The sequence below is a fragment of the Pseudophryne corroboree genome, chromosome 1 (genome assembly GCF_028390025.1).
Source record: "Pseudophryne corroboree isolate aPseCor3 chromosome 1, aPseCor3.hap2, whole genome shotgun sequence".
NCBI lineage: Eukaryota > Metazoa > Chordata > Amphibia > Anura > Myobatrachidae > Pseudophryne > Pseudophryne corroboree.
In genome coordinates, this window is record NC_086444.1 from 1,149,767,325 (window position 1) to 1,149,839,413 (window position 72,089).

The 72,089-nt window shown below is 47.1% G+C and overlaps 1 protein-coding gene across 1 annotated transcript; it reads right to left on the reverse strand.

Annotated features, from left to right (window-relative positions):
* Window positions 1–15,273: 15,273 nt before the first annotated feature.
* On the reverse strand, window positions 15,274–52,788 carry RNF4 (ring finger protein 4). The gene is made up of 8 exons (XM_063924623.1): window positions 52,645–52,788; window positions 43,267–43,472; window positions 35,277–35,400; window positions 34,772–34,848; window positions 34,571–34,580; window positions 23,533–23,677; window positions 17,862–17,913; window positions 15,274–17,014 (listed from the first exon to the last, which is right to left on the reverse strand). Exons 2-8 carry the CDS (start codon window positions 43,273–43,275, stop codon window positions 16,865–16,867), a joined length of 567 nt encoding a protein of 188 aa, XP_063780693.1. The 5' UTR covers window positions 43,276–43,472; window positions 52,645–52,788; the 3' UTR covers window positions 15,274–16,864.
* Between the last annotated feature and the right edge of the window lie 19,301 nt (window positions 52,789–72,089).

Here is a 72,089-nt window from a genome sequence, read left to right on the forward strand (position 1 = left end):
GTACATAATAAGGGAGGATTTTGAATCCCGGGTAAGACTCATACCAGCCACACCAATCACACCGTACAACTTGTGATCTAAACCCAGTGAACAGTATGATAACAGAGGAGCCTCTGAAAGATGGCTCCCTAAACAATAACCCGAATTAGTTAACAATAACTATGTACAAGTATTGCAGATAATCCGCACTTGGGATGGGCGCCCAGCATCCACTACGGACTCCGAGAAATAGAATTATCGGTAAGTAAATTCTTATTTTCTCTATCGTCCTAGTGGATGCTGGGGTTCCTGAAAGGACCATGGGGATTATACCAAAGCTCCCAAACGGGCGGGAGAGTGCGGATGACTCTGCAGCACCGAATGAGAGAACTCCAGGTCCTCCTTTGCCAGGGTATCAAATTTGTAGAATTTTACAAACGTGTTCTCCCCTGACCACGTAGCTGCTCGGCAGAGTTGTAATGCCGAGACCCCTCGGGCAGCCGCCCAAGATGAGCCCACCTTCCTTGTGGAATGGGCCTTAACAGATTTAGGCTGTGGCAGGTCTGCCACAGAATGTGCAAGTTGAATTGTGTTACAAATCCAACGAGCAATCGACTGCTTAGAAGCAGGCGCACCCAACTTGTTGGGTGCATACAGTATAAACAGCGAGTCAGATTTTCTGACTCCAGCCGTCCTTGAAATGTATATTTTTAAAGCTCTGACAACGTCCGGGGCGTGGCCACGGCAGCAGAGGACTAGGCAGCAGGATCGAGGAGCTCCCTGGATAATTAATCCTGCAACAATCCTGGGGCCCCGATCCTGCTCTCCTCTGGACTAATCTCCTGCCCGGCGGTGCTGGGGAGGCGGTGGAGTGTGTGTGCGAGCGCTCCCGGCTCGCGTCGGCGGCCGCCCGGACTCCGGGCCTAGGCCGCAGCTCAGTCCCCGGCCTCGATTTTGAAGCTCCGCCGGGCGCGTGCGCGCGCGCACACGATCGAGCGCCCGAGGCGGACGCGGCGTCCAGCGGCACAGGAAAGGAGCGGCACCCCACTCCTGCACCCTCAGGGCCATATACAGAAGCCATCCTGATACCCTGAAGGCTGGTGCAGAGAGGGAAGGAGGGGGAAATCCTTGTGCTGGGCGGCCATTTTACCTGCAGCTCCCTGAGGCACTGAACACAGCAAGGTGCAGTGTGGGTGAAGACTGCACTGGGCTGAGGGATTGATACTGTCCCAGCTGCCCTGCCTCCTACTGCTTATACTGCTGGAATACCACACACTGGACATATTTATTTATACCATTGGACCCCCCGGGTCCCCCTTCTCCCCTCTCCCTTCATTACAACGTCTGGCTTTCCCAGTGACTGGCGTGCTGCTGTTGCTGCATTTACCTTCCACTGTTATACTTTTGACACTGAATAACGGGACTCTCATTACAGCTGGACCCCCACAAGATGGTGAGGGGCGGCCAGAGTGCGGCCGCGGCTAAACTGGAGAAGTTTGCCCGACAGCCTACATCTCAGTCGACGCAGTCATCTCCTAAGCCTTCCCCCCCTGCCAGAATGGATCCATCGGCTGGGGCCGACTCGGGGGCGAATACGCAGCCGTCTGCACCCTCCATCCAGCAGGTCCTGGAGGCCATAGCGGCCAGCGAGCAACGCCTATCGGACAAGATGGAGAAGGTGCAGTGCGATTTATCACTGCTGCGACAGGACGTCCAGCGAGTACGGGAGAGGGTGGGCGAAACCGAGACAAGGGTCTCCAACCTGGAAGACCTCAGCGGCCCTCTGCAACAATCGGTGTCTGCGGTTACACAGCAGGTCACAACGATACAAGCCAAACTCCTGGACATGGAGGGCAGACTCCGCAGAAACAACGTGAGGTTCGTAGGCCTCCCCGAAAAAGAAGAAGGGGCACACCCCGAGGATTTCCTGGAATCCTGGTTAAAAGAGGCATATGGTGCTGAATCCTTTACATCTCAGTTTGCAGTGGAGCGGGCCCACCGCGTGCCCTTCCGGCCTTTACCACCAGGTGCCCCACCACGAACTTTTATAGCAAAATTCCTGCACTACAAGGACCGGGACTCCGTCCTGCGCCTGGGACGTGTGAAGGGTCCCCTGATACGGAATGGAATCCGGGTGTCGGCATTTCCGGACTTTGCAGCGGACGTCCAAAAAGACAGAGCACAGTTTCTCCCCATAAAGCGACGCCTTCGTGACCTGAATATATCCTATTCAATGCTGTTTCCCTCCAGGTTGCGAGTGGTGGCGGATGGGGAGACCAAATTCTTCAGCTCGCCCAGGGAAGCGGCTTCCTGGTTGGACAGATATGCTCCGGGGGCACGCCAGCTGGCTCCAGACTGACATCGGGTCGCCTTCCTTTATGGGCCTACAACTCGCAAGTATAAGTCCAGGGAGCTTCCTCTCGTTTAGTGGTTCTGGACTTTGCTGAGAAGTGTTATAAACGTATAACGTATAAGGGTTTAAATATTTTGGGTTGTTCGATCTGTACGCCTAGTACAGTGTTGCCGTAGGCTTTGGGTTCTCCAGGGCTAGAGTTCGGTTAGGGATCTAGGTATGCCACAGTTCGGGGAGGTATACGGGGAGGGGGGATGCCGGGGGGCTGCTGTTGGTCCCCCAGTAGTTTTTCTGTTTTATGTTTTGAATTTAAGAAGCCTACATATTAGCTATTCGGAGGGTGTGGTGGGGTTGCACTGTTTCCAGGGGTTTGGCTTGAGGTCCGGGGCCGGTGGACGGCGCGACTGCGCGAGTAAGGAGCCGGGGGGTTGGGTGGTAGATAGGAGTGTTGCGCCCCAGCTGATGACTTGGCTGACATGCCTCCCTTAAAAATCTTGTCGTGGAATGTCCGGGGCATTAACAACAAAGTAAAGCGATCCTTAGTGTTTAAGATGATCAAGAAATATTGCCCGGATATTATCTGTTTAAGCGAAACCCATTTGGAGGGAAATAGGCTGTTGTCGCTCCGTAGGCCTTGGGTGGGCTGGGCATATCATTCCTCGCACTCCTCCTATTCCCGAGGGGTGTCGGTAATGATTAAGAGGACTGTGCAGTTTGAGATGATTAGGGTAAATACAGATCCACATGGTAGATACGTGTTCATAGAATGTAAATTGTTCTCACGTAATTTTTTCCTGTTGTCTGTGTATGTTCCCCCCCCGTTTTCATATGATGTCCTGCAAAAGGCCGCCTTGTTTGTTGCCTCCTCCCCACACACCCCTGTCATCTGCTTGGGGGACTTCAACGCTGTGTTGGATGCCTCCTTAGACAGATGGAGGGCTCCCCGGGATCAAGGGACGGGGGGTGGTTCAGCCTCATCGGGATCTAAATTCGCAGACTTTCTAGACGGTATGCAATGGGTAGACGTCTGGAGAATTCGGAATCCTAGTCTTAGGCAATACTCCTGTTATTCGGGTACACATGGCTCTTTTTCTAGAATCGACCTGGCCCTGGTCTCGCCTGGGCTTTTGCCTGGCGTGACGGATGTCCGCTACGAGGCACGGGGGGTGTCAGATCACTCGCCCCTGGTGCTCTCAATAGATGGGGAATGTCAGAGGGGACAGTCATATTGGCGGCTACACCCTTCCTGGCTGGCCCAGCTGGGCGAATGCCCGGAGTTGGTGTCCACATGGGAGGGATTTTTTGCAGACAATGTGGGATCGGCCCCGGCCCCAGTTGTCTGGGACGCGTTCAAGGCGTATTTGCGAGGTACAATGATCGGCAAAATTGCAGCCTGCAAGGTGGCTAGAAGGGCGACGGAAAGACAGCTTGAGACTGAGTGTAGAGATCTGGAGATGCGTTACCTGACAGAGGGTACTCCTGAGCTGAGGGCCCGCTGGCTTGCGGCTCAGGAGGCCTGGCTGGCCCACCTTTCAGATATAAACGCACGTTCCCTTTTGTTTAGGGCTACTAACATATATATGCAGGCGGACAGACCAGGTAGCCTGATGGCCCACTTAGTGCACTACGATCGACCTGGGACCACGATAGCGCAAATGCTAGACCCAGGCGGCTCCACGGTAGATGCCACCCCCGACATCGCTCAGATGTTCCTCGAATACTTCAGAGAAGTATACGACAGTAGACTGACATGCTCCACGGAGGAACTTGACCTGTACCTGACAAACATTCCCCTTTCTAAACTCTCCCATGAGGCCAGAGACGCATTAGACGCACCTCTGACCCTGGAAGAGGTGGTGTCGGCGGTGGAGGTGTCTCCTAGAGGTAAATCCCCGGGCAGTGACGGTATTCCCACGGAACTATATAAACAGTACATAGAGTTCTTTGGTCCCCAGCTGCTTGACACGTACGTTAAAATGACTGCCACTAACAGCCTTCCTCCCTCGATGTCCGAGGCGATCCTTATAATGCTTCCAAAGCCTGGAAAGGACCCCAAGCTGTTGGACTCCTACAGGCCAATCTCCCTTATCCCCACTGACGCCAAGATCCTGGCGAAAATTCTTGCGGTCCGACTCAACCTAGTAATTGAATCTATAATTCATCCGGATCAAACCGGCTTCATGCCTGGGAAATCCACATCCATTAACTTGCGCAGGCTATACACCATTTTGCAGGCCCCCCGCGACTTCCCCTCGGACGCGGCTGTAGTCTCATTGGATGCAGCCAAGGCATTCGACAGCGTTGAATGGCCTTACCTGTGGGGAGTCATGAGGAACATGGGCTTCGGCCCAAACTTTATTCAATGGATCAAACTACTATACCAGAATCCACGCGCCAGGGTCTTGGTGAACGGCTACATTTCCTCCTCCTTCCCTTTGACACGGGGCACCAGACAAGGATGCCCCCTCTCTCCTGCCCTGTTTGCCATAGCCATAGAGCCTCTCGCTTGCCTGATCAGATCGCACCCGGACATTGGGGGAATAGGTACCGGCCCCTGTACTGACAAGATAGCCCTTTATGCGGATGACTTGTTGTTATTCCTTCAAGACTACGCAGTAGAGATGCCCACTGTGCTGCGGGTCATCGAGACATTCGGTGGGTATTCGGGTCTCCGCATAAATTGGACTAAATCATTTATTATGCCCATTATAGGCCCCCTCCCTCAGATTCCGAAAATATCCCTGCCACTGTGCTGGACAGTTCAGTTTAAGTACCTCGGAATTCTAATTACAAACGACCCATCAGACTTTGTGCCCTTAAACCTCGACCCCCTAGTACAAACAGTAGTGCGCAAATCTAGAGCCTGGGGTAAGCTACCACTGACAATGACGGGCAGGGTCGGCCTTATTAAAATGGTAGTCCTGCCTAAACTATTGTATGTTCTACTACAGTCCCCTGTGTTCATTTTTCCAGCCTTCTTCAGGAAATTAAATAGCGTCCTGTCCTCCTTTGTATGGGCCAATAAAAGAGCTAGAATTAAATTAACCACCCTCACCAGGCAGAAAGGGGACGGCGGTCTGGCCTTGCCCCACTTCCAACTATATTATTATGCTGCTCAGCTATCACAAATCAATATGTGGCTTCGGGAGGGGGGTGGGGCTGGGCTGGGCCGGGCGTTCCTTCAATGCTATTACCCAGACCTTTCCCCGGCACAGGTCCTGGTGGGGGAAAACCCTTCCAGATTTTTACCTCCTATTGTCTTTCAGGCGATGAGAATATGGCTAGCATTGAAGGGCCTACTCGGGTATGAAGGCATGGACCCTGATACTCCCCTATGGCACTCCACAATGCTTAATGAACTGAGGTCCCTAGAGGGCGGGGAGGTATGGGCTCCGTATTCGATAGACTCACTGTCCCAATTATATAGTGACGGTTCATTGAAATCATTTCACCAATTAAAGGAGGAGTTTGGACTCCCGAACTCTTACTTCTACAGATTTTTACAGCTCAGGCACGCCTTGCAGGCGCAATTTGGAGACTCCCCCCCGGCGCTCCTCCCATTTCCCATCAAAACATTTCTACAAACACTGGGTCGAGTCAAGGTAATTTCCTTCACCTACTCATACCTCCTTCAAACAATACATGCAGACCCGCTCTCGAATCTTCGGGCGAACTGGGAGTGTGACTTGGGTCCCATAGACGGGGAAGACTGGGAGGGCGCTCTGGGCAATCCGAGCCAGGTCACCAAATCGCTACGGTTTCAGCAGATACAGCTTTTCATTCTGCATAGATCATACATGACACCGAGCAGGCTGGCCAGATTCAGGTCTGATAATGTTGATGTTTGTCCCAAGTGCGGGGCTGCCGGAGGCACATTCTGGCACCTCATATGGGAATGCCCGTTGCTACAGGTGTTCTGGGCTGGGGTCAGGTCGATTCTGGAACACACGGGAACACAGAGGGGAATGCTGACTCCGAGATTTTGCATTCTGGGGGTGGGTGACTCGGATTCTGGGTCTAGATGGGAAAACATGTATGCCCGCAGCGTATGCGCACTTGCAAAAGTGTGTATCGCGCGGACATGGATGGCCCCCAGCCCTCCCACAATACCTGCTCTTAAAAGTTTGATCAATGATACCCTATTAAAAGAACGATATGTATATATGAAATATAATGCCCTTACCAGATACGAGAAGATTTGGTCTCCTTGGATCACTTCCACATACTCCTCCCTTGCCCTTCAAATGTAACGGGCACTGGCCATTGCTGCAGGGGCGCTGTTTGGGCCCCGGGGCGTTGGGCCGAACCCTTTACCTCTCCTAACGCAGTTGCTTAAATACTTAGCTGTCGCATCACACCATGCACACATCAGCTTGACTAGGCTTGAGTTTGTTTAGAGGGTTAGTTCGGGGGTAGTGGGGTTGTGGGCTATATACGGCTCACTAGACGGGGTAATTACACATAAGGTGGGGGGAGAAAACTTGAAAAATGTTAAGTATGTGAACCATGACTTGGCTACAGACTACAAATAATATGTATACCGCGGGAAGACCGCACGGAAATGGTAATATGGGGAATTTCATTCATGCATGTATAATACCATAAAGATATTATGAATGACTGAATACTGTGATTATACACTATGACCAGTAATGTATTCTGAAATGTCTGTATCTCTAATTTTGTGGCGAATAAAAATTACTCTATTTAAAAAAAAGCTCTGACAACGTCCAACAACTTGGAGTCCTCCAAGTCGCTTGTAGCCGCAGGCACTACAATAGGCTGGTTCAGGTGAAACGCTGATACCACCTTAGGGAGAAAATGCGGACGCGTCCGCAGCTCTGCCCTATCCGAATGGAAAATTAAATAAGGGCTTTTATAAGATAAAGCCGCCAGTTCAGATACTCTCCTGGCGGACGCCAGGGCCAGTAACATAGTCACTTTCCATGTGAGATATTTCAAATCCACATCTTTTAGTGGTTCAAACCAATGGGATTTGAGGAAATCTAAAACTACATTTAGATCCCACGGTGCCACCGGAGGCACCACAGGAGGCTGTATATGCAGTACTCCTTTGACAAAAGTCTGGACCTCAGGAACTGAGGCCAATTCTTTTTGGAAGAATATTGACAGGGCCGAAATTTGAACCTTAATAGATCCCAATTTGAGACCCATAGACAATCCTGATTGCAGGAAATGTAGGAAACGACCCAGTTGAAATTCCTCCGTCGGAGCACTCCGATCCTCGCACCACGCAACATATTTCCGCCAAATGCGGTGATAACGCTTCGCGGTGACTTCCTTTCTTGCCTTAATCAAGGTAGGAATGACTTCTTCTGGAATGCCTTTTCCTTTTAGGATCTGGCGTTCAACCGCCATGCCGTCAAACGCAGCCGCGGTAAGTCTTGGAATAGACACGGTCCTTGCTGAAGCAGGTCCTGTCTTAGAGGTAGAGGCCACGGATCGTCCGTGACCATCTCTTGAAGTTCCGGGTACCAAGACCTTCTTGGCCAATCCGGAGCCACTAGTATCGTTCTTACTCCGCTTTGCCTTATGATTCTCAATACCTTTGGTATGAGAGGCAGAGGAGGAAACACATACACCGACTGGTACACCCAAGGTGTTACCAGCGCGTCCACAGCTATTGCCTGCGGATCTCTTGACCTGGCGCAATACCTGTCCAGTTTTTTGTTGAGGCGAGACGCCATCATGTCCACCATTGGTCTTTCCCAACGGTTTATTAGCATGTGGAAAACTTCTGGATGAAGTCCCCACCCTCCCGGGTGAAGATCGTGTCTGCTGAGGAAGTCTGCTTCCCAGTTGTCCACTCCCGGGATGAACACTGCTGACAGTGCTATCACGTGATTCTCCGCCCAGCGAAGGATCCTGGCAGCTTCTGCCATTGCACTCCTGCTTCTTGTGCCGCCCTGTCTGTTTACATGGGCGACTGCCGTGATGTTGTCCGACTGGATCAACACCGGTCTTCCTTGAAGCAGAGGTTCCGCCTGGCTTAGAGCATTGTAGATTGCTCTTAGTTCCAGAATGTTTATGTGAAGAGACTTTTCCAGGCTCGACCACACTCCCTGGAAGTTTCTTCCTTGTGTGACTGCTCCCCAGCCTCTCAGGCTGGCGTCCGTGGTCACCAGGATCCAATCCTGTATGCCGAATCTGCGGCCCTCCAATAGATGAGCCCTCTGCAACCACCACAGAAGAGATACCCTTGTCCTTGGAGACAGGGTTATCCGCAGGTGCATCTGAAGATGCGACCCTGACCATTTGTCGGGAAGAAAAACCTTTTTCTGAACCGTGTCCAGAATCTTCCCTATGAACAGCAGACGAGTTGTCGGCATTAATTGGGATTTTGGAATATTCAGAATCCATCCGTGCTGCTTTAGCACCTCTTGAGATATTGCTAATCCCATCTCTAGCTGTTCTCTGGACCTTGCCCTTATTAGGAGATCGTCCAAGTATGGGATAATTAATACGCCTTTTCTTCGAAGAAGAATCATCATCTCGGCCATTACCTTTGTAAAGACCCGAGGTGCCGTGGACAAACCAAACGGCAGCGTCTGAAACTGATAGTGACAGTTTTGTACAACGAACCTGAGGTACCCCTGGTGTGAGGGGTAAATTGGAACGTGGAGATACGCATCCTTGATGTCCAAGGATACCATAAAGTCCCCTTCTTCCAGGTTCGCTATCACTGCTCTGAGTGACTCCATCTTGAACTTGAACTTCTTTATGTACAGGTTCAAAGACTTCAGATTTAGAATAGGCCTTACCGAGCCATCCGGCTTCGGTACCACAAATAGAGTGGAATAATACCCCTTCCCTTGTTGTAGAAGAGGTACCTTGATTATCACCTGCTGAGAGTACAGCTTGTGAATGGCTTCCAAAACCGTCTCCCTTTCGGAAGGGGACGTTGGTAAAGCAGACTTCAGGAAACGGCGAGGTGGATCTGTCTCTAATTCCAACCTGTACCCCTGAGATATTATCTGCAGGATCCAGGGATCTACCTGCGAGTGAGCCCACTGCGCGCTGTAATTTTTGAGACGACCTCCCACCGTCCCCGAGTCCGCTTGAGAAGCCCCAGCGTCATGCTGAGGCTTTTGTAGAAGCCGGGGAGGGCTTCTGTTCCTGGGAAGGAGCTGCCTGTTGCTGTTTCTTCCCTCGACCTCTGCCTCGTGGCAGATATGAATAGCCCTTTGCTCTCTTATTTTTAAAGGAACGAAAGGGCTGCGGTTGAAAAGTCGGTGCCTTTTTCTGTTGGGGAGTGACTTGAGGTAGAAAGGTGGATTTCCCGGCTGTAGCCGTGGCCACCAAATCTGATAGACCGACTCCAAATAACTCCTCCCCTTTATACGGCAAAACTTCCATATGCCGTTTTGAATCCGCATCGCCTGTCCACTGTCGCGTCCATAAAGCTCTTCTGGCCGAAATGGACATAGCACTTACCCGTGATGCCAGTGTGCAGATATCCCTCTGTGCATCACGCATATAAAGAAATGCATCCTTTATTTGTTCTAACGACAGTAAAATATTGTCCCTGTCCAGGGTATCAATATTTTCAATCAGGGACTCTGACCAAACTACCCCAGCACTGCACATCCAGGCAGACGCTATAGCTGGTCGTAGTATAACACCTGCATGTGTGTATATACTTTTTTGGATATTTTCCATCCTCCTATCTGATGGATCTTTAAGTGCGGCCGTCTCAGGAGAAGGTAACGCCACTTGTTTTGATAAGCGTGTTAGCGCCTTGTCCACCCTAGGAGGTGCTTCCCAGCGCTCCCTAACCTCTGGCGGGAAAGGGTATAATGCCAATAATTTCTTTGAAATTATCAGCTTTTTATCAGGGGCAACCCACGCTTCATCACACACGTCATTTAATTCTTCTGATTCAGGAAAAACTATAGGTAGTTTTTTCACACCCCACATAATACCCTGTTTAGTGGTACCTGTAGTATCAGCTAAATGTAACGCCTCCTTCATTGCCAAAATCATATAACGTGTGGCCCTACTGGAAAATACGGTTGATTGGTCACCGTCACCACTGGAATCAGTGCCTGTGTCTGGGTCTGTGTCGACCGACTGAGGCAAAGGGCGTTTTACAGCCCCTGACGGTGTTTGAGGCGCCTGGACAGGCACTAATTGATTGTCCGGCCGCCTCATGTCGTCAAACGACTGCTTAAGCGAGTTGACGCTATCCCGTAATTCCACAAATAAAGGCATCCATTCTGGTGTCGACCCCCTAGGAGGTGACATCCCCATATTTGGCAATTGCTCCGCCTCCACACCAATATCGTCCTCATACATGTCGACACACACGTACCGACACACAGCAGACACACAGGGAATGCTCTAAACGAAGACAGGACCCACTAGCCCTTTGGGGAGACAGAGGGAGAGTCTGCCAGCACACACCAAAAAGCGCTATATATGACAGGGATAGCCTTATAATAAGTGCTCCCTTATAGCTGCTTTATATATATCAAGATATTGCCATTAAATTTGCCCCCCCTCTCTGTTTTACCCTGTTTCTGTAGTGCAGTGCAGGGGAGAGACCTGGGAGCCGTCCTGACCAGCGGAGCTGTGAGAGGAAATGGCGCCGTGTGCTGAGGAGATAGGCCCCGCCCCTTTTTCGGCGGGCTCGTCTCCCGCTATTTTGTGAATACAGGCAGGGGTTAAATATCTCCATATAGCCTCTGGGGGCTATATGTGAGGTATTTTTAGCCTTTTAATAGGTTTTCATTTGCCTCCCAGGGCGCCCCCCCCAGCGCCCTGCACCCTCAGTGACTGCGTGTGAAGTGTGCTGAGAGGAAAATGGCGCACAGCTGCAGTGCTGTGCGCTACCTTTAGAAGACTGCAGGAGTCTTCAGCCGCCGATTCTGGACCTCTTCTTACTTCAGCATCTGCAAGGGGGCCGGCGGCGCGGCTCCGGTGACCATCCAGGCTGTACCTGTGATCGTCCCTCTGGAGCTGATGTCCAGTAGCCAAGAAGCCAATCCATCCTGCACGCAGGTGAGTTCACTTCTTCTCCCCTCTGTCCCTCGTTGCAGTGATCCTGTTGCCAGCAGGAATCACTGTAAAATAAAAAACCTAAGCTAAACTTTCTCTAAGCAGCTCTTTATGAGAGCCACCTAGAATTGCACCCTTCTCGGCCGGGCACAAAAATCTAACTGGAGTCTGGAGGAGGGTCATAGGGGGAGGAGCCAGTGCACACCACCTGATCTGGAAAAGCTTTACTTTTTGTGCCCTGTCTCCTGCGGAGCCGCTATTCCCCATGGTCCTTTCAGGAACCCCAGCATCCACTAGGACGATAGAGAAAAGTGTTTTCTTCTTCTGCACTCAGATGATTAGTTTTTTTGAGTGATATACCAGAATTTCTCTGCAGCAGGATAAGCCTCTGTTTTCAGTAAATATATCGTTCTCCCAAGTATAGGAACTGTCTCATTTTTTCAACTAGGTGCATCCATGGTGCATATTTTGAACCTACAGTTTCTTATATGATTCTTGAATTTAATTTATGTCACAATTTGGTCATTTTGCCGCCAATAAGACTGTAACCATGGATTGCCAACCTCACGCATATCTTTACCCGTAAAACTTGGCTAGCTGCATTATCATTTTTCATTTTCTCTATTCTTCTTTCTCTTCTTTTTTCTCTTTTCTTTATTCTAAACGTGCTCTCTCATCCGGTTGGACAGCAGAAGCAGTTGTTTCCTGCTTGGTAAGAGTACTCACTCATTCAGCAAAGATTACTGCCATACTCCACAGGATAAACTCAATCTCATCCGATCTTGGAAGCCAATCTCTGGTAGGCCTGGTAAGTAATTGATGGGGAGACCCGCAATGAATACCGGGTGCAGTAAACCTATATGCTGAACTGCAGAAGGAAACTACCCACTTACCATCTATTTTCGATCTAATTTTCAGTGTCTACCTGGTCACACTATGTAAGACCTTCTTTATAAAAATATGAGGGGTATGTGGTAAGGATCCGTTTTAAGTATCATGAACCCCCACAACAAAGGAGACACCAGATACTAATAGCCCCCCTTCTGCAAGGGGCATTGAGAGACATAGGCTTTGTAACCAATGTCTTTTTGATGGTTAGACCTCAAGGAGGTACTAATCCTTTGAATTAAAAAGCCTTATGGTAACACCACTGTCTCAACGTAGAGCAGCAGGTGTTTAAGTACCCATAGAGGCAACATTTTTACTTACTGAGATCTATGACTTGTACCTTTGAGAGTGATAATATTAAGGAATTATTTGCAACTATAGAGACCGCTGAACGATGAACCCTGTGGGGAGAATTAATCTGTCATGTGATACTTAGTATAGACCGTGACATTAGAGTAATTATTTATTAAGTCAAATATTTTCACCTAGGCAGTTATTCACTATCAAGTACAACTCCATCTATGGGGTGCCAATTATGCAAAATAAACTGGTAATTTGCATATATACATAAAATAACTCTTTGAAGTTGTGTGCTACTTAACTTTTAATTCAATATTAAAATAAGATTAAGTATTATTGTCTGACAATCATAAGAGTGCCCCAACACAGAGTCTTTCTTTTTTTTCTCTTATTAGCAAAAGGCCCCTGACTACTTTTGAAGCATTACGCCTTAGTAATGAAGCATTATTTTTTAATAAAAAAAATAACATACTGATGCAGCCATGGGCTGTGTATATTAGGTGGTCTGTAAATCATTGGCACTTTCCCTGCAAGGAATACACCATTCCCAAATCACATACCATTTATCTTGTCATGGATGAGTCAGCACAAACAGTACCTCTCCAGCGCTGCGGTGTCTCTGCATTCGGCATTTTGACCTTTGGGATTCCGGCGCCGGGATGGTGCACCCATTCCGATTGCCGGTATCCCCACAGCCGGGATCCTGACTTCTTCCCCTGTAGGGAGAGCCTCTCTGCTGTACAGTATTCTTCTCTTACTGCTGCTCAGCAATGCTTACTAAATAATAGTTACTTAAAAACGAATACTTTTTTCGAAAAATGTCCCCAAAATTTGACTTTTTTTTTTACTAGCAAATTATGTAAATAATTAGACTTGATCCAGTATAATTTTATTAACAGATACACAGATTTGTTAATAAATTTATACACAATAAGGGTTACATAGCTCTTGTTAACATAGGGACTAATTCATGTTTATACGCAATCGCCATTGTTCACGCAAGTGAGCAGTTACCTGCAGACGACGCATGTGCCGCAATCACACTCGCACTGAGATTTTGATCATAGTGTGATTGACAGGAAGGGACAATTTGGGGGGAGGTAATGGGGAGTGCTACGGCCGTGGATCTGCCGTCAGCTGCAATCATGTGCGCAGAGAAACATGCAGCATCGCTACCGCGGCCGGTCTGCGTGACCATAGGGCAACCCTAGCAGCACAGACAGCCCAGGTCCTATCCTATTAGGATCATCTCTCACAGCTGCCCCCTGGTAGTGCCTGTCCCTGGGAGAGAGAAGGGAAGCCATGACTTCTCCGTGACTTCTCTGAACCTGGGCTACAAGTAGACTGTCTTTCTGTAGCCATGGGTGGACAATCTGTACCCCGGCTGCTGGAAGGTATTCAGATGTCAGGGAAAGCCCAGTTTGGCGTAGTCACAGCTGATGCGATCATGCCAGTCAACTGGTTAACCCCTTCCCTGCAGAAGCAGTACAAGCACTCTTTTCCGTGCTTTCAGTTGAGCTACATGTGAGAAGCAGCGCTGTGCTTGGATATATTCCATTTTTAAAGCTCTTTGGGTCTGATACCGAATTAAACTCACATCATTAATGTAAATGGACCAAAACTGCACTTTACACATCCACAACATAGTTGCTGGCTTTCTAGCCAGGTCAACACAGTGGAGGCTTGTGGGGGGCGCAGCAAGGCACAGGGGGGCGGTGAGAAGGGCATGGTGCGGCTTAAGCGATATGGTGGATGCGAACACATCATTATGGACACGCCCCTGTTATACAATGCCAAGATTACAGGCATTGAACAGTAGGGGGCGTGGCTACAATGACAATTCAGCGCAAATCGTGCCTTCAGCTGTGGGTCCCCAGTAAGTGGGTGGCTGGGAGGTGTGTTTGGACCGGTTCCGGGAGACATGGTCACTTTACTGGACGGCGGGGAGCGCCACTTGATTTTCGGGAGCCTCCTGGCCTTCCCGGAAGAGTAAGCAAATATGGCCCATTAGGAGGATGAATGCACATGGGTGTATCTGGCAATTGCCCCTCCTTGTGAATGGAGAGGGGGAGCAGGTGGTGGAAGGGGTGGTCTGACAAGGCCAGAGTACAGTAAAAGCATGTTCACACGCAGTTTTTGCAGACAAACGCCTATATGCCCGTTTGGGGGCGTATTCTTTACTCCTGCCAGGCAGTAGGTGCAAATGCACACTGCTGTCTTGGTGTAAACCAGGGGGATGGAGTCAATATACCGGATGTCAGGATCCCCGTGTACAGGAGACCGGCGCCGGAATCCCTACAGCCGGTGAAATACAGACGCCCGGAATCCCGACACCTGTGGGTATTCCCACTCAGTTGGTGAGTCCACGCCACAAACCGAGTGGGAACAGAACATGTGGCGAGCAAAGAGAACCTGTGAGGGACTCACTGCCTTGCCGTTGGGATTCCTGCTGTCCGGTCTGTATAGTGGCAGCCGTCATCCCGTCTGCTGGGATACATGTATCCCGTTTGAGCAGTGTAACTCTTCCCATGTAAGGCCCTGACTTTGGGTTGCATGGGCTAGCACCATAATGTTAATCATGTTTCATGATTGATTTTTTTTTTTTTGGTTGCCATTTGCTCAAAGTGAAAGCCAATTTCTGCCCGGCTTCTGTGTACAACACCTTTATATATTCCTCACTGTTGGTAGTGTAAGGATATATGCAAGATTTAAATAATTCACCATTTATAAATACATTACAAAAAAAACAAAATGATCCTTTAATAGATGTACTATTATTATTTTTTTGCCACATAACAAAACATTGCGGCAGAACCACTCCAGGATATGTACATTGTCCAGCAGCAGATAGTTTATAAACTAAGTATAACAACAGTGGACACCGCCAACCAAAAACAAAGTTCAATGGATAAGGGGATAATATAGTTTGATTTTGTATACAACAATTACAGAAAAGCTAATAAACTGAAAGTTGAAATAAACATCGAAAAAAAAATTAAAATAAAATAAATACGACTGCCGAAGAACTAAATAAGTCTCAGCTCTGAAAGGAGAGAAAATGATTATTCCCTTTGTAGAAAACAGTGTAACATTCATGTTGACGGTTAAACCAAAAGGAGAATTCAATATATGGGGCAGTTTCAATTAGTTTCGAGGATTCAATCACACACCTGTGATTACTAGAGGTGCAATAAAAGAATAAAACGAGATCTTCCTACTGTAATAACAGATATGCCCACAACAGAACCTTTGTGGTTAATTCAATATTCCCCTGTGAAATTATTAGGAGCCTATTATAGCACTGAGGCATAAGGTAGTCGGTGCCTCTGTTAAGTACCTGGTCCGCACATCTATACATTTAAGCCCACGACATGGGTGAGCTTTAACAAATGAGGCATTTTAAAAGAAATTGAATTTGTGTAAGAGAAATTGAGAGTTGTACTGGTTCTACAAAAGCAACAAAAAGAACACACATCTTATGGAGACTAGGATAAAAAAATTGAGATTTCTTTTAAACTTTCAGTGTAACTTGTTCCTCAAATTACATATTTTTTTGTCAACTGTTTGCACAAACAGAAGGATAGCTATTAACAAGACAGATAGACATTTAATAATTTTTAGTATTTAACAAAGTATCATAAAAGAAATTTAATACAGAGCTTTCACGTTAATTATTATTTTAAGTCAACACACTTAAATGCAATCAGGTGGGAAACGCAGAAAAGAAAAAAAAAGAAAAAACGAAGGTATTCCCATTAGTTTCGGCACATTTCCTGTAAATTTAATTATACCTCAAGAAAGTACATCGCTGGGCAGCATAAACCTCTTTCTATTGTTAAAAATGTATTTGCAAGTATGGTGATGCCACTGCAACACCAGCACCTACAACCAGGGGCAGACAAGTTGTTGAAAGGTCTTCAAGGAAAGAAGAACCTCTGGAGGACCTCGGCAGTTGTGGAGAATCAGATGCAGTCAAGAGAGCTGAATGTCCCGACTGCCAAGAATTCATGGGAGTAAAATAAAAATATAATTGCCCGAAGTGCTCTTTATATAGGCGAGATAGGATTGTAAATTCCTCTGGTCAAAGAAAAGCCCTTAAAAGTTCATTTTCGCACAACGTCCATTCTGAGTCACTGGCGTCAAAGCAGGAACAATGGGTGAAAAACCGCAATGGTAAATGAATGTGTCCCACAGCACAACATCCAAACGTTCTGCCATTGTCTCACCAGCTTTGATGCAATTATCTCTAAACGTGGCGAGAGTCATGGCGTTCGGGTGGACGATGGCAAGGGGTATTGTATAAGTAGGTGCGCCTTCCTGAGCGGATCATATGTAGATCGGGTGATACTGTTTGTGGGTCAGTTTCTTTCTACATGTTGGACATGACGTAGCATTCTTAAGGGCATCACGTAGGCACTGGCTGCAGAAAATATGGCCGCATTTGGTAGAGACAATAAGACGCCCACTCTGTGTGATCTGAAATAAGTACAACATGCAACAGTTATGTATAGAAACGTATAATGAATGGTGCAACCAAAGCAGAGTGTAAATGTAAGACAGTTGTTACTGGAACATGAGCGCTGAAAGCTGCAAGTAGGTAGGTCAGAGTGGCATCAGTTTAATCGGAGCACAATCTTCTACATTTACCCGGTGGCTTTTGCTACTCTGTGGGGGTTCAGAGGTAAAAACACCCTCTGTTTGTTATGCAAATTATAAACATACTTTTATTTCACTTTAATCTGTACTTTTCCCGATAAAAGATTGGAAAACAAGAACTATAGTGGCTTTCATATTTTTTGTTCTAAAAAGACTATGGGGTAAATATAATAGCCTGCAACTAAATGAGTGCCCTTTAAACCATTGCGTAGACTCGCCGGGAACTCCTATGTGTCTGTAAGTCACGGGCTATTACATTTACCCCACACCTCAAGACACGGGGTCATCCAATGAAACAGAACGGGAAACCCCCGGAACTCAAACTACTCCAAGTAGGGAAAAAATAAAATCGGGTGTAGATACTGCCTTTTAATGAAAATACTAATTTTTCATTATTGCATCTAGAAAAAATATTTAATACACCATGTGAGCTTAACTGTAGAAAACTGGATTTGAATGTATTATTTTACAACAAATACTACCACAGTTATAGCAGTTTTACCACCAGTTTTTTATTATTTTTTTTAAAAAAAAATTCCTCCTACCCCCTTCTACTAAAAAAAAATAATAAAAAAAAAAAAGAATAGAAAAATTTTCATTTTTGGTTGTTGTTAACAATTGTACACTTGTAAAGACTGCTATATCGTACACAAATGTTGTCACTCACCTCTGAATAGCCATCTAAACAAATTGGACAACGAACATCCCCGGCAGATGATCTGTACAGACAAGTGACAGAAGATAAAGAAGATCAACACAAACAGCACAAGCTACACAAGTAATAACCCATTTCATACAAAGAAAAAAAATGCAAAAAATAAATAAAATTCAATGATCTATGCATTTGTCGTCGGTTTCAATATTTGTGGTCGGACACATAATCCATCACTAAGGCATCAATCCCTTGCTTTTTAGAGAGTTGGTGTTGGGTGACCGGCGGGCGGGATCTCAGACGCCAGAATGCCGGCAGGGGGACAAGCACAACAAAGCCACAGGTTCTACTCCCATTCTATGGGTGTCGTGGACACCCACGAGTGGGTATAGCCCTGGGCCCCCTGCTGGCATTCTGGCTGTTGGGATCCCGGCGTCGGTAACATGACTACATCCCTTTTTAGAGGGACCATCAATAAAATACGAAGATTACTCTATTAGTTAGGATCACAATTTTCACTTGCTCAGGATTCTCAAATCCTCTAAAAGAAGCTTTGTGAGCTTCCCAGACTTTGGGGCAGAGCAACTGTTCTGCAAGCACAAGAAACCCGGCTAAGGGTTTATGCATACATGTTGCTCGATAAAAACCAAAAGGGATATTCCTCCCCCCAGAGGAATTTAGGGTAACTTACATTGTACAAACTGAGGGCCTAATTCAGACTGGATCGCTGCAGCAGCGGCGGCGATTGCAGTCTGAAGCTCTTTGAGGAGTGCGTTTGCGCACCCTGGGAGGCCCAGCGAGATGCTAAAAGCATCTCAGGGCTGTGATCCCCTCTGCCTGATTGACAGGTAAAGGCGGTCGCGGGGCGAGAGGGGGCGTGCCAGCGGCGTTATAACGCCATTGGCTGGGCGCGGCCCGGATAACGCAGGCGGACTGTGGCGGCTGCGTGCCGTCACACGCAGCCGCTGCAACCAGGTATGCAGCGCACAGTCGCCTGCCAGCGCAGCTAAGCTGTGCAGGCAGGGAGCTACTCAGCGGGTGCAAAAGCATCGCGACGGGCGCGCTACGGGGCCTGACTAGCCCCGTGCTGGCCGTTCCCCCGCATGTCTGAATACACTAGTACCACTTTCAGATCGCAAATGCCAGGTCGCACCTGGGAATTGGAAACGGGTCCTTCCCGTGTGCGACCTGGCATTGGACCTTGAGAACTGGCTTCCAAAGCAGGTAATATGCTGTGTCGGGTTGCCATCGGGGGCTGGGACTGCGACGGCATAGGGAGTTGAGATCATCTCTGAGCCGCCTCTCCCTATGCTGTGAGGGGGTACCTGGTCACATCGACCAGGGTAACCTGTTCACACTGCACCTGATCCGGGAATAATCCTTCTTTATTCCTGGGTTGAATTACCAGGTCAGGCGACTCGGGAATTTGGAAGTGACCCTTTCACACCGCACAGCAACCAGCGTTGACCCGGCAATATACCGGGTTATTTGTGCGGTCTGAAAGGGGTATAAGTAATTTTTAGAGATGTGCGGGCTCAGTTTCCTGAAAAGTGAGCCCGTCCGAACTGCAATGATCTGAGGGAATCTGAGGCGGGGCTCTGGGTCTTCCCGACAGGCTTGGATGCCAAAACGAGGCAAAACATCATCCCGGCATCAGATCTCATGAGTCTTGAATTCGATAGAAGTCCCTCCCAATTCACACCAGACTGACGGAATGACAGCACAGACACTAGAGTGCCATGGCAAAAAAGTAAATTATTAATAAATAACAGTCCTTTATTATAGAATAACATTACTTTACTGGTACACAGCCCAAAGGGCTTTGTTAACCATCATTATTGGGGTACACTGCAAATGTACAGTCACATTGGTGCTCACTGCTGCTGAGGATGCTTTAGAATAAGGAGTCACTGTTTGACATGTCCTCAGGTAAGTATTGGCTGAGCTAGATGGATGTAGGCAACTAGTAAAACATTTTTTATAGTGCAGGATACAATATTATTTGCATTTTGTCACACTGCTGCTGTAACTTTTCCCGCAGCACTTTGGTGCACAACAAACTGTTGGTGGATTTTGTTTGCCACTGCTAGGTCCTCCTAATACAGGAGCAGTATTACTTTGTGCACAGTGGTGTTCACATAAATATATGCACTGTGAAGCGGAAATAATTTTTATGGTACAACTTGCGCAATTAATAATGCTCAGTAGTTGCTGTGCCACTGCGTTAATAAATATATTGCCGCTGAGTCGATATGGATCACAATCAGTCGATAGAAGAGCAGGAACAGCAACCAAGTACTAGTACTGTGGCTGCTGCCAGTCGTGATAATACTACAACATCTACTAAAGGTGGTCTAGGGGGCAGAAGGTTCAGAAAAGGGTGCCTGAAATCAAAATCTTTCACAAGGTTATAAACTGACAAATTAGTTACAGCCAAGGCAGATACACGTGACTGAAGCGCAGCAGAGTCCAACAAGGCTTCACCTACATAAGGCAGAGCCTCAGAAATCTGTTCTGCTAATTGAATAGCTTCCGACAGATCATCAGATTGCATTCCAGTCACCACTTGTGTTAGCCAGTCATCCACGGCCTTAAGAACCCAACGTAGGGAAATACCTGATAGGAAAATAGGGCAAATATAGATTTAAGGATTGCCTCTATCTGTAGGATCTTTCATGGACTGTACGGAGGGAATAATCGTAGCCTTCGCCAAAAGGCAGTTGAAAAAGGCAGTTGAAGTCTCCGCCACTGCCGCATCCTGGAGATTAAGAGTCTGACGGATGGCTTCTATCAGCAATCTGACACCTGAGCATGTAGATACTGTAGCTCCTCTTCTTCCCAAGCCGAAGCATCCTGCCACTCTGAGTCTACTTCACCTTCCTCTAAGGGGGAGGTCATAGAATCTAACTCCTCCCCTGGAAAAGTTATAGCGGGTAATGGCTGTGGGCGTTTTGAAGCAGTAGAACTGCTCGAAGAGTTTACAATCTTATTCAAAGACTGAGTTAAATCAGAGACAGAAACTTGCCCATATTTTTTGCCCACAGTGGCTCCTCGGTAGTCGGACTGAAATCAGCAATCGATTTGGACTGACGTAAATCCGATATGGCATCGGCCATGTGTTTGGCCCACAGAGGCATAGACTGATCTGCAGAACCTCCCTGCTGGTACGCAACCAGTGTTCCAGAGCACGTAGTACAGAGAGTACCCGCGTCCGTGCTACCTTTTGAAAGCTTCGAACCACATTGTGAACATGCAAAATAAACAACCGAGGCTGTTTTCCCTTTTGCAGATTTGTCCAGCTTATTGGCCATATTTCTATTTCTAAACAGTGGAACAATAAGTACTAAAACCTTATCAGAAATTGTTCCTTACAGGGTGAATTTTATCCTATTAGTGGACCCCACCATGATAACGAGTGTAACACTAAGTGACAGGCTCTGCCAATATTATTTATACATACATATACACACACACACACACACACACACACACACACACACACACAGAGACCAATGCTGCCAAGACAGATTGTGGCTGTCCTGTACCTTATCAGTGTCTCCTCGGATCCTCTCCGGATAGATAGCCCCAGTGACCGAAGTATGGTTACCATCCAGAGGCAGATCAGAGTGGGAAAATAACTTACACTAACTAACCCCACACTAGCACTACCTGCCACCTGTATATAGGGACTAGGTAACCCAGAAAAACTAAATAAAACAAAAAACCTAACTAAAAGCTACAGGTAAAAAAATCCTGTTTGTACTCCAAAGGCAAAAAACTAAAAACTGAGGTACTGGTTAGTCAGGCTGTAGATGGGAGGGGTTAGAGGGGGGAGGAGTTAGTTTTCCATAGGTTCTGTGCCAAACTCCTTTACCCGCACACTCTAACCCAGCAGTAAGTGTGCAGCGTCCTCCAGATGGATGAAAGAGAAAGCTAACTTCTGCAGTATGGCTGTATCATTCCAATGTCCCTAATCGGCTACAAGAGAAAGGCTTGGGCCACACATAGCAGTTTAGCAGGTCCCGTTCAGCGGGACCCGCTTAGCAGGAAGGAGCTTTTTGGGTTCAGACACAAGCCTTTTCGCAGGATACCGCTGCACCCGATTTCAAGTAGAACACAGTGCGGCACAGCAGCACTGTGTGAACACATACAATCAAATGTATGTGTTCTAGTTGAAATCCAGTCGTCCGGTCATCCTGCTCAAATCAGTTGGATCCGGTGGATACAGTACTGCTACATGTGTGTGGACGGGCGCATAGGAGACCATGTGCAGGCTTTTCCTGCCAAGCAGGTCCCATTGCTGTGTGTGGCCCAAGCCAAAATCTACCAGGTAACTTCATATAATGAGTTTTTCCAACGCTTATAGTGCCTTTTATTAATATTGTTTTAATTATTATTTCTTTAAGCCAGAAGTGTGCAGAGGACATGGGCTCACCCTCTGTAGCTGGCAAACAGAGATTATTACCATCAGCACAGAAAGGGACTGCCACTGGCAAAACAGGCAAGCTGAAGGGACTCATTATCAGAGACCGGATTCACTAATTAGATATAACAATGGATTGCATGCTGTCCATGTAAGAAACGACAGCTGTAATCAGTAAATACTATAATTGGAATGACTGATCAGGAGTTTAGCATAACTGTCATTAAGGTGTCAGGAGGATTTTATTCCCCTGAGACTTGAAACTCCGTCAGCTGCCTCTATAGAGTTTGCCTTTGGCATGTAACACCACTCAAATGAGAAAACATTTAGTAAAAAATAGTGAGAAGATCATTCGGAATGTTCATGGACAAGCGTCGTAACCTTTCCCACAAGCTCTCCATTACGTTCCCCAGCAGACTGCACAGTGGCGATAGTAAGTTCTAACAATCCACTACTATGTGTTGTCTTTTATTTACCTTGGCAAAACATCCTCAGTTGTTTCTTAAGGTGGATACACACGGTGAGATTTTGACTATGCGATATTGACTATGTGCGATTTTGACTAAGTGCCAATTTTGACTATACTTTAGTACTAGATAGTCAAAATTTACTTGCCTGCGCAGTCTATCTAACCTTACGATACCGACCCCGCGGGAGTGCGCATCGGGATCGAATCGGTATTGCAAGGTGGCTAACACCTTGCCATTTGCACCAACTTTCCTTGTGATTTTGACTATATAGTCAAAATCGCAAGGGTATATCTCACCGTGTGTATACACCTTAGCATGTGTGCTTGACAACACATCTACAGCTATTACACTATCACAGCAGCAGGGGCGGCTTTAGAAAGGAGGTGGCCCGTGTGCGGTCTCCGTAGGGGACGTCTCCTCTCAGCATGCAGTTGTGAGCAGTAGTCTCTGGTAGCATGCCAGAGTGTACTGCACGTCTCTGGGAAAACAACAACAGCACTATCTTTCACCATGCGCCACATGCCCTATACTCATTATAGATATGCCACTGGACAGCAGCAAGTTACACTTTTGGGGGCAATGACATTTTACCAAAGATACATTAAAAAAGCATTTTGGAATTTAAGAGTCAGCTTCTAATTGAGAAATGTTATGGTAGATAATGGGAGTTACAGTACGAGATCTGTTTGATAGCCATCTTCTTATGTGGCCTCCTTGGTTGAAGGACAAATATTATCCAAAGTTCATCTGAAAAACAGTTGGAACCTGCATCATACAAATAAAAAATCCATACCGTGAGCCTGTGGATGGGGTTTCCCGGGATCTACCGCCAAACACAAGCGTTTCTGCATCTTTCAAGTCCTCATCGTCACTGCTTAATATACAGCTGGCTGCCTGTGTGACTGATCGGGAAGAGTTCTCACTCTGACTCTGGTGTTCTAAGATAAAGCAGTGCCATACAGCAAGACAGGTGTTATTTTATGTGGCTGAGACTTCAGAAGCAGGTCAATGAAGATCACAACTGAAGACTTCCCACAGCTAGAGCTGCCATTTGTCTCCTGTAAGCCATTCACGGCTGAGCCTATTTTAGCATTTTTTGGTCTGGTCACATGGCAGCAGCCATATCAGCGATCATATATACTGTAGCCATATAAATTATACCTTGGGCTCGATTCAATTCAATGACCGTTGAATAGCTATTCAATACAGTGCAGTGGTAAGTCGGAGAATGCCCATTCTCCCAGACTAAACAGGGTGTTTTGTTGGGAGAATGGGCATTCTTCGACTTAAGTGCTCGGTGTGATGTCGATTCCGCAGCGCTATGGGCAGAAATCAGCATCGTGACGGCACTTTTGACGGATTTCTGCTCGCATCCCTCCGGGGGTGCGAGAAGATATCCTGTTGTTGGGTATCACACGGCGCTGTATTGAATAGACCCGGGAGCTAATTCCCGGCGCTATTCAACTGTCATCGAATTGAATTGTGCCCCTTGTTTGTTGCCTAATAATAACAGCATTAATTTGCTTATTTCTTCTCGCAAGAAAAACCCCAAAATACAAAAAAAAATAAAAAAAAAAAAAAAAAAAAAAAATATATAGGCTTTTAAAATTACCTACGGGTAAATCCTTTTCTCGTAGTCCATAAGGGATATTGGGGGAATCTAGTATGATGGGGTATAGACGGGGTCCAAAGGAGCTGGTGCACTTTAAATTTCTTCACTGGGTGTGCTGGCTCCTCCCCTCTATGCCCCCTCCCATAGGCAGTTATAGGTTAAAGTGCCCGAAGAAGAAAGGACATACTTGAGAGAAGGAACATAACAACAAGTGGCGAGATTCATACACCAGCACACCAACAACATAAAATGACCAGCAACGGCTGTTAACAAAACAGCAACAGCTGAACAGGTAACCAGAAAAGAGACAACCTGCAGAAAGTCAACGCACTGAGGCGAGCGCCCTAGGGTACAGATGTATTAACCTGGAGAAGGCATAAGGAAGTGATAAACCAGTGATAAATGCAAGGTGATAAACACACCAGCCAATCAGCTCAGATATGTAAATTAACAGTTAGGAGCTGATTGGCTGGTGCATTATCACCTTGCTCTTAACACTGCTTTATCAATTCTCCAGGTTAATACATCTACCCCAATATCCCTTATGGACTACGAGAAAAGGATTTACCGGTAGGTTATTAAAATCCTATTTTCTCTAGCATCCACAAGGGATATTGGGGGAATCTAGTATGATGGGGATGCACCAAAGCTTCCAGAACGTGCGGAGACATCTGCAGCACCGCCTGCCCAAACTGGGTATCCTCTTTGGCCAGGGTATCAAACATGTAGAACTTCACAAAGGTGTTCTTTCCCGACCAGGTAGCAGCTCGGCATAGTTGCAAGGCTGAGACTCCACGGGCAGCCACCCAGGAAGACCCCACTGATCTTGTAGAGTGGGCCTTCAGAGACTGTGGAACAGGCAAGGCTGCCGACACATAGGCCTGTTGAATAGTAATCCTAAGCCAAGGAGCAACGGACTGCTTAGAAGCAGGGCAACCCTTTTTCTGCGCATCATATAGCACGAACAAGGAATCCGTCTTTTTGATCCGAGCCGTTCTCTTGACACAGATCTTCAAGGCTCGCACAGCATCCAATGCCTCCGGAGGAGCAGAAGTGCCAGAACCACAATAGGTTGATTCAAGTGGAACACAGAGACGACCTTCTGCAGGAACTGTTGCCTAGTCCTGAGCTCCGCTATGTCCTCGTAAAAGACCAAGTAGGGACTTTACACGATAAGGCCCCCAATTCTGAGACACGCCTAGCAGAAGCCATGGCCAATAACATCACAGTCTTTCACGTGAGGTACTTATCTTCTACTGTCATCAGAGATTCAAACCAGGACTGTAAAAATTCCAACACTACATTCAAATCCCAGGGTGCCGTGGGTGGCACAAAAGGAGGTTGTACGAGAAGTACCCCTTGCAAGAAGGGCTGAACTTCTGGCAACACTGACAATTTCTTCTGGAAGAAAATTTGAGAGGGCTGAAATCTGGACCTTAATGGAACCCAGACGTAAGTCCTTATCCACACCAGCCTGCAGGAAACGGAGGAAAAATCCCAAGTGGAACTCCGCAGGCGGATATGTGCGTTCCTCGCACCAAGAGACTTATCTTCTACAGATATGAGGATAGTGTTTTGACATCACAGGTTTCCTGGCCTGAACCATGGTAGCAATAACCTTTTTGGAAAGGCCCTTGTGAGCTAGGATGTTCCGCTCAACTTCCATGCCGTCAAACGAAGTTGCCATAAGTCTGGGTAGACGAACGGTCCATGTTGAAGAAGATCTCTTCTCAGTGGCAGAGGCCAAGGGTCTTCAACGGACATGTCCAGAAGACCAGCGTACCACGCCCTCAGAGGCAAATCCGGGGAAATCAGAATTGCCTGGACTCGATTCCCGATTAATTTCAGCACCCTTGGGAGCAATGGAATCGGAGGAAACAGGTAGTCCAGCCGGTAAGGACAAGGCGACGTCAGTGCATCTACTGCCCTCGCCTGAGGGTCCCTGGTTCGTAAGCAATGCCAACGAAGCTTCTTGTTGAGACGATAAGCCATTATGTCTATTTGTGGGCAGCCCCACCGGTCGACAATCTGCTGAAACACCTGATGGTGGAGGGGATCCGGTCTGAAGATAGACACTGTCTAGGTCGACAATGTTTAGATCGACAGTCACTAGGTTGACAGGGTCTGAAGGTCGACAGGGTAAAAGGTCGACATGAGGGTTTTAAAAAAAATTGTTTATTTTTTTACCTTTTTCATACTTAACGATCCACGTGGACTACGATTGGAACGGTAATTCTGTGCCAAGCGAAGCGGGGCACCTTGCTCGAAGCATGGCGAGCCATGCGAGGACACGGTGCACTAATTGGGCTTCCTGGTCACTGTACGGAGAAAACTATACCCAAAAAAACATGAAAAACTCAGTTGACCTTTTGCCCTGTCGACCTAGGACGTCGACCTAGAAACCCTGTCGACCTTCAGACCCTGTCGATCTATAGTGGTCGACCTAAACACTGTCTATTTGATGATCCACACCCATGGTGGAGACCCCACTCTCCCGGGTGGAGATCGTGACGACTCAGGAAGTCCGCTTCCCAGTTGACTACTCCCGGAATGAAGATCGCGGGCATTGCTCTTGCATTTCTTTCTGCCACCTCTCGCATGCAGGCCCTGCTTTTTGTCCCTCCTTGTCGATTGATGTACGCCACTGCCGTGGCGTTGTCCAACTGAACTTAGATCGCGTGATCACTGAGTATAGAAGAGGCCTGAATCAGAGCACTGTAGATCGCCCAAAGTTCCAGAATGTTGATCGGAAGTAGCGCTTCGTGGGCTGACCACCTGTGTCCAGAATCATGCCCAAGAAGGGCAGGCGAGTCGTAGGATTCAGCTGCGACTTTGGAATATTGAGAATCCAGCCGTGTCGCTGTAACACCTTCAGTGAAAGGGATACGCTGTTCTGCAACTTCTCCCGTGATCTCGCTTTTATGAGGAGATCGTCCAAGTACGGGATAATTGTGACACCCTGCTTGCGCAGGAGCACCATCATTTCCGCCATTACCTTGGTGAAAATTCTCAGGGCCGTGGAAAGCCCAAACGGCAACGTCTGAAATTGGTAATGACAATCCTGTACCGCAAATCTCAGGTACGCCTGATGAGGAGGATATATGGGAACATGCAGGTATGCATCCTTTATGTCCAGAGATACCATAAAATCCCCCCCTTCCAGGCTGGCAATGACCGCTCTGAGCGATTCCATCTTGAACTTGAACCGTTTTAAGTAAAGGATCAGGGATTTTAAATTCAAAATGGGTCTGACCGAACCGTCCGGTTTCGGGACCAGAAACAGAGTTGAGTAGTACCCCTTCCCTCTCTGAAGCAGGGGAACCTCGGCCACCACTTGTTGAAGACACAATTTGTGAATCGCATGTAACACTATTCTCCCTTTCCAGGGGAGAAGTTGGTAGCGCCGATTTGAAAAACCGGCGAGGAGGCACCTCTTCGAATTCCAGCTTGTATCCCTGGGAAACAATTTCTATTGCCCAGGGATCCACCTGTGAGTGAACCCAGATGTGGCTGAAAAGTCGAAGACGTGCCCCCACTGGAGCGGACTCCCTCAGGGGAGCCCCAGCGTCATGCGGTGTATTTTGCAGAGGCCGGGGAGGACTTCTGTTCCTGGGAACTAGCTGTGTTGTGCAGCTTTTTTCCTCTGCCCTTACCCCTGGCAAGAAAGGACGATCCACGTACTCTCTTGCTTTTATTTGAACGAAAGGACTGCATTTGATAATGAGGCGCTTTCTTAGATTGTGAGGGAATATAAGGAAAAAAATTCGATTAACCTGCCGTAGCGGTGGAGACGAGGTCCGAGAGGCCCTCTCCAAACAATTCCTCACCCTTGTAAGGCAAACTCCATATGCCTCTTGGAGTCGGCATCACCTGTCCACTGTCGGGTCCATAAGACACGCCTAGCAGAAATAGACATAGCGTTTATCCTGGAACCCAGTAAACTAATGTCTCTTTGAGCATCCCTCATATATAAGACAGCATCTTTTATATGCCCTAGGGTCATTAAAATGGTATCCTCATCAAGGGTCTCAATATCTGCTGATAAGGAATCTGTCCATGCTGCTACAGCACTACAAACCCAAGCCGACGCAATTGCCGGTCTGAGTTACGTACCAGAATGTGTGTAAATGGACTTCAAGGTAACCTCCTGCTTGCGGTCAGCAGGATCCTTGAGGGTAGCCGTATCTTGGGATGGGAGTGCTATCTTTTTTGATAAGCGTGTCAAAGCTTTGTCTACCCTAGGGGAGGATTCCCACCGTATTCTGTCCTGTGACGGGAAAGGATACGCTATTAGAATCCTTTTGGGAATCTGCAGTTTTTTGTCTGGAGTTTCCCACGCTTTTTCGCATAATTCGTTCAGCTCATGTGAAGCGGGAAAGGTGACCTCAGGTTTCTTTCCCTTATACATGTGTACCCTCGTGTCAGGGACAGGGGGTTCCTCAGTGATATGCAAAACATCTTTAATTGCGATAATCATATATCGAATACATTTAGCCACCCTTGGCTGCAATTTTGCATTATCATAGTCGACACTGGAGTCTGAATCCGTGTCGGTATCTGTGTCAACTATTTGGGATAGTGGGCGCTTCTGAGACCCCGAAGGTCCCGGCGACATTAGGACAGACATGGGTTGACTCCCTGACTGTACCCTAGCTTCAGCTTTGTTTAATCTTTTGTGTAATAAATTTACATTAGCACTTAAAACATTCCACATATCCAACCAGTCAGGTGTCGGCGCTGCCGACAGAGACCTAACATTCATACACTCCCCCTCCTCCTTAGGTGAGCCTTCAACCTCAGATATGTCGACACACGCGTACCGACACACCACACACACACACACACACACACACACACAGGGAAGCTCTTTTCTGAAGACAGGTTCCCCACCAGGCCCTTTGGAGAGACAGAGAGAGAGAGAGTATGCCAGCACACACCCCAGCGCTATATGACCCAGGAAAAAACACAATGTTTACCCAGTAGCGCTTTTGTAGCATGTATATGCGCCAATTATGTGCCCCCCTCTACTTTAAAACCCTCTTTCACCGTGTGTCAAGCAGGGGAGAGTCCGGGGAGCTTCCTCTCAGCGGTGCTGTGGAGAAAAATGGCGCTGGTGAGTGCTGAGGAAGAAGCCCCGCCCCATCGGCGGCAGGCTTCTGTCCCGCTCAAATTTCTTAATAACATGGCGGGGGCTCTTTTTATACATGTACAGTGCCCAGCTGTACATGTATATATGTGTATTTGCCACAGGAGGTTTTTATTGCTGCCCAGGGTGCCCCCCCTGCGCCCTGCACCCTTACAGTGACCGATGTGTGTGAGGTGAATGGGAGCAATGGCGCACAGCTTCACTGCTGTGCGTTAGCTCTATGAAGATCAAGGTGTCTTCTGCCGCCTCTGAAGTCTTTTTCTATCTTCCGGCTCTGCGAGGAGGACGGCGGCGCGGCTCTGGGACGGACGGCGAGGGTGAGACCTGCGTACCGATCCCTCAGGAGCTAATGGTGTCCAGTAGCCTAAGAAACAGAGCCCTGAAACTCAGAGAAGTGGGTCTGTTTCTCTCTCCTCAGTCCTCGATGCAGGGAGCCTGTTGCCAGCAGGCTCCCTGAAAATAAAAAACCTAACTAAAATACTTTCTTTTACAGGAAACTCAGGAGAGCTTCCTGAAAGCACCCAGTCTCCACTGGGCACAGTATCAAACTGGAGGAGGGGCATAGAGGGGCCAGTGCACACCCAGAGTCAAAGTCTTTCTTAAAGTGCCCATGTCTCCTGCGGAGCCCGTCTATCCCCATGGTCCTAACGGAGTCCCAGCATCCTCTAGGACGTTAGAGAAAATAAATAAATAACGTTATCAGGGCTGAAAGCTCTGCTTCTTAAAAAAACGTGCCCCTTTCCTGAGCACCAAGGAATAAACTGACTGGCCTGAGGCAGGCTGGGTATAGGGGAGGAGGGGCTTCCCAGGCTGCACTCCACAAGTTTAACTCCTTGGTGCTCTGACTGAACGCCTGGCTATACCCACTGTCAGACCATTGGCTGACAGAAAAATCCACCCCGAAGAGCCAATCCCCTGAAAAAGGGAGACTCTTAGACTCTGCGTCCACTATCCACTGACGCAACCACAATGCTCTGCGCGTCAACACTGCCATAGCAGTGGTCCTAGCATTAATATTGCCCATCTCCTTAAGAGAATCACAGAGGACGCGTGCAGTGTCCTGAATCTGTTTTAGGAGAGTCACAGTAGTGACCAGGGACATATCCCCCGAGAGGCCCTCCTGAATTTGAGTAGCCCACTTATGAACGGCATGCGTCATCCAGCAATCTGCTATGACCGGTCTTTGGGATATACCTGCCGCTGGGTAGATAGACTTCAGTGTAGTCTCTATTTTTCTATCCCCAGGGTCCTTTATGGTAAGGCAGCCCGGAGCTTGCTAGTACCACCTTTTTAGATAGGCGAGAGACTGATACGTCAACAGCCGGGGGTTCTTCCCAGATTTTCCTGCCTTCAGGAGCAAATGGGAAGGTGTGCAAAAACCGTCTTGACACTTGGTATTTTTTATCTGGATTTTTACATGCTAACTTAAAACAGGTCATCTAACTCTGCAGAATCAGGGTAAGTGAAACAGAGTTTGTTCTGTGCTAAGAAAAACGACTGCTGTGTTGCAGCGTCCGCTAGAGGGAGTTTTAACACGTTCCAAATAGCTAAAATGAGGGGTTCAATACCTTGCGTAGAAGGGGAATCCCCAATAACAGGATCCAATTCCTCACCCTCCTCCTGTGTCTTCTCATCAGAGTCAGAGAGTAAAGCAGGTAACTCCCCTGATCTAGAGAGAGGGGACTCCCTTGCAGCTAGGTCTGCAACAGCCTGCTGCAGTTGTTGAGTTTTTTTAACATTAGCAGTGAGCTCAGATGACATATCTGACATCATGGATTTTATGGCACCTAGCCAGGTAGGCACTTGACGACCCCCCCCCCCCCCAGTCCCCTCACTATGCTGCGAGGACTGACTACATTGTTCACATGATGTGGAACCAGCTGTAGATGGAGAGACTCTGGTGTGACATACACTGCATAATTGGTGTTTTACCATGTTTACAGTAAACAACACTTATACACACAGACAAGTATACAATAGCAAGCCTGCCTTACTGTATGTGAGAGAGAGACAGAGAGAAGGGAACAGCACACTCAAGCTTCGCAGCCACACTGAGGCTGCAAGCAGTTATATCAGTGAAATACTGGAGATTTTGTCCTTTTCAGGACACAGATCGTGTACACTAGCAGCTCTCCCACTTTGCTACACCCCTGTACCAGTTTTCCAGCGTATTCCGAGTGTCTGGAGGAGCTGTGTGCGCCTGCTGCTGCAGCTGTAAGCAGAGGAAGGCGCCAAAACACCGCTGGTCCCACTCTGAGGAAGCTCCGCCCTCTGTAATGGTGCCAGACTTTCAGTTATATTTATACTGGCAAAGTCTCCCTAGGAGTATAAAAACATCACAGCAAGTGCTAGTTTTAACCACCGCCGCCAGTGTACACAGGGGGGCTATAGCGGGTCCCCCAGGAGGGTCCAGTGTGCCTCCCCCACGTTTTTGCCGCACCATGAACCGGGGGACCCCCCTACCGTCATCTTCAGGACCCGTCTGTCTACCCCTCCCCTTAGAATGTAAGCTCTCATGAGTAGGGCCCTCTTCCCTCATGTGTTTTTACTTTTCTTACTTTAATAATCCTCAACTGCCCAGATCCCGCAGTTTTTTTGCCACCTGGAACTTATCTCTATGTTGTTTACTGATGTAGATATGCTTAGTTACCCTGTCCTTGTCCAATATTGTCTTCAACTGTAAGTCACTGGTTTCCTGTTTTGATTATGTGCATATGTACTCTGTAATTGGGCGCTGCGGAACCCTTGTGGCGCCATATAAATAAAAGGATAATAATTATTATTATTATTATTATTATTATTATTATTATTATTATTATTATTATTATTGTTAGGGGTGTGCGCATGCTGCGATTGTGACTGCCAAGGCGCAGTGCCCCGCTGTACAACCTCTCAGGATGGTGCTCCTGCAGCGGGGAAGCGGCTCTGACACCTTACAGAGGCCAGTGACCGCCCCCCCTCCCCCCTAACTCCCACGTTGCAGGTATGCTGTTGCCCAAACAGCATACCAAAAATAACAAAATTTTAAAATAAACTATAGCAAACTCTCTGGAGCTTCAGAGTATGCATCCTCTCCTCAGGGCACTTTTTTCTAAACTGTCTGTGGGAGGGGGCATAGAGGGGAGGAGCCAGCAGACCCAGTGAAGAAATTTAAAGTGCACCGGCTCCTTTGGACCCCGTCTATACCCCATTGTACTAGATTCCCCAAATGAGGCAGATGTATTAACATGGAGAAGGCATAAGGAAGTGATAAACCAGTGATAAGTGCAAGGTGATAAACGTACCAGCCAATCAGCTCCAATATGTAAATTAACAGTTAGGAGCTCATTGACTGGTGCGTTTATCACCTTGCACTTATCACTAGTTTATCACTTCCTTATGCCTTTTCTAGGTTAATACATCTGCCCCAATATCCCTTATGGATGCTAGAGAAAATGCTTTTACAAAATTAAAATGCAATGAAGTGATCTAAAGGCAAATAAATTCCTACCTAACCACCACCAATAAATACTTGTTCTGGCATCAATTCATCTTTCCAAAATCTCAAAAAGTAGGATTCTATGCATAGGTCTACATGTATTTCTTAATAATTTTTAACGTGTTACAGACCTGATACCGAAAAGACCAAATCAAACAAGGAGCAAATCTGCATCTTGGCAAAAACCATGTTGCACGGCAGGTGGGGCAGATTTAAAATGTGCGAAGAGATTTAATTTTGGGGAGGGACGTGTTCTAACTCAATTCTAATTTTCAGTGTAAACACTAAATTGCCCAATGTTTGATCACATTTAATCCTTTAATATATATTCCTAACTCTATTCAAGCCAAAATAATGTAGGAATAATAATATAGCTCAACAAGACATACAATATTTGAAAAATAGACAACCTACCTAGTGTTCATTTTAGTACACTGAACCTTTCAAAACACATGCAGTTCCTCTTTCCTGCCTGGGGTGTCGCTCTCTGCTTTGGTGCTTCTAGCACAGTCTGGTTTGTAACTCAGCACCGAGATACAGGCCAGAGTGTTCTAGAAGTACCACAGCAGAAAGCGACACCCCAGGAAGGAAAGAGGAACTGCATGGGTTTTGAAATGAGCAGGATGCTAGAATGAACACTACTCCCGCATTATATGAAGGCACCCCTGTGTTTATTGATGCCAGGTTTAGAAATCCACAATCTCCGAATTTCCTAATGCTTTCTGTACCACAGAGTTATATTATCTGGTGATCAGGTTGTTTGAAAGAGGACACATTAATCTTTTTCAAAAGAGTGTACAGTAAGTGCCAGAATGATAAAGGTTGTGCACAGTATGTGTCCTCCCTCATCCACTCAGGCTGACATTGTCAGACGATCACAAGACAATAAACACTAAGGGTACCATGTCATTTGGAAGATGGGACTCTACACTTTCCAACAACTGTGCCTCTGAGTTTATTACAGCCAGGATAGGAGATGCAACCCCCTCCTTGTACTTTATAATAATTTCTGCAGTGCAAGGGTTCTCCGTTTATCACACATGATTCCCTTTTGCCAACAAGTGTACCACTGAGTCTGCAGGCACCAGCACTGGGGAGATAAATCACTTCTAATGATTCCTCTCCTATTTCCTGGATGGTAAAGTGTTATGACTGGAGGAGGAAGGGCTTAACGGCATCATTAGATTTCTGACGCTATGGTGTCCTGAAGCTTCTTCCCATATCAGGTGCAGGCAACAATATAAGGAAGTGAGACTTGGGGCCAAATGTAATAGAGTGAGAGTTTGAAAAAGTGAGAGATTTGGTAAGGTTTTGCAGGGTTTTTTTTTTGTTTTGTTTTTAAGTGGCAACCATTTACACAGCAAGATCAACTGGTTTTGCAGTGTAAATGATTGCCACTTTAAAAAAAAAAAAAAAAAATGAAAAAAACCTTACCAAAACTCTCACTCTATTACATTTGGCCCTTGGACCCCTGCAGTGCTTCAGAGTCCCATTAATACTTAGCAGCGATGTACAAAAACAATAATTTACACCAATAACTGGAACATCCTTCACAATCAAGTAATTCAAAATAGATGAATAAGAAACTGACTCACCTTCGACAATCTGGCCCAATATTCAGACAATGGAAAAAAGAAAAAACAAAATGATACGTTATGAGATGAATTCATAATCTATTCTTCACTTTAAACGTAAATGAAAATACATTTTAATGAACAAGGCCATTAGGTATAATTAGAAAAGATTATCCTATTTAGTAGCAATTGTTAGATAACAGAAACACGAGAGGAACTTACAACCACAGAATCATTGTGCGTTAAATCCACTACCACCGGTTCATAAGATTCGCAGGTCAGATCAACTACTTCTTCTCCTGTTCCAAAACAAACACGACCTCTTATAATTTAGGATTCATTTAGCTGTCTATTACGTCAAACCTAACGTACGGAAAACGGAAATGTTTGGCGATGGACAACACATTATCAGAGGATAGAAAATGCTACATGAACAGTTTATTATTATTATTATTATGTTGTGTTGAAAACAATATACAGAAAAACCAGCAGACAGTTGGCAGATCCAATTGTGATTTGTGAGCACAGAGGAAAAGAATCGCAGCACCATTTGTCCCCATGTGTAGGTGATCACACAGGGTTCAGCATACAGAGCTGCTAAGCCATTTCTGGCATCAATAGGGCCTATTACTGAAATCAAAAAAGGATTGCACACACAAACTGACAATTCATCTTCCAACCAGCATGCAGCGCCAGAAACACCAAGTTCCTTCCTGTGAATACACACCGCTTTCCTCTAGTTCTATGGGTTCCGTCACGGTCGCCATTGTGCTGGCGGTATTCGCACCTCTCTTCCTTTTGTGCAAAGTTTTCGATTTGCCCGATTCCGGTCCTTTACGTTTCCTCTGCGCCTAACGAGTAAACAAAAATAAAAATAAGAAATAGCCAACTCTTCAAACACTAGAAAACTCTTATCCTAAGAATGTGCAGACTTTTCTATTCAAGAGCTTCAACTTGCATTTACACAACATCAGTAATATCATTCCAACCAGGTAGACAGCCAATAAATAGTCTGGACCTCATTGTATCTTCTCTGTGTATGCGCTATATGGAGAGAGAGTGTAATCTACAGCAGAACTTACATTGATAAGTCACTGAGGCAACATAAAAAAAAATAAAAAAAAAAAATAAGAATTTACTTACCGATAATTCTATTTCTCATAGTCCGTAGTGGATGCTGGGGACTCCGAAAGGACCATGGGGAATAGCGGCTCCGCAGGAGACTGGGCACAAAAGTAAAAGCTTTAGGACTACCTGGTGTGCACTGGCTCCTCCCCCTATGACCCTCCTCCAAGCCTCAGTTAGGATACTGTGCCCGGACGAGCGTACACAATAAGGAAGGATTTATGACTCCCGGGTAAGACTCATACCAGCCACACCAATCACACCGTACAACCTGTGATCTGAACCCAGTTAACAGCATGATAACAGAGGAGCCTCTGGATAGATGGCTCACAACAACAATAACCCGATTTAGTTAACAATAACTATGTACAAGTATTGCAGACAATCAGCACTTGGGATGGGCGCCCAGCATCCACTACGGACTATGAGAAATAGAATTATCGGTAAGTAAATTCTTATTTTCTCTGACGTCCTAGTGGATGCTGGGGACTCCGAAAGGACCATGGGGATTATACCAAAGCTCCCAAACGGGCGGGAGAGTGCGGATGACTCTGCAGCACCGAATGAGAGAACTCCAGGTCCTCCTCAGCCAGGGTATCAAATTTGTAGAATTTAGCAAACGTGTTTGCCCCTGACCAAGTAGCTGCTCGGCAAAGTTGTAAAGCCGAGACCCCTCGGGCAGCCGCCCAAGATGAGCCCACTTTCCTTGTGGAATGGGCTTTTACAGATTTTGGCTGCGGCAGGCCTGCCACAGAATGTGCAAGCTGAATTGTACTACAAATCCAACGAGCAATAGTCTGCTTAGAAGCAGGAGCACCCAGCTTGTTGGGTGCATACAGGATAAACAGCGAGTCAGATTTTCTGACTCCAGCCGTCCTGGAAACATATATTTTCAGGGCCCTGACTACGTCCAGTAACTTGGAATCCTCCAAGTCCCTAGTAGCCGCAGGCACCACAATAGGCTGGTTTAAGTGAAATGCTGAAACCACCTTAGGGAGAAATTGAGGACGAGTCCTCAATTCTGCCCTGTCCGTATGAAAAATTAGGTAAGGGCTTTTATAGGATAAAGCCGCCAATTCTGAAACACGCCTGGCTGAAGCCAGGGCTAACAGCATTACCACTTTCCATGTGAGATATTTTAAGTCCACAGTGGTGAGTGGTTCAAACCAATGTGATTTTAGGAACCCCAAAACTACATTGAGATCCCAAGGTGCCACTGGAGGCACAAAAGGAGGCTGTATATGCAGTACTCCCTTGACAAACGTCTGAACTTCAGGAACTGAAGCTAGTTCTTTTTGGAAGAATATTGACAGGGCCGAAATTTGAACCTTAATGGACCCTAATTTTAGGCCCATAGACAGTCCTGTTTGCAGGAAATGCAGGAAACGACCCAGTTGAAATTCCTCTGTAGGGGCCTTCCTGGCCTCACACCACGCAACATATTTACGCCAAATACGGTGATAATGTTGCACAGTTACATCCTTCCTGGCTTTGATCAGGGTAGGGATGACTTCATCCGGAATGCCTTTTTCCTTCAGGATCCGGCGTTCAACCGCCATGCCGTCAAACGCAGCCACGGTAAGTCTTGGAACAGACATGGTCCCTGCTGGAGCAGGTCCTTTCTTAGAGGTAGAGGCCACGGGTCTTCCGTGAGCATCTCTTGAAGTTCCGGGTACCAAGTCCTTCTTGGCCAATCCGGAGCTACGAGTATAGTCCTTACTCCTCTCCTTCTTATGATTCTCAGTACCTTGGGTATGAGAGGCAGAGGAGGGAACACATACACTGACTGGTACACCCACGGTGTTACCAGAGCGTCCACAGCTATTGCCTGAGGGTCCCTTGACCTGGCGCAATATCTGTCCAGTTTTTTGTTGAGGCGGGACGCCATCATGTCCACCGTTGGTTTTTCCCAACGGTTCACAATCATGTGGAAGACTTCTGGGTGAAGTCCCCACTCCCCCGGGTGGAGGTCGTGTCTGCTGAGGAAGTCTGCTTCCCAGTTGTCCACTCCCGGAATGAACACTGCTGACAGTGCTATCACATGATTTTCCGCCCAGCGAAGAATCCTTGCAACTTCCGTCATTGCCCTCCTGCTTCTTGTGCCGCCCTGTCTGTTTACGTGGGCGACTGCCGTGATGTTGTCCGACTGGATCAACACTGGCTGACCCTGAAGCAGAGGCCTTGCCTGACTTAGGGCATTGTAAATGGCCCTTAGTTCCAGGATATTTATGTGAAGTGACGTTTCCATGCTTGACCACAAGCCCTGGAAATTTCTTCCCTGTGTGACTGCTCCCCAGCCTCTCAGGCTGGCATCCGTGGTCACCAGGACCCAGTCCTGAATGCCGAATCTGCGGCCCTCTAGAAGATGAGCACTCTGTAACCACCACAGGAGAGACACCCTTGTCCTTGGAGACAGGGTTATCCGCTGATGCATTTGAAGATGCGATCCGGACCATTTGTCCAGCAGATCCCACTGAAAAGTTCTTGCGTGGAATCTGCCGAATGGAATCGCTTCGTAAGAAGCCACCATTTTTCCCAGGACCCTTGTGCATTGATGCACTGACACTTGGCCTGGTTTTAGGAGGTTCCTGACTAGGTCGGATAACTCCCTGGCTTTCTCCTCCGGGAGAAACACCTTTTTCTGTACTGTGTCCAGAATCATCCCTAGGAACAGCAGACGTGTCGTCGGAATCGGCTGCGATTTTGGAATATTTAGAATCCATCCGTGCTGTCGTAGTACTACTTGAGATAGTGCTACTCCGACCTCTAACTGTTCTCTGGACCTTGCCCTTATCAGGAGATCGTCCAAGTAAGGGATAATTAAGACGCCTTTTCTTCGAAGAAGAATCATCATTTCGGCCATTACCTTGGTAAAGACCCGGGGTGCCGTGGACAATCCAAACGGCAGCGTCTGAAACTGATAGTGACAGTTCTGTACCACAAACCTGAGGTACCCTTGGTGAGAAGGGCAAATTGGGACATGGAGGTAAGCATCCTTGATGTCCTGAGACACCATATAGTCCCCTTCTTCCAGGTTCGCTATCACTGCTCTGAGTGATTCCATCTTGAATTTGAACCTTTGTATGTAAGTGTTCAAGGATTTCAGATTTAAAATAGGTCTCACCGAGCCGTCCGGCTTCGGTACCACAAACAGCGTGGAATAATACCCCTTTCCCTGTTGTAGGAGGGGTACCTTGATTATCACCTGCTGGGAATACAGCTTGTGAATGGCTTCCAATACTGCCTCCCTGTCGGGGGGAGACGTTGGTAAAGCAGACTTCAGGAACCGGCGAGGGGGAGACGTCTCGAATTCCAATTTGTACCCCTGAGATACTACCTGCAGGATCCAGGGGTCCACTTGCGAGTGAGCCCACTGCGCGCTGAAATTCTTGAGACGGGCCCCCACCGTGCCTGAGTCCGCTTGTAAGGCCCCAGCGTCATGCTGAGGACTTGGCAGAAGCGGGGGAGGGCTTCTGTTCGTGGGAAGAGGCTGTCTGCTGCAGTCTTTTTCCCCTTCCTCTGCCCCGGGGCAGATATGAGTGGCCTTTTGCCCGCTTGCCCTTATGGGGACGAAAGGACTGAGCCTGAAAAGACGGTGTCTTTTTCTGCTGAGAGGTGACCTGGGGTAAAAAGGTGGATTTCCCAGCCGTTGCCGTGGCCACCAGGTCCGATAGACCGACCCCAAATAACTCCTCCCCTTTATACGGCAATACTTCCATATGCCGTTTGGAATCCGCATCACCTGACCACTGTCGCGTCCATAACCCTCTTCTGGCAGAAATGGACAGCGCACTTACTCTTGATGCCAGAGTGCAAATATCCCTCTGTGCATCTCGCATATATAGAAATGCATCCTTTAAATGCTCTATAGTCAATAATATATTGTCCCTGTCCAGGGTATCAATATTTTCAGTCAGGGAATCTGACCAAGCCACCCCAGCACTGCACATCCAGGCTGAGGCGATTGCTGGTCGCAGTATAATACCAGTATGTGTGTATATACTTTTTAGGATATTTTCCAGCTTCCTATCAGCTGGTTCCTTGAGGGCGGACGTATCAGGAGACGGTAACGCCACTTGTTTTGATAAGCGTGTGAGCGCCTTATCTACCCTAGGGGGTGTTTCCCAACGCGCCCTAACCTCTGGCGGGAAAGGGTATAATGCCAATAATTTTTTAGAAATTAGCAGTTTTTTTATCGGGGGAAACCCACGCTTCATCACACACCTCATTTAATTCATCTGATTCAGGAAAAACTACGGGTAGTTTTTTCACACCCCACATAATACCCTTTTTTGTGGTACTTGTAGTATCAGAAATGTTCAAAACCTCCTTCATTGCCGTGATCATGTAACGTGTGGCCCTACTGGAAAATACGTTTGTTTCCTCACCGTCGACACTGGAGTCAGTGTCTGTGTCGACCATCTGAGGTAACGGGCGCTTTAGAGCCCCTGATGGTGTTTGAGACGCCTGTACAGGTATTAACTGATTTGCCGGCTGTCTCATGTCGTCAACAGTCTTTTGTAAAGTGCTGACACTATCACGTAATTCCTTCCATAAGACCATCCAGTCAGGTGTCGACTCCCTAGGGGGTGACATCACTAATACAAGCAATTGCTCCGCCTCCACACCATTTTCCTCCTCATACATGTCGACACAACGTACCGACACACAGCACACACACAGGGAATGCTCTGATAGAGGACAGGACCCCACTAGCCCTTTGGGGAGACAGAGGGAGAGTTTGCCAGCACACACCAGAGCGCTATATATATATACAGGGATAACCTTATATAAGTGTTTCTCCCTGATATAGCTGCTGTATATATTTATCTGCCAAATTAGTGCCCCCCCTCTCTTGTTTTACCCTGTTTCTGTAGTGCAGGACTGCAGGGGAGAGTCAGGGAGCTTTCCTCCAACGGAGCGGTGAGGAAAAAATGGCGCCAGTGTGCTGAGGAGATCGGCTCCGCCCCCTTCTCGGCGGCCTTTCTCCCGCTTTTTTATGGAAAAATTGGCAGGGGTTAAATGCATCCATATAGCCCAGGAGCTATATGTGATGTATTTTTTGCCATATAAGGTGTTTTTATTGCGTCTCAGGGCGCCCCCCCCCCCCCCAGCGCCCTGCACCCTCAGTGACCGGAGTGTGAAGTGTGCTGAGAGCAATGGCGCACAGCTGCGGTGCTGTGCGCTACCTTGTTGAAGACAGGACGTCTTCTGCCGCCGATTTTCCGGACCTCTTCAGTCTTCTGGCTCTGTAAGGGGGCCGGCGGCGCGGCTCCGGGACCCATCCATGGCTGGGCCTGTGATCGTCCCTCTGGAGCTAATGTCCAGTAGCCTAAGAAGCCCAATCCACTCTGCACGCAGGTGAGTTCGCTTCTTCTCCCCTTAGTCCCTCGGTGCAGTGAGCCTGTTGCCAGCAGGTCTCACTGAAAATAAAAAAACCTACTTTAAACTTTTACTCTAAGCAGCTCAGGAGAGCCCCTTAGTATGCACCCTTCTCGTTCGGGCACAAAAATCTAACTGAGGCTTGGAGGAGGGTCATAGGGGGAGGAGCCAGTGCACACCAGGTAGTCCTAAAGCTTTTACTTTTGTGCCCAGTCTCCTGCGGAGCCGCTATTCCCCATGGTCCTTTCGGAGTCCCCAGCATCCACTAGGACGTCAGAGAAATACACATACAAGTCAAATTACTTCTTGGACTTCTCTCTCATCCTAACCAGCCATTAATGCATTTACTGTTTCACAGCCAAAGGCGAGAACCATCCATATTTCATACTAGTAGCAGCTCATTATACTGAAAGAAATCAACGCGTACCGTAGATAAACACACTAAGCTCAAATTAGCTTCAGAGCAAAGTCCTCTTTGGTGCTTCTTGATTTGAATAGCTAGTGCTACACCTAAATTCCCACCAGAGTGCATGGGCTCGTACAGCCATGTTTGTAACAGAACAGTAAGTGGGCCAGTCGATGGGGCTGTTGGGTGGAGGAAGAGTATGCCATGTACGGAATAGGAGAAGTCTAAATTTCGTTATGTGGACTGCGATGGAGAGGAGACAGAGGGGCAGTGACAACACAGTTATAGAGGTGATCTTCGCTAGAATGAGTGAAAGAATGCAGTGCTGGAAGAGATCAGATCTCATCTTGTACTCATTTAGAAACTGGAGCAATCCTCCTTTCCCACCAGGAACATTCTCTGTTCAGTTCACAGTTAGAGTGATGTGAATCTCAAGCTCCCTACTGACTTTGTACATGGCCAATGGCAATCCCTTTCAGATGTTCAGCAGAAGTCCCCGTCTGTATCCTTAGTCTGCACTTTCAAATAATGCAACCATGACTCCAATCCTTTGTGCACTTACCACTTTTGAACGTATATGAAGATGCTACCTTATGTCCAAGGGAATAATACCACAAATAAATATATGGCAATCTCCTTGACACTGTCCCACCTGTGAAAGAGCATGGGAGAGACTTTGGGCTCCCATCAGATGAGAATTGGAAGGACAGGAGATTAAAGCTAAATCTTCCATCTCCAGCCAGCACAAGAAAACATCCTACAAGCTGTACTATAGGTGGTACTACAATATGACGTGAGAATTAAGGGTCTATACATGATCACTAACAGGCCCATTTCACAAGTGGAAATGCATGTTTTTATTAACAGTCCCATTCATTATTAGGGGTCCATTGAGGAAGCCCAATAGTCAGATGGCATTGGTTCCTGAAGCCCTGCTCCACCCTCAGTGAAGGAGCACCAGGTTACAAAGCGGGATCCCTCCATACTGTGAGACAGTGTGACCACAGGTCATGCATGTCACGCATGTGCAATGAGCTGGATAATCAGGGGAGTGCCGATTTTTGGATCAGCTGTCCCAGCATCAGTCCAATACTGTATTGCTGCTATAGTTCTCATCCACTTCTGCAGCTCATGGCGAGCTGGATACTTGATTATCACACGGTAATGTGTTTTATCAGCTTTAGGCCGACTATCCAGTGAATAGGAAAAACGTCACATTTTGAACAACTGACTCCTCCGTCTTACCGGAACTGAAATATAAACCAACTGAACGCGGCTAGTGAGGGGGCCTCAGATACTGACTTGCTCCAACTAAGGGGAATACTATACAGGGGGAAGAGCTCACACTTCACCGAGATTTTCTTAAAGTGCATCAAGATCCTGCACAAACCTCTCTATATGGTCCCAGTGCCCACCAATGGATGCAGGAGAAAAATATTTCCATATAGACACAAAGAAAGTCATTTAGAAATATTATTGGTGAGATAAGGTATGCGGTATAAAACATTTATGTCAGATTCACAATTTCCATTCATACTGACACATCAAGGCTCTGTACGGTACTTATAGATCTAGATCTAATTAGCACCGTGTGCGACACCTACAATACACCACAAAGCCAAAATAAATCCCACTCAAGTTTTACAATTTATGATTGAGCAGACACAGTGCCAGCTCCGCTAGCAGATGCCCCAAGTATACACAGGCCCCTCTACAAACAGTGGAATACTTCTATACATGTTTCATGGTTTTCTCCTACAGTACTGATCCTGCTACATGATCAGACACAAGCAATAATACTTACAGAGCTCATGACGGGCCTTCAATAGCAAGTTAGATACCCAAAAGTGGAGAAACAAAAAACAAAAACAAAAAAACACACCCAGAGAGTGCAGAAAAAAAGAGGTTTCAGCTTCTCAGAGTGCAGTGCTGCCCATGTTCTAGCAAAAAAAAATAAAAAAAAAAATCACAGTTACAATTCCTGATTCTTACAAGCTTGCTCTTCCACACCTAGAAAGAGAGGAACCAACAGGAAAGGGTTATGGACAGGTAATCATCAAGGCATCATCAACAGATGAACATGGCGCATGAAACATGTAAGTAACCTAACCAAATGCAGCTAAGTCAAACAGGCAAAGATGTGAGCAAAGGTGAGATGGGTTTTCCGGAAATGAGCAACACAGGATTAAAAGCCACAGACATACCGTATTCGTAGGTGTTTATAAGAGAGATAACCAAATCAAATGACACCACCAATAACAAAGAGAAAAAAAAAGACAGTTCAGGAACCATAACCATCTGGGTTGCACATTTTTCCAGAGTGGGTTTGCGCTGCATTTAGGAACACTGCACCACTCACCCCAAGTGACCGGGTCCGATCAGTACAAAAAGATCAGAGAAGCTGCGAAGGTTGCCGCAGCAGAGGTCATGTCTGCACGTTCTGTGCTGGGACTCTGCTAAACAGAGCGAATGTAAATGCCGCAGGGGTCGGACTCCACCAAAGTAGGGTGCCAAGTAGAATTAGATTTAGTACCCTTTCCTGTGCACAACATAACCCATCTCTCCGACTTACCTGCCTCACCCTGTGCAAACATCTTCAGAGTCATATGTTCTAGTTCTCGTCCACCACATAACTATGGCTACACACCGGTCATACTGTGCACAGCCCTTCTTACCAAGATCACTGATCATGATGGTCTGGCACCATAAAATCACTGTGTGCAAGAAGTTTTAGATCATCCCTAATACACAATATCCAGCACGAGACTGAAGTGATTCTACAGCATAAACATGTCATGAAGTCTCTGGTTGTTGCCCCAGCTGTCTCTGTGTGACGCATTAGGAGCATCTGAGACACAAAGCACTTCACAATAATGCGTTTCCACTATAATCCATCAGCTGCTCCATTGGATACCATACGAGCACAGCAAAATTAGATGTAGGATAACACATTCACCCTTTCATATGTTCAGAACAACCTGTATTTACTAAATGGGCCGGTTTAAGTCACGTATATTTGTGATGGTGGGTAAACATTCAGACATCAGGTTTTACTAACATACATCAACTAATGTACAACACTTATTTCTAAAGCTGGGAACATACGGAGCAATAGATTGGCCATTCGCCGTTATATCACAAGCTCGTCGGCTGGTGTGTACCCCTGATATATCTGTAAATTACGTTGTTCACAAACATATCGCGTCGGTCCTGCAGCACAGCCGATGGCTGATATATATCTAGATATATTGGCGCATCTGGCTGTGTCTACAGGGGGTCGTACACTTGCTGCAGGGACCGTCAGTGACTGACATCTCAATTGGGCGGGCACGTTTATACGCCGTCCCATTGTGACATCAGGCACGACACATCAGGCAGATGATTGGTAAGTGTGTGCACTTACCAATCATCAGATAGGTCGGCGAATCGGCCACCGTCGGCCAGGTGTGTGCCCAGCTTAAGACGTACTGTTGTAAAAGTTTTAGGCTCTTACCACTCCACATAACTATTTTTTTCCACAAATGCATATGTCAACTCATGTGTCACGCAAACTACAGGCAAGTTTAGGCTGAAGATGCACTTTACACACACGTAAGAGGCTTCAGTTCTATTCTATGTAACAAATAAATTAAATGCTCCCAGAAAATAAGAATTTACTTACCGATAATTCTATTTCTCGGAGTCCGTAGTGGATGCTGGGGTTCCTGAAAGGACCATGGGGAATAGCGGCTCCGCAGGAGACAGGGCACAAAAAGTAAAGCTTTACGATCAGGTGGTGTGCACTGGCTCCTCCCCCCATGACCCTCCTCCAAGCCTCAGTTAGGTACTGTGCCCGGACGAGCGTACACAATAAGGGAGGAATTTTGAATCCCGGGTAAGACTCATACCAGCCACACCAATCACACCGTACAACTTGTGATCAAACCCAGTTAACAGTATGATAACAGAGGAGCCTCTGAAAGATGGCTTCCTAAACAATAACCCGAATTAGTTAACAATAACTATGTACAATTATTGCAGATAATCCGCACTTGGGATGGGCGCCCAGCATCCACTACGGACTCCGAGAAATAGAATTATCGGTAAGTAAATTCTTATTTTCTCTATCGTCCTAGTGGATGCTGGGGTTCCTGAAAGGACCATGGGGATTATACCAAAGCTCCCAAACGGGCGGGAGAGTGCGGATGACTCTGCAGCACCGAATGAGAGAACTCCAGGTCCTCCTTAGCCAGAGTATCAAATTTGTAAAATTTTACAAACGTGTTCTCCCCTGACCACGTAGCTGCTCGGCAAAGTTGTAATGCCGAGACCCCTCGGGCAGCCGCCCAAGATGAGCCCACCTTCCTTGTGGAGTGGGCCTTTACAGATTTAGGCTGTGGCAGGCCTGCCACAGAATGTGCAAGTTGGATTGTGCTACAGATCCAACGAGCAATCGTCTGCTTAGACGCAGGAGCACCCATCTTGTTGGGTGCATACAATATAAACAACGAGTCAGATTTTCTGACTCCAGCTGTCCTTGCAATATATATTTTTAATGCTCTGACAACGTCCAGTAACTTGGAGTCCTCCAAGTCACTTGTAGCCGCAGGCACTACAATAGGCTGGTTCAGATGAAATGCTGACACCACCTTAGGGAGAAAATGCGGACGAGTCCGCAGTTCTGCCCTGTCCGAATGGAAAATCAGATATGGGCTTTTGTAAGATAAAGCTGCCAGTTCTGACACTCTCCTGGCCGAAGCCAGGGCTAGTAACATGGTCACTTTCCATGTGAGATATTTTAAATCCACCTTTTTTAGTGGTTCAAACCAATGAGATTTTAGAAATTCCAAAACCACATTGAGATCCCACGGTGCCACTGGAGGCACCACAGGAGGCTGTATATGCAGCACTCCCTTAACAAAAGTCTGGACTTCAGGAACTGAAGCCAATTCTTTTTGAAAGAAAATCGACAGGGCCGAAATTTGAACCTTAATAGATCCCAATTTGAGACCCATAGACAATCCTGATTGCAGGAAATGTAGGAATCGACCCAGTTGAAATTCCTCCGTCGGAGCACTCCGATCCTCGCACCACGCAACATATCTTCGCCAAATGCGGTGATAGTGTTGCACGGTTACTTCCTTCCTTGCTTTAATCAAAGTAGGAATGACTTCTTCCGGCATGCCTTTTTCCTTTAGGATCCGGCGTTCAACCGCCATGCCGTCAAACGCAGCCGCGGTAAGTCTTGAAACAGACAGGGACCCTGCTGAAGCAAGTCCCTCCTTAGAGGTAGAGGCCACGGATCTTCCGTGATCATCTCTTGAAGTTCCGGGTACCAAGTCCTTCTTGGCCAATCCGGAACCACTAGTATCGTTCTTACGCCTCTTTGCCGTATAATTCTCAATACTTTTGGTATGAGAGGCAGAGGAGGAAACACATACACCGACTGGTACACCCAAGGCGTTACCAGCGCGTCCACAGCTATTGCCTGCGGATCTCTTGACCTGGCGCAATACCTGTCCAGTTTTTTGTTGAGGCGAGACGCCATCATGTCCACCATTGGTCTTTCCCAACGGGTTACCAGCATGTGGAAGACTTCCGGATGAAGTCCCCACTCTCCCGGGTGAAGGTCGTGTCTGCTGAGGAAGTCTGCTTCCCAGTTGTCCACTCCCGGGATGAACACTGCTGACAGTGCTATCACATGATTCTCTGCCCAGCGAAGAATCCTTGCAGCTTCTGCCATTGCACTCCTGCTTCTTGTGCCGCCCTGTCTGTTTACATGGGCGACTGCCGTGATGTTGTCCGACTGGATCAACACCGGTTTTCCTTGAAGCAGAGGTTCTGCCTGGCTTAGAGCATTGTAGATTGCTCTTAGTTCCAGAATGTTTATGTGAAGAGACGTTTCCAGGCTCGTCCACACTCCCTGGAAGTTTCTTCCTTGTGTGACTGCTCCCCAGCCTCTCAGGCTGGCGTCCGTGGTCACCAGGATCCAATCCTGTATGCCGAATCTGCGGCCCTCCAATAGATGAGCACTCTGCAACCACCACAGAAGAGATACCCTTGTCCTTGGAGACAGGGTTATCCGCTGGTGCATCTGAAGATGCGACCCTGACCATTTGTCCAACAGATCCCTCTGGAAAATTCGTGCATGGAATCTGCCGAATGGAATTGCTTCGTAAGAAGCCACCATTTTTCCCAGGACTCTTGTGCATTGATGTACAGACACCTTTCCTGGTTTTAGGAGGTTCCTGACAAGCTCGGATAACTCCTTGGCTTTTTCCTCCGGGAGAAAAACCTTTTTCTGAACCGTGTCCAGAATCATCCCTAGGAACAGCAGACGAGTTGTCGGCATTAACTGGGATTTTGGAATATTCAGAATCCAGCCGTGCTGTTTTAGCACTTCTTGAGACAGTGCTAATCCCATCTCTAGCTGTTCTCTGGACCTTGCCCTTATTAGGAGATCGTCCAAGTATGGGATAATTAATACGCCTTTTCTTCGAAGAAGAATCATCATCTCGGCCATTACCTTTGTAAAGACCCGAGGTGCCGTGGACAATCCGAACGGCAGCGTCTGAAACTGATAGTGACAGTTTTGTACAACGAACCTGAGGTACCCCTGGTGTGAGGGGTAAATTGGAACGTGGAGGTACGCATCCTTGATGTCCAAGGACACCATAAAGTCCCCTTCTTCCAGGTTCGCTATCACTGCTCTGAGTGACTCCATTTTGAACTTGAACTTCTTTATGTACAGGTTCAAGGACTTCAGATTTAGAATAGGTCTTACCGAGCCGTCCGGCTTCGGTACCACAAATAGAGTGGAATAATACCCCTTTCCCTGTTGTAGAAGAGGTACCTTGACTATCACCTGCTGAGAGTACAGCTTGTGAATGGCTTCCAAAACCGTCTCCCTTTCGGAGGGGGACGTTGGTAAAGCAGACTTCAGGAAACGGCGAGGCGGATCTGTCTCTAGTTCCAACCTGTACCCCTGAGATATTATCTGCAGGATCCAGGGATCTACCTGCGAGTGAGCCCACTGCGCGCTGAAATTCTTGAGACGACCGCCCACCGCCCCCGAGTCCGCTTGAGAAGCCCCAGCGTCATGCTGAGGCTTTTGTAGAAGCGGGGGAGGGCTTCTGTTCCTGGGAAGGAGCTGCCTGTTGGTGTCTCTTCCCCCTTCCTCTGCCTCGTGGCAGATATGAATATCCCTTTGCTCTCTTGTTTTTAAAGGAACGAAAGGGCTGCGGTTGAAAAGTCGGTGTCTTTTTCTGTTGGGGAGTAGCTTGAGGTAAAAAGGTGGATTTCCCGGCTGTAGCCGTGGCCACCAAATCTGATAGACCGACTCCAAATAACTCCTCCCCTTTATACGGCAAAACTTCCATATGCCGTTTTGAGTCCGCATCGCCTGACCACTGTCGCGTCCATAAACTTCTTCTGGCCGAAATGGACATAGCACTTACCCGTGATGCCAGTGTGCAGATATCCCTCTGTGCATCACGCATATAAAGAAATGCATCCTTTATTTGCTCTAAAGACAGTAAAACATTGTCCCTATCCAGGGTATCAATATTTTCAATCAGGGACTCTGACCAAGCTACTCCAGCACTGCACATCCAGGCTGTCGCTATAGCTGGTCGTAGTATAACACCTGTATGTGTGTATATACTTTTTTGGATATTTTCCATCCTCCTATCTGCTGGATCTTTAAGTGCGGCCGTCTCAGGAGAGGGTAACGCCACTTGTTTAGATAAGCGTGTGAGCGCCTTGTCCACCCTAGGAGGTGTTTCCCAGCGCGCCCTAACCTCTGGCGGGAAAGGGTATAAAGCCAATAACTTCTTTGAAATTAGCATCTTTTTATCGGGGGCAACCCACGCTTCATCACATACATCATTTAGTTCTTCTGATTCAGGAAAAACTATAGGTAGTTTTTTCACACCCCACATAATACCCTGTTTAGTGGTACCTGTAGTATCAGCTAAATGTAACGCCTCCTTCATTGCCAAAATCATATAACGTGTGGCCCTACTGGAAAATACGGTTGATTCGTCACCGTCGCCACTGGAATCAGTGCCTGTGTCTGGGTCTGTGTCGACCGACTGAGGCAAAGGGCGTTTTACAGCCCCTGACGGTGTTTGAGGCGCCTGGACAGGCACTAACTGATTGTCCGGCCGTCTCATGTCGTCAAACGACTGCTTTAGCGTGTTGACACTATCCCGTAATTCCATAAATAAAGGTATCCATTCTGGTGTCGACCCCCTAGGAGGTGACATCCCCATATTTGGCAATTGCTCCGCCTCCACACCAATATCGTCCTCATACATGTCGACACACACGTACCGACACACAGCAGACACACAGGGAATGCTCTTAACGAAGACAGGACCCCACTAGCCCTTTGGGGAGACAGAGGGAGAGTTTGCCAGCACACACCAAAAGCGCTATATATGACAGGGATAGCCTTATAATAAGTGCTCCCTGTATAGCTGCTTTTATAATATAATTTTTGCCACTATTTTGCCCCCCCTCTCTTGTTTTACCCTGTTTCTGTAGTGCAGTGCAGGGGAGAGACCTGGGAGCCGTCCTGACCAGCGGAGCTGTGTAAGGAAAATGGCGCTGTGTGCTGAGGAGATAGGCCCCGCCCCTTTTTCGGCGGGCTCGTCTCCCGCTCTTTAGTGTATTCTGGCAGGGGTTAAATATCTCCATATAGCCCCCGGAGGTTATATGTGAGGTATTTTTTAGCCAAATAGGTTTTCATTTGCCTCCCAGGGCGCTCCCCTCCCAGCGCCCTGCACCCTCAGTGACTGCCGTGTGAAGTGTGCCGAGAGGAAAATGGCGCACAGCTGCAGTGCTGTGCGCTACCTTTAGAAGACTGAGGAGTCTTCTGCCGCCGATTCTGGACCTCTTCATGTTTCAGCATCTGCAAGGGGGTCGGCGGCGAGGCTCCGGTGACCATCCAGGCTGTACCTGTGATCGTCCCTCTGGAGCTGATGTCCAGTAGCCAAGAAGCCAATCCATCCTGCACGCAGGTGAGTTCACTTCTTCTCCCCTAAGTCCCTCGTTGCAGTGATCCTGTTGCCAGCAGGACTCACTGTAAAATAAAAAACCTAAGCTAAACTTTCTCTAAGCAGCTCTTTAGGAGAGCCACCTAGATTGCACCCTTCTCGGCCGGGCACAAAAATCTAACTGAGGCTTGGAGGAGGGTCATGGGGGGAGGAGCCAGTGCACACCACCTGATCGGAAAGCTTTACTTTTTGTGCCCTGTCTCCTGCGGAGCCGCTATTCCCCATGGTCCTTTCAGGAACCCCAGCATCCACTAGGACGATAGAGAAAAGTCTTATTGACCCATTTCAATATTATGATTAGGTCAAAGCTTCCGAAATGGACTAACCTTTGCAAGAGACTAGAAAGCCAGGCTTTCCTTTACTATCCTGCCAAAATAAAGCAGAAATGCACATATTACAGTAAGCCGGTAACCAGGGCTTCTAGGGCTAAAACACACTACCCGGCTTTTGCCAGCCTGGAAAAAGCCGTACGGCTTTTTCCCGTGCCGGCGTTGTAATGAACAGTGTGAGGGGTAGGGTCCCTTCACACTGTACGGCCCCGGCCCGGCTGCCGGAACTATCCACTGGAAGGTCCGGCTGCCGGGCCGTATTTGCAGCCAGTAAACCGTGTGTGTGAAGGGGAGCTTTCACACACACAACTGTTTTTTTCCAAGCCGTGTCTAATGCTGTGCATGCGCACAGTGTTACACACGGCTCAAAGCCGTCCTGTGTGACAGACTCTGCCAGTTTCTCCCGGATGACAAAAAGCCGGACAAAGTTTGTCCGGCTTTTTGCCATCCGGGAAAAACCGGAGTGTGTGTTACAGCCCTAAAATCTACATGTATGTTTGCTGCTTATGCTGGGCACAGGTTATACAGTGATCTGCCTGATAGTGGCAGATTGGACAGATAATTGTACTGTGTATGTGCGTGACTGACTGGACATGCTGAATCGTGCAGCATGTCTGATAGATCAGATAACTGAACAGCCATATCTGGTAGTGTGTGCGACACTGCAGCATACATTTCCTGTGTTGCTTCACAGAGGAACAAAGGGGAAAGGCGTCTTCCTCAGGGGAGGAACCCAGATATCGTAGGTCGTACACTAATATATCTCGTCATTTATAGCCATGATATCTGATGGCTGTCAGGTTGTGAGTTGAAGGGCGGTCTCCAAATATTGCTTCTCCAGGGGCTAACCTATTAGCCCCGATAACACTTGCCTCAGGCGGGCAACGCAAAACCCCTGAGAAGCACCGGCATTTTGATGCTGCGGCGGCAAAAACACACGGGTTTCACAGAACCTGAGTGTTTTCGCTCGAAAAAGTATTTTTGATGGGAAATCGAATTAGATACCCCGTAAAAAAAAATATTGGTGAACATCAGGAAAAATTACAGTTTTCCGCTCTGATGTTTAATTGCGAGTAATTGGATACCCCCCCCCCAAAGTGTCTGTCAGTGTGACAGACATTTAAAAGGACCGTGTATGTACGGCATTAAGTACTTAATTGCTTATTTTTGTTTTACTTTGTCTGTTTCCCCGTCATTACTAGCAGTTTGGGAACCACTCGTATATTGTGTAACAGAAGTGTATTATGGTCATGCACAGGGGTCAGGGCATGCTGGGAGGTGTAGTGCGCTATGTCTGTATAGTGTGTAGTAGCAGTGTATTATGGACATGTGCAGGGGTCAGGGCATGCTGGGAGGTGTAGTGCACTATGTCAGTATAGGGTGTAGCGGCAGTGTATTATGGACATGTGCAGGGGTCAGGGCATGCTGGGAGGTGTAGTGCACTATGTCTGTATAGTGTGTAGTAGCAGTGTATTATGGACATGGCGTATTATGGACATGGTATTATTCCTAGTGACTATACTGATTGAGAGCAGGACAGAGGCCGGGGCTGCATTACAGACAGGGTGGGGAGGCGGCTCCTAGCACCGGCCCTATAGGTGTAGCAGTGTCAGTGACAGAAGCCGGCAGCAGATGACACACATGACAGGATGAGAAGGGAAGAGCCAGTATATACACAGAGCGGTGTCTATGGGGTCCCCTGTCACCTATACACCGCAATGACGGGATACACAGGGGTAGCTGGAAGCCTCCTCCCCCATACACACACACACAGGGACCCTCTATGTGACCCCATACCTGCTCCCCGGCTCTCACCTCAGCAGCGCCCGCTCATTGGTCGCACTTTGTTCAGCTCACAACGTCGCCCCGACCTCGCTCATTCCCATTGGGCGCCAGAGACGTCGGTTACAAACTGTTTAATTTTCAAGCTGTAACGTGTTCCGCTTCCGCGAAAGGAATTCTGGGCCTTGTAGTCTTCTGGTGGCCCACGGCGGTATTACTACGCATGCGCTGGACAGGGGCACCACGTGACCACACTCTTGCTATATAAATGCAGAGGCGCAGCCAGAGCATTAGAGTGAGTGACTGAGAGACGGAGGATAGTGCTGTGTGTGCATGACTAAGCAAGGGAATAGTTACTCTGTCATGCAGGTTACCTCAGCAGCAGTGCGAGGCAGGCGTGGCATATATAGTGCATTATGTATTCAGAAGGGAAATTATAATACCATTTAAAGAAAAAATATATTACTGGAATTTATTGTGATATTTAACTGACATTTTTTTTATTCCAAAATCCACTCAGAAATTGTCGATTTCTTTTATGGGTGAATTAAGTGTAGAACATGTATTTAAACTTATCCAAAATGATTTTAGTAAAAAAAAAATACTTTCTCTAACGTCCTAAGTGGATGCTGGGGACTCCGTAAGGACCATGGGGAATAACGGCTCCGCAGGAGACTGGGCACAAAAGTAAAGCTTTAGAACTACCTGGTGTGCACAGGCTCCTCCCCCTATGACCCTCCTCCAAGCCTCAGTTAAGATTTTGTGCCCGAACGAGAAGGGTGCACACTAGGTGGCTCTCCTGAGCTGCTTAGTGAAAAGTTTAGTTTTAGGTTTTTTATTTTCAGTGAGACCTGCTGGCAACAGGCTCACTGCATCGAGGGACTAAGGGGAGAAGAAGCGAACTCACCTGCGTGCAGAGTGGATTGGGCTTCTTAGGCTACTGGACATTAGCTCCAGAGGGACGATCACAGGCCCAGCCATGGATGGGTCCCAGAGCCGCGCCGCCGGCCCCCTTACAGAGCCAGAAGACAGAAGAGGTCCGGAAAATCGGCGGCAGAAGACGTCCTGTCTTCAACAAGGTAGCGCACAGCACTGCAGCTGTGCGCCATTGCTCTCAGCACACTTCACACTCCGGTCACTGAGGGTGCAGGGCGCTGGGGGGGGGGCGCCCTGAGACGCAATAAAAACACCTTGGATGGCAAAAAATGCATCACATATAGCTCCTGGGCTATATGGATGCATTTAACCCCTGCCAGAATACATAGAAAAACGGGAGATAAGGCCGCCGATAAGGGGGCGGAGCCTATCTCCTCAGCACACTGGCGCCATTTTCCCTCACAGCTCCGTTGGAGGGAAGCTCCCTGGCTCTCCCCTGCAGTCACTACACTACAGAAAGGGTTAAAAAAGAGAGGGGGGGCACTAATTACGCGCAGTATTAAAGATACAGCAGCTATAAGGGGAAAAACACTTATATAAGGTTATCCCTGTATATATATAGCGCTCTGGTGTGTGCTGGCAAACTCTCCCTCTGTCTCCCCAAAGGGCTAGTGGGGTCCTGTCCTCTATCAGAGCATTCCCTGTGTGTGTGCTGTATATCGGTACGTTTGTGTCGACATGTATGAGGAGAAAAATGATGTGGAGACGGAGCAGATTGCCTGTAATAGTGATGTCACCCCCTAGGGGGTCGACACCTGAGTGGATGAACTGTTGGAAGGAATTACGTGACAGTGTCAGCTCTGTATAAAAGACAGTGGTTGACATGAGACAGCCGGCTACTCAGCTTGTGCCTGTCCAGACGTCTCATAGGCCGTCAGGGGCTCTAAAGCGCCCGTTACCTCAGATGGCAGATATAGACGCCGACACGGATACTGACTCCAGTGTCGACGGTGAAGAGACAAATGTGACTTCCAGTAGGGCCACACGTTACATGATGGAGGCAATGAAAAATGTTTTACACATTTCTGATAATACGAGTACCACCAAAAAGGGGTATTATGTTCGGTGAGGAAAAACTACCTGTAGTTTTCCTGAATCTGAGAAATTAAATGAGGTGTGTGATGATGCGTGGGTTTCCCCCGATAACAACTGATAATTTCTAAAATGTTATTGGCATTATATCCTTTCCCGCCAGAGGTTAGGGTGCGTTGGGAAACACCCCCTAGGGTGGATAAAGCGCTCACACGCTTGTAAGGGCTCTACCCTCTCCTGAGATGGCCGCCCTTAAGGATCCTGCTGATAGAAAGCAGGAGGGTATCCTAAAATGTATTTACACACATACTGGTGTTATACTGCGACCAGCAATCGCCTCAGCCTGGATGGGCAGTGCTGGGTTGGCGTGGTCGGATTCCCTGACTGAAAATATTGATACCCTAGATAGGGACAGTATATTTTTGCCTATAGAGCATTTAAAAGATGCATTTCTATATATGCGTGATGCACAGCGGAATATTTGCCGACTGGCATCAAGTCTAAGTGCGTTGTCCATTTCTACCAGTAGAGGGTTATGGACACGACAGTGGTCAGGTGATGCGGAGCAACATGAGAAGACGCCGTATTATCAGGCGCAGTCTTTTCGTGGACAAGCGGGCAAAAGGTTCCTCATTCTGCCCCGTGACAGAGGGAGAGGAAAAAGGCTGCAGAAATCAGCCAGTTCCCAGGAACAGAAACCCTTTCCCGCCTCTGCCAAGCCCTCAGTATGACGCTGGGGCTTTACAAGCAGAATCAGGCACGGTGGGGGGCCCGTCTCAATCAATTTCAGCGCGCAGTGGGCTCACTCGCAAGTAGACCCCTGGATCCTTCAGTGATATCTCAGGGGTACAAATTGGAATTCGAGACGTCTCCCCCTCGCCGTTTCCTAAAGTCGGCTTTACCGATGTCTCCTTCTGACAGGGAGACAGTTTTGGAAGCCATTCACAAGCTGTATTCCCAGCAGGTGATAATCAAGGTACCCCTCCTGCAACAGGGAACGGGGTATTATTCCACACTGTTGTGGTACCGAAGCCGGACGGCTCGGTGAGACCGATTCTAAATCTAAAATCTTTGAACACTTACATACAGAGGTTCAAATTCAAGATTGAGTCACTCAGAGCAGTGATTGCGAACCTGGAAGAAGGGGACTACATGATGTCTCGGGACATCGAGGATGCTTACCTTCATGTCCAAAATTTACTCTTCTCACCAAGGGTACCTCAGGTTTATGGTACAGAACTGTCACTATCAGTTCAGACGCTGCCGTATGGATGGTCCACGGCACCCCGGGTCTTTACCAAGGTAATGGCCGAAATGATGATATTCCTTCGAAGGAAGGGAATTTTAGTTATCCCTTACTTGGACGATTCCCTGATAAGGGTAAGATCCAGGGAACAGTTGGAGGTCGGTGTAGCACTATCTCAGGTAGTGTTGCGGCAGCACGATTGGATTCTCAATATTCCAAAATCGCAGCTGGTTCCGACGACTCGTCTTCTGTTCCTAGGGATGATCCTGGACACAGTCCAGAAAAAGGTGTTTCTCCCGGAGGAGAAAGCCAGGGAGTTATCCGAGCTAGTCAGGAACCTCCTAAAACCGAGCCAAGTCTCAGTGCATCAATGCACAAGGGTTCTGGGTAAAATGGTGGCTTCCTACGAAGCAATCCCATTCGGCAGATTCCACGCAAGAACTTTCCAGTGGGACCTGCTGGACAAATGGTCCGGGTCGCATCTTCAGATGCATCAGCGGATAACCCTGTCACCAAGAACAAGGGTGTCCCTCCTGTGTTGGTTGCAGAGTGCTCATCTTCTAGAGGGCCGCAGATTCGGCATTCAGGACTGGGTCCTGGTGACCACGGATGCCAGCCTGCGAGGCTGGGGAGCAGTCACACAGGGAAGGAATTTCCAGGGCTTATGGTCAAGCCTGGAGACATCACTTCACATAAATATCCTGAAGCTAAGGGCCATTTACAATGCTCTAAGCTTAGCAAGACCTCTGCTTCAAGGTCAGCCGGTGTTGATCCAGTCGGACAACATCACGGCAGTCACCCACGTAAACAGACAGGGTGGCACAAGAAGCAGGAGGGCAATGGCAGAAGCTGCAAGGATTCTTCGCTGGGCGGAAAATCATGTGATAGCACTGTCAGCAATTCCGGGAGTGGACAACTGGGAAGCAGACTTCCTCAGCAGACACGACCTCCACCCGGGAGAGTGGGGACTTCACCCAGAAGTCTTCCACATGATTATAAACCGTTGGGAAAAACTCGACAGGTATTGCGCCAGGTCAAGGGACCCTCAGGCAATAGCTGTAGACGCTCTGGTAACACCGTGGGTGTACCAGTCAGTGTATGTGTTCCCTCATCTGCCTCTCATACCCAAGGTACTGAGATTGATAAGATGGAGAGGAGTAAGCACTATATTCGTGGCTCCGGATTGGCCAAGAAGGACTTGGTAACCGGAACTTCAAGAGATGCTCACGGAGGATCCGTGGCCTCTACCTCTAAGAAGGGACCTGCTCCAGCAAGGACCCTGTCTGTTCCAAGACTTACCGCGGCTGCGTTTGACGGCATGGCGGTTGAACGCCGGATCCTGAAGGAAAAAAGGCATTCCGGATGAAGTCATCCCTATCCTGATCAAAGCCAGGAAGGATGTAACCGCAAAACATTATCACCGCATTTGGCGAAAATATGTTGCGTGGTGCGAGGCCAGTAAGGCCCGACGGAGGAAATTTAACTGGGTCGATTCCTACATTTCCTGCAAACAGGAGTGTCTATAGGCCTGAAATTGGGGTCCATTAAGGTTCAAATTTCGGCCCTGTCAATTTTCTTCCAAAAAGAACTAGCTTCAGTCCCTGAAGTTCAGACGTTGTAAAAGGGGTACTGCATATACAGCCTCCTTTTGTGCCTCCAGTGGCACCTTGAGATCTCAATGTAGTTTTTGGGTTCCAAAAGTCACATTGGTTTGAACCACTTAAATCTGTGGAGTTAAAATATCTCACATGGAAAGTGGTCATGCTGTTGGCCCTGGCCTGGGCCAGGCGCGTGTCAGAATTGGCGGCTTTATCCTGTAAAAGCCCTTATCTGATTTTCCATTCGGACAGGGCGGAATTGAGGACTCGTCCTCAGTTTCTCCCTAAGGTGGTTTCAGCGTTTCACCTGAACCAACCTATTGTGGTGCCTGCGGCTACTAGGGACTTGGAGGACTCCAAGTTGCTAGACGTTATCAGGGCCCTGAAAATATATGTTTCCAGGACGGCTGGAGTCAGAAAATCTGACTCGCTGTTTATCCTGTATGCACCCAACAAGCTGGGTGCTCCTGCTAGAATTCTAAGCAGACTATTGCTCGTTGGATTTGTAGTACAATTCAGCTTGCACATTCTGTGGCAGGCCTGCCACAGCCAAAAATCTGTAAATGCCCACTCCACAAGGAAGATGGGCTCATCTTGGGCGGCTGCCCGAGGGGTCTCGGCTTTACAACTTTGCCGAGCAGCTACTTGGTCAGGAGCAAATACGTTTGTAAAATTCTACAAAATTGATACCCTGGCTGAGGAGGACCTGGAGTTCTCTCATTGGTGCTGCAGAGTCATCCGCACTCTCCCGCCCGTTTGGGAGCTTTGGTATAATCCCCATGGTCCTTACGGAGTCCCCAGCATCCACTTAGGACGTTAGAGAAAATAAGAATTTACTTACCGATAATTCTATTTCTCGTAGTCCGTAGTGGATGCTGGGCGCCCATCCCAAGTGCGGATTGTCTGCAATACTGGTACATAGTTATTGTTACCAAAAAATCGGGTTATTGCTGTAGTGAGCCATCTTTTCTAGAGGCTCCTCTGTTATCATGCTGTTAACTGGGTTTAGATCACGAGTTGCACGGTGTGATTGGTGTGGCTGGTATGAGTCTTACCCGGGATTCAAAATCCTTCCTTATTGTGTACGCTCGTCCGGGCACAGTATCCTAACTGAGGCTTGGAGGAGGGTCATAGGGGGAGGAGCCAGTGCACACCAGGTAGTTCTAAAGCTTTACTTTTGTGCCCAGACTCCTGCGGAGCCGCTATTCCCCATGGTCCTTACGGAGTCCCCAGCATCCACTACGGACTACGAGAAATAGAATTATCGGTGAGTAAATTCTTATTTTTACAGCCCTAATGCCACCAGGGAGTCCTGGGTTAATTTACATTTCCCCAATGGCTGCTATTGTCTGCAGCTGCTGGGTGCAGTGGCAAAACGCAGGATTTCTAGTGCGTGTGGCTGGTCCATGAAGATGGCATATATAGCATGAAGCAGCTATAACGTCATTATACAAAGTGCAATGGGGCAGATGTATTAAGTCTGGAGAAAGGATAACGCAGTGGTAGGTGATAACGCACCAGCCAATCAGCTTCTAACTGTCATTTCTCTTACGTCCTCCGTAAGGAACATGGGCCCTCATTCCGAGTTGATCGGTCGCAAGGCGAATTTAGCAGAGTTACACACGCTAAGCCGCCGCCTACTGGGAGTGAATCTTAGCTTCTTAAAATTGCGACCGATGTATTCGCAATATTGCGATTACTAACTACTTAGCAGTTTCAGAGTAGCTTCAGACTTACTCTGCCTGTGCGATCAGTTCAGTGCTTGTCGTTCCTGTTTGACGTCACAAACACACCCAGCGTTCGCCCAGGCACTCCCACCGTTTCTCCGGCCACTCCTGCGTTTTTTCCGGAAACGGTAGCGTTTTCAGCCACACGCCCCTGAAACGCCGTGTTTCCGCCCAGTAACACCCATTTCCTGTCAATCACATTACGATCGCAGGAGCGATGAAAAAGCCGTGAGTAAAATTACTTTCTACATAGCAAAGTTACTTGGCGCAGTCGCAGTGCGAACATTGCGCATGCGTACTAAGCGGATTTTCATTGCGATGCGATGAAAAATACCGAGCGAACAACTCGGAATGAGGGCCATGGTGTATAGACGGGCTCCGCAGGAGACCTGGGCACTATAAAGAACTTTTAGTATGGGTGTGCACTGGCTCCTCCCTCTATGCCCCTCCTCCAGACCTCAGTTATATTTTGTGCCCAGAGGAGATAGGGTGCATTACAGGGGAGCTCTCCAGAGTTTCTCTGAAAAAGAATTTTGTTAGGTTTTTTATTTTCAGGGAACACTGCTGGCAACAGGCTCCCTGCATCGTGGGACTGAGGAGAGAGAAGCAGACCTACTTAAGTGATAGGCTCTGCTTCTTAGGCTACTGGACACCATTAGCTCCAGAGGCAGTCGGAACGCAGGTCTCACCCCGCCGTTCGTCCCAGAGCCGCGCCGGCGTCCTCCTCGCAGAGCCGGAAGATAGGAGCCGGGTGAGTATAAGAAGAAAAGAAGACTTCAAGGCGGCAGAAGACTTCAGATCTTCACTGAGGTAAGTGCGCAGCGGTAACGCTGCACGCCATTGCTCCCACACACTACACACACGGAACAGGTACTGATGGGTGCAGGGCGGAGGGGGGGGGGGGCGGCGCCCTGGGCAGCAATAAACCTCTGGACTGGCAATAAGGTTACATTAGGCTGCGGAGGCAGTAAATGCAGAGATCCCCCGCCATTTTTTGTATATTGAAGCGGGACCGAAGCCCGCCGCTGGAGGGGGTGGAGCTTGATCCCTCAGCACTAACAGAGCCATTTTCTCCACAGAACGCTGCAGAGAAGCTGGCTCCCCGGACTCTCCCCTGCTGAACTCGGTGACAGAGGGCTGAAAAGAGGAAAGGGGGGGGGGGGGGGGCATTTTTAAGGCGCAGTGAGTGTATACACATTGATTATATATATAAAAAGCGCTATCTGGGTTTTATTCCAGTGTCAGTTGGCGCTGGGTGTGTGCTGGCATACTCTCTCTGTCTCTCCAAAGGGTCTTGTTGGGGAATTGTCCCCTTATAGATATATCCCTGTGTGTGGGGCGGTGTCGGTACGTGTGTGTCGGCTTGTCTGAAGCGGAAGGCTCGTCCAAGGAGGAGGTGGAGCAGATGAGTGGTGTGTCTCCATCGGCAACGCCTACTCATGATTGGATGGACATGTGGCATATGTTAAATGCAAGTGTGGCCTCATTACATAAGAGACTGGACAAAGCAGAGTCCAGGGAGAAAGCAGGGAGTCAATCCACGGATTGGACTGGGTCACAGGGCTCTTCTGGGTCTCAAAAACATCCCCTATCCCAAATAGTAGACACTGGTACCGACACGGATTCTGACTCCAGTGTCGACTACAATGATGCAAAATTACACCCAAGGGTGGCAAAAAGTATTCAGTGTATGATTATTGCAATAAAAGATATTTTGCATATCACTGATGACCCCTCTGTCCCTGACACGAGGGTACACATGTTTAAGGAAAAGAAACCGGAGGTAACCTTTCCCCCATCTCATGAGCTTAACAAGTTATTTGAAAAAGCTTGGGAAACTCCAGATAAAAAAACTGCAGCTTCCCAAAAGGGTTCTTATGGTGAATCCTTTCCCTGCACAGGACAGGGTATGTTGGGAATCCTCTCCCAGGGTACAAAGGCTTTAACACGCCTGTCCAAGAAGGTGGCGCTACCGTCTCCGGACACGGCAGCCCTCAAGGATCCTGCTGATCACAGACAGGAGACTACTTTAAAGTCTATTTATGCGCATACAGGTGCTTTGCTCAGACCGGCAATAGCATCAGCATGGGTATGTAGCGCAGTTGCAGCATGGACAGATACCTTGTCAGCTGACCTTGATACCCTAGACAGGGATACCATTTTATTAACCTTAGCCCACATTAAAGACGCAGTCTTATATATGAGGGACGCTCAAAGAGACTTTGGGCTGCTGGGTTCCAGAGCCAATGCCATGGCTATTTCTGCGAGACGAGCTCTATGGACCCGCCAATGGACGGGTGATGCAGACTCAAAGAAGCATATGGAGGTTTTACCTTACAAGGGTGAAATGTTGTTTGGGGAGGGGCTCGCGGACCTGGTTTCCACAGCTACGGCGGGTAAATCTACCTTTTGTTCCCCAACAGCAAAAGAAAACTCCACAATATCAGATGCAGTCCTTTCGGTCGCATAAGTCCAGAAGAGGTCGGAGCTCCTCCTTCCTTGCCAGAGGTAAGGGTAGAGGAAAGAGAACACCTGCTTCGGCTAGTTCCCAGGAGCAGAAGTCCTCCCCGGCTTCTACAAAATCCACCGCATGACGCTGGGGCTCCCCTAAGGGAGTCCGCACCAGTGGGGGCACGCCTTCGACTTTTCAGCCAGATCTGGGTTCTTTCAGACGTGGATCCTTGGGCGATGGAAATTGTTTCCCAAGGCTACAAGCTGGAATTCGAAGAGGTGCCCCCTCGCCAATTTTTCAAGTCGGCCTTGCCAGCTTCACCCCCGGAGAGGGAAGTAGTGTTAGCTGCAATTCAAAAGCTGTGTCAACAGTAAGTGGTTGTCAAGGTTCCCCTGGTCCAACAGGGAAAAGGGTATTATTCAACCCTGTTTGTGGTCCCGAAGCCGGATGGTTCGGTCAGACCCATTTTAAATCTAAAATCCCTAAACCTGTACTTGAAAAAGTTCAAATTCAAGATGGAATCGCTCCGAGCTGTAATATCCAGCCTGGAAGGGAGGGATTTTATGGTGTCACTAGACATAAAGGATGCATACCTTCATGTCCCCATATATCCCCCTCATCAGGAGTACCTGAGATTCGCTGTACAGGACTGTCATTACCAGTTTCAGACGTTGCCGTTTGGGCTTTCCACGGCCCAGAGGATTTTCACCAAGGTAATGGCGGAGATGATGGTGCTCCTTTGCAGGCAGGGAGTCACAATTATCCCATACTTGGACGATCTCCTGATAAAGGCGAGATCGAGAGATCAATTGCTGAAGAGCGTGTCGCTCTCCCTGAGAGTGCTGCAACAGCACGGTTGGATTCTCAATCTGCCAAAGTCACAATTGGTTCCAACGACTCTGCTATCATTCCTAGGCATGATTCTGGACACGGAACAAAAGAGGGTTTTTCTCCCATTGGGAAAAAGCCCAGGATCTCCAGAGACCTGCTAAAACCAAAAAGAGTGTCTGTTCATTAATGCACTCGAGTTCTGGGAAAAATGGTGGCAGCCTACGAGGTCATTCCCTTCGGCAGGTTTCATGCGAGGACTTTTCAGTGGGACCTTCTGGACAAGTGGTCCGGGTCCTATCTACAAATACATCAGAAAATAACCCTGTCCCCCAGGGCCAGGGTGTCTCTCCTGTGGTGGCTGCAGAGTGCTCACCTTATAGAGGGTCGCAGGTTCGGCATTCAAGACTGGGTTCTGGTGACCACGGACGCGAGCCTCCGAGGATGGGGAGCAGTCACAAAAGGAAGAAATTTTCAGGGACTATGGTCAAGCCAGGAGGCTTGTCTACACATCAACATACTGTAATTGAGGGCCATATACAACGGCCTACGACAAGCGGAGAATCTTCTTTGCGACCTACCGGTTCTGATTCAATCAGACAACGTCACAGCCGTGGCTCATGTAAACCGCCAAGGCGGGACAAGGAGCAGAGTGGCGATGGCGGAAGCCACTAGGATTCTTCGCTGGGCGGAAAATCACGTAAGCGCTCTGTCAGCTGTCTTCATTCCGGGAGTGGACAACTGGGAAGCAGACTTCCTCAGCAGACACTATCTCCATCCAGGAGAGTGGGGACTTCATCAAGAAGTTTTTGCAGAGATAACAAGTCTTTGGGGAATTCCTCAAATAGACATGGTGGCGTCACGCCTCAACAAGAAGCTTCGGAGGTATTGTGCCAGGTCACGGGATCCTCAGGCAGTAGCAGTAGACGCCCTGGTGACACCATGGGTGTTTCAGTCGGTCTATGTGTTTCCTCCTCTTCCTCTCATCTCAAAAATATTGAGAATCATAAGACAAAGAAGAGTGCAGACAATACTCATTGTTCCAGATTGGCCTCGAAGGGCCTGGTACTCAGATCTTCAGGAAATGCTCACAGAAGATCCGTGGCCTCTTCCTCTCAGGGGGGAAGTTGTTGCTTTCATAAGGGTTATGTTACAGTTAGAATCGGTCTGTGACTGATACTGTTTTTTGTTCATACTGTTAACTGGTTATGTGTATTCCAGGTTATATGGTATGATTGGTGTGGGCTGGTATGAATCTTGCCCTTAGATTAACAAAATCCTTTCCTCATATTGTCCATCTCCTCTGGGCACAGTTCTCTAACTGGGGTCTGGAGGAGGGGCATAGAGGGAGGAGCCAGTGCACACCCATACTAAAAGTTCTTTATAGTGCCCATATTTCCTGCGGAGCCTGTCTATACCCCATGGTCCTTAAGGAGTCCCCAGCATCCTCTACGGACTAGGAGAAAAATATTTACCGGTAGGTTTAAAATCTTATTTTTTCAAGTCTAAAGATTGGCTGGTGCGTTATCACCTTGCGCTTATCACTTCTGTATCCCTTCTCCAGGTTAATACATCTGCCCCAATGTACTGTGGGGTCTATTTACTAAGCCTTAGATGGAGAAAAAGTGCATGGAGATAAGGTACCAGCCAACCAGCTCCAAATGTCATTTTTCAAACCCAGCCTATGACAAGGTAGTTAGGAGCTAATAGGCTGGTACTTTATCTCCGTTCAAGGCTTAGTAAATAGACCCCTCAACATTGGCGTTTCTATAATGGGTGCAGTGTGTGCGGTGCACACGGGCCCCTGAGTCCCGGGGGGGGGCTCACACTGCACCCATTTCTCCTACTTACCTTTCCGGAGTCCATTGCTGACCGTGTGTGGGCCCCCTCCTCTCCCATAGCCGTCGTGCCGCTGCTAGCGCACTGACCACTAGAGACTCTGGCACAGTGTCAGAGTCTACAGCGCTCAGAGCGCTAGCAGCAGCGTGACAGCTACGGGAGAGGAGGGGGCCCACACATGGAGTCTGCACACGGATCCCCTCCTCTCTAGAGACATATTTCTGACATATACAATGCCAGCGAGCACAGTAAGCCATAAGATATCGCAGTAGGGACTTCCTACCTGAGCTGAATGCTTTATATCAGTGACATGTGGTGATGTGAGGCAGAGCCTTTCCTGTCATACTAACATTTGCGCCTGAGGTTTAACTGTATAAACTATATGAAAAATACAAAGAATATGTTAGAAAAATAGAAATATCATCTTTGTGTTATTCTAATCATTTTTATAGTCAAAATTCTGGAGTAAAAAGTCTATGGCAGGTGAGGCAGTGTCTATCTTTTCCACACATCTCTGATCAAAACTCACCAAATTTCCAGGAGTTTATACTGCTGCACCTGTGCATAATGCCCACACGTGCCCTTTAGCTCATAGTGTGTGTAAATCTGGTTCTGATACTAGACAGTGCCTCCTGAGTCATTTATCCAGAGCATTGGAGCATGGCCGGGGGAGCAGTAGATACACATAGAACTTGCTCTGGACATATATGTACACATTATAGTATTAATAATTAACCGTATAGATCAGGGTTCTTCAACCTTTAAGACAGCTTGGGCCACATTAAAAAACTTCAATGAAGTCCGAGGGCCACTGAGAATTTTAGACTCTAAATTTTTATTTTATTTCTCTGTTTACTTCCAACAAGTCCTCACATACAAGCTGGCCACAAGCTAACCCAGGCTCAGGAGGCCTTATATATATATATATATATATATATATATATATATATATAGAGCAAAGAGAAGTATTCGGCACTCCAGTCCTGTAAATAGAAACAGCTTGCTCCGGTGCCCTGCTTGCAGATATAGGGAAACAACAGTAGCCGGCACTCGTGGAGACTCATGTAATAAGTCAGCTGCTGTGCTGTGTCAAGTTATTACATGAGTCTCCACGAGTGCCGGCTACTGTTGTTTCCCTATATATATGTATATATATATATATATATATATCACAGAAACCTCATAAACACATTCAGCTATGCTGAGTGAATAGAAGTGATCAGCACAACCAGTAGCAAGACATTTTTAATCCACCAATAAAAAGTGTCCATCAAATGCTCAAATGAACGAGTCAAAATGTATATGAAGAGCAGCAGCGTTTACAAGCATATTACCACTCCTGGAGACATTCCTCCGATACCCCTGACAGCCGTTTCGGTGTCTGCGCACCTTTCTCAAAGGATGTATAGAGATAATGACAGAAAAGAGCATTTAAATAGAACAAAACATGATGTCTCACCTGTGTTTAATGTGTACTCTCCACCCCTCCGTCACACCACGTTCTCCTGCCGCTCCCGCCATCACTCCCTGTTGCGGCTCCGGCGCCTCCGTCGTGACGTCAGCAGCCGGAACCAACATACAGGGAAAGATGACATGGGGGCCGATCAGGGTTCCCGGGTGCCGGAAGTGACAAACCGGAAGTCAGAGTAACCATGACTCCCTGTATACAACAGCGCTGTAATACTAACTAGAAAATCATTGTGAAATAACGACCAATCCTGTACCTTATGGCGCAGTACAAAATATGTGACAATCAAGCCACATAGTGAAAAATTAGTGTGTTCTCCATGATCGCCACGGTAACAGGATGTATAAACGTGTTGTATTAAAAAACACCAACATTAAGAAATACAAAAAATTAAGAGGACAACAACATAAACACATCCAATGAATCTAGAATATGGGGCCAATTATTGTGTCAACATGTACCAATGTCCATACCTGGGTCCAATAGCTAGCATAAAAAAACTGACATATTAAACTCTTCATTGAGGCCTAACGGCGTCATAGATTTAAGGTCATAGATCCACTGGCACTCCCGCTTGAGTAACAACTTGTGTCTGTCACCTCCTCTTCGTAGGGGGGGGATATGATCAATCGGCATGAAGCTGAAATCTTTAACAGTATGTCCTGCCATGGAAAAGTGTTTGGCAACTGGCGGTGTGTTGGTTTCAAGTTTCACAAATGCTTTCTTTATTGAAGATCGGTGCATTCCGATTCTTTCTTTCAACATTCGAATTGTTTTGCCCACATAGATACGTTTACATTGACACTGGATCATATAGATCACAAATTTTGTCTCACAGTTCATCCGATGTTTTAGATGATACATACGGCCTGTCAGGGGATGTTGAAAACTCGTTCCTGTTAGGATAAATCGGCAATTGACGCATCCAGAACACTTAAACGAGCCCTTGGTGGTGGTTAACCAATTCCTGCCTTGTGCAACTTTAGGGCTAATGTCCGAGTACGTCACTTGTTGTTTTAAATTATTGCTTCTCTTGTAGCAAAATAGTGGTTTCTTCCACACAATTCACCAATAACTGGATCTGATCTGATGATATGCCAATGATTCAAAATTGCTGATCTTAATGCACCCGATGTTATTGAAAAAGTTGTGCCAAACATCATTTTACCATGACTTTTGTTTTTACTGACTACTTTTGGAGTTAGTAGATCTTCTCTTTTCAGTTTTAGACATTTTTGCTTAGCAGCTTCAATCTCTTTTGGGTCATATCCCCGATCTAAGAAATTATTCCCCATTCTGGTAAGTGACTGTCGTAGTTCAGTTTGATTAGAAGTAATTCTTACAGCTCGAACAAGCTGTGAGATTGGGAGTCCCTTCTTCAATGGTTGAGGATGAAAGCTAGATGCAAGGAGCAAGCTATTTTTATCCGTCGGTTTCCTAAATAAAGTAGTTTCAAAGAGTCCATTGTTGCATAGAATTGATACATCTAAAAACTGTATCACTTTAGGGCTAGCTGAATAAGTAAATCTGATGGACCCAGGTATGTGGTTAAGGGAATCCACAAAGTCCCTCAAAGCAGTCTCTGTCCCAGTCCACACCAAAAACAAATCGTCTATGAAACGAACATAAAAAGCAATGTACTGAGAAAATTCCTGATTTGCCATGATATGTTTCCTTTCATAATCATACATAAAAATATTTGCATACGATGGGGCCATATTAGACCCCATCGCGGTCCCTTTGAGTTGTAAATAAAAGGTATTGTCAAAAAGAAAATAATTCTTATGCAAAATCAACTCAATCAATAACATCAAAAATTCAGATGGTGGACCTTTATAGTGTGGACTGGAACCAACAACCCGACGGACAGCCTGCATTCCCTCAACATGCTCAATATTTGTATATAAACTGGCAACATCAAGTGTTACCAGATAACACCCAGTAGGAGGAGAACCAAAAGCAGATAATTTGTGGCTTGATTGTCACATATTTTGTACTGCGCCATAAGGTACAGGATTGATCGTTATTTCACAATGATTTTCTAGTTAGTATTACAGCGCTGTTGTATACAGGGAGTCATGGTTACTCTGACTTCCGGTTTGTCACTTCCGGCACCCGGGAACCCTGATCGGCCCCCATGTCATCTTTCCCTATATGTTGGTTCCGGCTGCTGACGTCACGACGGAGGCGCCGGAGCCGCAACAGGGAGTGATGGCGGGAGCGGCAGGAGAACGTGGTGTGACGGAGGGGTGGAGAGTACACATTAAACACAGGTGAGACATCATGTTTTGTTCTATTTAAAAGCTCTTTTCTGTCATTATCTCTATACATCCTTTGAGAAAGGTGCGCAGACACCGAAACGGCTGTCAGGGGTATCGGAGGAATGTCTCCAGGAGTGGTAATATGCTTGTAAACGCTGCTGCTCTTCATATACATTTTGACTCGTTCATTTGAGCATTTGATGGACACTTTTTATTGCTGGATTAAAAATGTCTTGCTACTGGTTGTGCTGATCACTTCTATTCACTCAGCATAGCTGAATGTGTTTATGAGGTTTCTGTGATATCAGATTGTGTGGATCTGGCACCCGGACTAAATTCAGTGATGTGTGCAGTTCATGAGACATATATATTACCATAACATTTGGAATTGGAACTGGCACCACGTTTTTGCCTTATTTATTATTCATGCGGAGTACTAATTTTTAAACAATATCACGTTCTTTGTCTGTTATCAATGGATCTGGATGCTGGGGAACTTATTGGCACGAAAAGATTTACTGAGAAAGATATTTCAAAAATTCTATTTACAAATACTGATCAACTTGCTTTTGATGTCGACAGTCCAGCCGAAATACACTTGGACCTCTTAAAATTACGGAAGAGACTGGTTGAACTTGAGTTACATGGCTTAACACTTTCTCAGTACCATAAAGAGTTCCTCATCCCTAGGGGGTTCCGCATTAAAAACCAACCTACATTAGGTCGGACCAATAAGGAATTTTGCAAACAGTGGTGTTTAATCTTGAATCAATGTAGTCGTGATTTGATGATCCTTGTTATACAACAAGTCAATCAGGACATTGATAGTGTCAAAAAGGAAATTGTGTTATGTGAATCCAATGGTATTGAAATCCTACGATCTGATACCAGTAATGAGTGGTTAACTAAATTAGAGGAATCAGTCAAATCTTTTAAAGCAGACCTTCTGACATTTAAGAAGAGTAAATATAGGAAAGTTAAGGAAGATTATAGAGAATCCAGAGTATATCCATGGTTGACAGGCCAAGCTAATAGGAGACCCTGGAGAGGTGGTGCTGGGAATAGGAGACGGCAGGATACACATTTCACTGATATAGAGTCTAATACTTCTCATAGTGATTCTGACCAATCAGGAAGGGGTCCTTTTTTAGGGGACAAAATTTCCACAAGAAGCAAATACAAAGGAAGAGACCCTGTAGGAGAGGGGGCAGCAGGAGGAAGTTACCAGAAAGGGACAAACAAGACAAAGAAATAGTGGTCTTTAATCTTTCTGATTATACACCGACACCTCCAGAATTATCAGTACTCAACAAAGGTCTATCGTTTGTGCAAACTTACAAACAAAGACCATTTGATTGTGAGGTTGAACTTTATAAGTTCCATCGTCAGCTACGTTTAAAAGATTTTTTTTCTAAACATCCTGTTTTCTAAACATTGCCCCCACAACTAATACACCATTCAAGAAATCTAGCTCCTTTGACCCACCTTCCAATAATCCCTCGATTGAGACCTTTATGAGGTTGGTCAAAAGAGATATTATTCCTATTATGCATAATACAAAAATGCATTTTTCAAATATCACACATGAAGAAAGAGTTGCTATACACAATCTGAGAGAGAACACTGAGATTATAATAAGACCCGCCGACAAAGGCGGCGGGATTGTGATTTTGAACAGGGATGACTACATCAGAGAGGTTATGAGACAACTGTCAGATTCAGTCTGTTATAAGAAATTGTTGTTTGATCCAACTGACAAGTACAAAAGAGAAATTGATAATATAATACAGATGGGTCTGTCAAATGGTTGGGTTGACATACAGACTGTAGAATTCCTGACTCAGGAATTTCCGAAAATTCCTTTACTGTACATTCTACCCAAAATTCATAAATCGATGACATCACCACCGGGCAGGCCCATAATTCCATCTATGGGCTCTCTATGCCAACCCATATCCCAATATATAGATTATTATTTGCAGCCAGTAGTTCAAAACACTCCTTACTGGTTGAGAGATACTACCGATTTCCTTAACAAATTATCTGCTTTTGGTTCTCCTCCTACTGGGTGTTATCTGGTAACACTTGATGTTGCCAGTTTATATACAAATATTGACCATGTTGAGGGAATGCAGGCTGTCCGTCGGGTTGTTGGTTCCAGTCCACACTATAAAGGTCCACCATCTGAATTTTTGATGTTATTGATTGAGTTGATTTTGCATAAGAATTATTTTCTTTTTGACAATACCTTTTATTTACAACTCAAAGGGACCGCGATGGGGTCTAATATGGCCCCATCGTATGCAAATATTTTTATGTATGATTATGAAAGGAAACATATCATGGCAAATCAGGAATTTTCTCAGTACATTGCTTTTTATGTTCGTTTCATAGACGATTTGTTTTTGGTGTGGACTGGGACAGAGACTGCTTTGAGGGACTTTGTGGATTCCCTTAACCACATACCTGGGTCCATCAGATTTACTTATTCAGCTAGCCCTAAAGTGATACAGTTTTTAGATGTATCAATTCTATGCAACAATGGACTCTTTGAAACTACTTTATTTAGGAAACCGACGGATAAAAATAGCTTGCTCCTTGCATCTAGCTTTCATCCTCAACCATTGAAGAAGGGACTCCCGTTCTCACAGCTTGTTCGAGCTGTAAGAATTACTTCTAATCAAACTGAACTACGACAGTCACTTACCAGAATGGGGAATAATTTCTTAGATCGGGGATATGACCCAAAAGAGATTGAAGCTGCTAAGCAAAAATGTCTAAAACTGAAAAGAGAAGATCTACTAACTCCAAAAGTAGTCAGTAAAAACAAAAGTCATGGTAAAATGATGTTTGGCACAACTTTTTCAATAACATCGGGTGCATTAAGATCAGCAATTTTGAATCATTGGCATATCATCAGATCAGATCCAGTTATTGGTGAATTGTGTGGAGAGAAACCACTATTTTGCTACAAGAGAAGCAATAATTTAAAACAACAAGTGACGTACTCGGACATTAGCCCTAAAGTTGCACAAGGCAGGAATTGGTTAACCACCACCAAGGGCTCGTTTAAGTGTTCTGGATGCGTCAATTGCCGATTTATCCTAACAGGAACGAGTTTTCAACATCCCCTGACAGGCCGTATGTATCATCTAAAACATCGGATGAACTGTGAGACAAAATTTGTGATCTATATGATCCAGTGTCCATGTAAACGTATCTATGTGGGCAAAACAATTCGAATGTTGAAAGAAAGAATCGGAATGCACCGATCTTCAATAAAGAAAGCATTTGTGAAACTTGAAACCAACACACCGCCAGTTGCCAAACACTTTGCCATGGCAGGACATACTGTTAAAGATTTCAGCTTCATGCCGATTGATCATATCCCCCCCCTACGAAGAGGAGGTGACAGACACAAGTTGTTACTCAAGCGGGAGTGCCAGTGGATCTATGACCTTAAATCTATGACGCCGTTAGGCCTCAATGAAGAGTTTAATATGTCAGTTTTTTTATGCTAGCTATTGGACCCAGGTATGGACATTGGTACATGTTGACACAATAATTGGCCCCATATTCTAGATTCATTGGATGTGTTTATGTTGTTGTCCTCCTAATTTTTTGTATTTCTTAATGTTGGTGTTTTTTAATACAACACGTTTATACATCCTGTTACCGTGGCGATCATGGAGAACACACTAATTTTTCACTATGTGGCTTGATTGTCACGTATTTTGTACTGCGCCATAAGGTACAGGATTGATCGTTATTTCACAATGATTTTCTAGTTAGTATTACAGCGCTGTTGTATACAGGGAGTCATGGTTACTCTGACTTCCGGTTTGTCACTTCCGGCACCCGGGAACCCTGATCGGCCCCCATGTCATCTTTCCCTGTATGTTGGTTCCGGCTGCTGACGTCACGACGGAGGCGCAACAGGGAGTGATGGCGGGAGCGGCAGGAGAACGTGGTGTGACGGAGGGGTGGAGAGTACACATTAAACACAGGTGAGACATCATGTTTTGTTCTATTTAAATGCTCTTTTCTGTCATTATCTCTATACATCCTTTGAGAAAGGTGCGCAGTCACCG

Excerpts from the sequence above, each read along its gene's own strand:
- RNF4 (XM_063924623.1), bottom strand. Across the intron at positions 34,849-35,276 it reads CATAGAACTAGAGGAAAGCG|GAGAAGAAGTAGTTGATCTG; the intron begins GTGTGTATTCAC and ends GTTTTGGAACAG. Across the intron at positions 17,914-23,532 it reads ACCCCATCCACAGGCTCACG|ATCATCTGCCGGGGATGTTC; the intron begins GTATGGATTTTT and ends TTGTCTGTACAG.